This window comes from Mya arenaria, chromosome 4 (genome assembly GCF_026914265.1).
Source record: "Mya arenaria isolate MELC-2E11 chromosome 4, ASM2691426v1".
Taxonomy (NCBI): Eukaryota; Metazoa; Mollusca; class Bivalvia; order Myida; family Myidae; genus Mya; species Mya arenaria.
The window spans coordinates 45,486,836-45,558,924 of NC_069125.1; the positions used below are offsets into that span (position 1 = coordinate 45,486,836).

Consider the following 72,089-nt stretch of genomic DNA (forward strand, 5'->3'; position numbering starts at 1 on the left):
ACACCGGTTCGTACATTTATAGCTGGTGTCTTAGCAGAAACGCGCATAGTTTTCCACAAAGAACACATTTTGATGCGTGAAGTTATTTTTTTCTAAATGCCGTAAAATACTTCATTTGTTAAACTGTTTTACACTGGTATGTATAAAGCATTTTCAATGGCACTGCGCTTCTTAAAAAGACATGTGCGTAGTCAGGATTAAACCAGAAGTCACAAGGTAAATGCCTGGCTGTATGTTGTTAAATTGGAGATTTCGCTATTGATAAAAAGCGAAATATACATTTTAGAGCGATGGTATGAAATTGATAGAGCATGATCCCTATCAAATATGCATGTTACAATACTGTGCTCTATCTACAATCCTGTCGATATCAAAAATAGATTCTACATGACCAGTTTGAAACTTTGAAACTACTGCTATCTTCTTTGCTTGCGGTCTGAGAAATAATGCCATGCTTCATCACCCCTGAAGATCTCTCTCAAAACCGCAGAATGTTCTTGTCTTTGAATTAAGAGAGCAATGCAGACGTTTGTTCAAGACATGCCAGATTCTGTTCTGGGGTCCACAATTGCGGTAACAAACGTCCGCCAACCTTGCACACTCGTTTTCTTTTCCTAAAATACACCGCTAACAAATGCATCGTGATATGTCCCCCTTCTCTTCCACTGTAAGACGAGCTTCTAACTTGCTCCAATACGGATTAGACAATATCAATATTTTCAACAATGGCTGGGAAAATCGGCCTGTCAGGCCTGGGCTTCTTTTTAACGCTCATTCTTCTTAAACAAGGACACCCTTCTTACAACAGTATGGTTCGAACGTGCCATTTCCCCTTACACATCGTCTAGGTTTTATCAAATTGCTAATGCGCTTTTAACCAGTAGGCCGCTAATCTTGCATTTCTCTGATAATTGCTATTGATTCAGCCATATTTCAAACAGTATAAAATGTTATGTTGCCTTTTAAATTAAAGTATTTGTGCACTTAGAAACACGAATGCTCTTTATACTAGTAGAATTTTTTACTTGTTCGTTTACAAGAAATCCTGATATAGCAGCTTCGTCGACGTCGCCGCTTCCTATAGAACTTTCCTTGTATTATAATTTAAAAGTATATCAGAAAAACGCCAAAGTACATTGTTGATTGAACAGCCTTGAGCTTTTTGGCACAAACAAATATTCATATTGAAGAAATACCATGTTGCCAACCAAATTTCAAAGAATATCGGAAAAAAATAGTACTTAATATAAATTCGGCTGAACTCCGCAACACATTTAACGACGAGTATTTGAATCTAAATTTATTTAAACACATAGCTAAAAAAGAAATATGTTTGGCCTTCCGATCATATTTTATTGGTGAAAATCCTGAATATGCTTTTAAAAGAACACATCGAGGAATGTTTTTGCAAAGAAATACTGCATTCGGTTTCAGCCATCCTTATCACGAGCCCACGTGTCCTTTATTCGGTATATTTTAGCGTTTAAGCAATGATGTTAGGGTCAGTCAAAAACGATGCTGTAATATGATATACACTTTACCATAAGACTATCAAATGCAACAATATCACATAGCTCGTCACATAATTAAATTCCTGTTTTGCTTGATCCAAGAAGACTTAAGTCTGAGGTCTACCTTGTCTGAGGAAAAATCTGACACCCACCCATCGAAAGTTATAGTGTGAATGATCCGAATTTAAATAATGCTGTTTATATGTAAGCAAATATTTATGATTCTGTTTATTTTAAAACCGATATCCCATTATGTTTAATATCCCATATGGAGTTACATCCATATTCAAAAGAAAAATTATCGGCACGTACGTAACACACTTTATTTACAGTTCTCAATAACCGTAGGATAATGAACTGAGAAAAGAAATTTGGAATTTAGAATGATAATAATAAATGTCCTTTAGCATTCTGCAGTCATCATCTTAACCAGTGAATGTAGTTATGAACGCAATCTTTAACATCTGTTTTCAATAGTATTGTTTAGGTATTATAATCAGAAATTATTTATTATTTTTTATTTTTTTCCGGGATGGTACAATTATGTAAACATTTAAGTTAATGGTTTTATAGTTTTGTTTTTACTCTTCATATAACTCTTTTATATTGATATGTTCAATAATGGTTCTTAATTCTGGTGCTGTACTTGCAAACCACTAAAACATGTTTAATTCAATGTCACACACTGTTCCAATAAATGATGAATATTTGAATTCAATAAATGTTCTTGTAATTTGCATTTCCTATAAATAGTATCGAATCGCGTTACGTTTATACACTGACGCTGTTAAAACTGTTGCAGAATGAGTCCTGTGCTCAGATATGTATGAGGAAAGAGCTCCTGTTTAAATGTTCCAATGTATAACTGCTTTTTTATGTTGTTAATTAATTATACGTATATATACCATAATTGATGCTTGAAGGCATTTCCTGAAGTAATTCGTAATTCGTGCTCAATGTGGCTCACTATCTAGGTTATACAAACAGCACATGCTAAAATAATTTGAAATGTTTAGTTGACAAACATGAATATAAGGTGTCGTTCTCTTTTATAGCAAAATATAAAATCACTTATTCTGACTTGTTTGGCATACTCGGCTTAAAGTTATGCAAAAGCAGATGTAGTATTTCGCGGTTCATTTGTATTTATATATGAGTACCCGTTTGCAGTCTGAATAGTAAATTATCTCTATTGCTCATGATTGAACGGTTTATGTCTGCAAACAAGAACGGAGATAAGGCATGGTGGAGCGAATAGTCACTAACACTTCTGATAAAGATCCGCCGTATTACGCCTATAACGAGCTCCAAGTATCAACCAGGTGGCGCTCACCTGACTAGCCAACTGTAAAATGCCTTTCAACACTGTTTTTTCACGTTTCACTGTAAGAAAAGTGGGAAAAGTCGCTGAAGTTCTAAGCGGGTTTACATTGCTAGACGAACATAACATTCAGATATGTAACACCAAAAAAACACCATATCATATTTAAGACAGATACAATATTTAAATGAAAAACTACAGAAACAAGTACAGTATTCGAAAATTTAAACATAAACCCCGTTTAATGACACAGGGTCAACGCGAACGAAAACGAACACAACAACAAACAATCACACTCCAGACCAACAACACAAAACTCCACAAACAGCACACTACATATATACTAAATAAAAAAAACTAGGGCTTTTCATCAAGGATCGTTAGGTACGGCCTTGGAACAGTCAGTAAAATGTAAATTAACTGGGCAAACCAAAGTTTAATAAGCTAAACAACATTTCCAAATACAACAGAATCATAGTACAACAGTCTCCCAAAACAAATTCATGCTCCTGTTGCATTTTGAACGAGTATTCGTCAACTAGTTCTGCTATTCAGTTTCTTCTATCTTCTATCAATTCAGCAATGATAATCGGATCAGTCAACAAAAAACTAAATATTCGAAACGAATTCACATAGATGATGGCAACGCATTATTTCAGTATTTCACAACAAAGGCAAGATAAACAATGTACGAACAGAGAGTTTTTATGAAGACAATACCTCCATACGAAAGAAGCGACACTAAAAGCTGCTAAAATATCCATTTATTTGAATGTCTATTGAAATGGATGGGTCATTTTAGTTTGGAAACCTAAAACCGTCTAGGCTCTTGCGGATTGAATATATAACATTGTCACGCAACGTACCGGTATTCGCTTGGTTCCAAGCCTACACAAATATTCAGAATTCTGCAAAACTCCAGGCAATAAATGTCATTGGACAAACCCATCTCAAGAGTAATAAGCTTTTGATAGATACATTCTTTATACTCCATTACTTGCAAACAATAATCGCTTCCAATATTGCGTAGAACTAACTTGCTGAGAAATGTTAATATATTGAAATGTTGGAGGATGGTATGCCTCATGTTACTTAGCTTCATATGATAGAGATACTTCGATATTATTACTCATTTTGCATAACACGGAATATTTCATTGTCATTGATTAACAAAGATAATGGATTGGTTATGGTCTAATTGAAGTCCTTGGCGAACGTTAACTTTTATAGATCTACGAACAAATTATAACGTTTATAACGGTCGGCACTACGTTTTGATATTGACGGACAGAACGAGTCACACCTTGTGTTTTGCTACTCTGTAAAAGAACATGAATACGAAAGGTAAGACAAACGTTGCCCCAATAGACGTTACGGGCCCATGTCTTCTTGAGAACCTGCATGCTTAATAAAAACAATCTGCCTTACTCAGCAAATTTTAAAATCCGCTCAAGTCATTGACCAGTTACTAACGATTGAGTGCATAGAAACGTAGCTAACAAGAAACATGGAATAACGGCACAAAACTCCACAAACAACACAGTGCATATATACTATATACCAACTAGGTGTGTTTATCAAGGATTGTTAGGTACCGCCTTGGAACGGTCACAAGCAGACAATATGTTGCTGTATTAAGGCAAGTTAACAAGGACGATGTGATTACCATGACGATGGACATTTTCCAAGTAAACTGTAGAACTACCATATTCGTGAACTTTTTAGGTATGTTTCATTATTTTGCGTGTATACTTTTACATGAAATTATCAATTATGTGTTCAAACAAGGATGAATAAATGATCTTGAAATAGAGGCATTAACGATTGATTGCAAACAACAGTGCAAAGGTATTGCAACAAGTTGAAACTTTACTCAAAAAGTTTGCACTTTTTTATGAAAAATGGTATAACAAAGAAAGCAAATATTTCTATTACAAAACATATGTAAAAATGACATCAGAAAAACAACAACAAACAAACAAATTGGGACTCACAGTCAAACTTCAGTTGTTCACTGTCACCTATAAAAATGATGATCGTTCGCTTGTTTTCCATTTCCTGTTACAGATGTTGTATAATATTCTTATAAACTAACTGCTCTATAAACGTGCATATTTCAAACTTGCTTGTGAAATTAAGTTTATTTTCGAAGCGGCCACTTGTTAATCACTCATTTCCAGAGGAGAAAAATAGCGAATCCATATCTTGTTTCAGACATAAATCACAGAAAATCATTCACATATGTCCTGCTATGATGTAGATACTTCATCAAGAACCATATGGAATGAATGTTAAGTATTTCAATTGAACGTTTCGCGATATTTAAAAACGTACAGAATAGAACTAGCGATCAATTAATGTATCCTGTCTGATGATTATGAAACAAGTGCTACTCATATTGAATACGGTGCTTTTTGACTTCTTACTACTGACAGCAAACTTTTTCCCCCACCTCAGATAAGTAGATCCAATAATTTAACCATGCTAGATATTCTTATCTTGCCCACGGGCGAAGATAAAATGCCCGTATGGAACTCCTTTTTAATGGTTACCACATTGTAATTACCTCCCTTGTTGAAGACTGTAGCATCAAGGAAATCTTGTCTTATGGTAATATTTAGAACGCTAATTGATTATTTCTCACTTCAAATGTCACCATTAAACAGTTTTCACGCACCATTCAAGAAATAATGCTTCATTCTCTTTAAACTATTTAAAAAGACCGATTTGACTATTAACATATTCTGAATCACTGCGAGAATATCCATGACAACCACGTGCTATCGCATATCCATACGCAATTATTTTCACTAAGCACACAAGAGTTCCAGCAAAAAATACATTTTTACTTAATTTTGTTTAACTGAGGTGGGAGAAAAAGCATCTACCATAGCCGCTCGTGTAAAATAGGTTCATCCCGACCCTCGCGCAGGGTCTTACACTCTCGGCCATGGAAGATACTTATAATCTCCTACACCATATCGTAGTCTAAATTTTAGATACACACATATTCTACATGCAACACAATAGTAACCTTCTACAAGAGCTTAATTTATGAATGAATGTTTCATTCGAAAACACAATATCATATCGGGCTTTTTTATTGAAGGACTTTCAAATAATGAGATATTTTCATCTCATTTTAGACAGCCATTGCGTGCAGAAAAAAATAGGAAACGACATCCCTATTGACCAGACTGCACACCTTAACCTGTGTTACTGCTTGCATCACGCGATGGTGTCTAGGAGAGGACAATTCGTAGCGGAATTAGAATTTGTTGCTTATTGATTACAACGTTTAGGCATACTGGCCTAAATAACAACAAATCTTCGTTTATGAAATTGAGAAATTTAAGGCTGGTTTGACCTTTTGTGACGCCCGAAAGCGGATATAATCTCTTCATTTATGCACATGTACATACACAGATAAAACTATGTCTGCGTTTTCTTTCAAGGACACTTTTGAATGTTTGAAACAGTAGAGTGTTTCTCAAAAAAATATGCGTTCAGCTATTTTGTTTTAAGAAAACATTTGAAGAGCAAAGCTATTTTTTTCAAGGCTAACTCTCGCCTGGAACTTCATAATATATAAAAGATGAATGGTTTCTATTTCTCAAATGACTGCATTTTATAACAGACATTTGAAAATCATATTCTAAAAGAAATTAGCCCTTAATGGTGACACGTATTTTCTGTTTTATTCATCCTGTTTGTTAAATGTGAACGAGCTTGGGAAAACTGACAGCGGCATACATCGTGCTTCTAGCAGAATTATACATCAATGAGCCATAAAACAATAAATGCCGATATTCAAACTACACCATCAGGGGAAATAGCCATTGTAGCATTGTTAGTGATACAACCTTAATTTATCAAATTGTTTTATTTAGATAACTTCCAGAACGAAATCGGTCGATACTAGTGATGTTCCGATGATCGATTATAATCGACTCGATACCAATAAGATAAGCTCAAAGAAGTTAAATCTCTCCAATAGTTTTTAGTACGCAGTTTCCATTGTTTTCAGTGATGCTCTTTATACTTAATTAATACTATAAAGCGGCTCTACGGTTTGATAAATCAAGAAAACCTTCTTCCATTTATGTCTTCCTTTGAAGTAATATATCACTTAATAAAATTCCGATATATTCTATAGAGCATTGATCATCACACTTATTTCTAGTGTTTCACAACCACAGACACAATATATGGGATGAACATTTGACTTGTGCACTTAACATTCAACAACATTAGAAAAAAGATCAGTGTCTTATCAGATAAGGTTTATCATTTGAAAGATTATCTTATAGTGATTGATGAAAGCATACTATTTTATAAGACAGTGTTAACTTTTCTTTGTTCATTTTATCGATAGAACGCAGATTTGTAGATTTCAGATCTGTATCTTAAATGAACAAACTGAATTAAAATGATATTTTAGTCGAAAGTTGATTATAAGCATATTCATGCACATTATCTGGAATTAGGACAGAATGTTTCTAGCCTAACTGTCCGTTACTCTCTAATGCTAATGCCGCACAATTACGCGTTTTTTTTTCCAATACATATTTCCATTGCGTATACAGAGGAGAGTACCTGCTTTAAAAAGTAGAAGTTTTAGGTGTTTTAGCTGTTTCTGACCAGTGTAATGGCAGACTGGAGGGGGAAATTGTTGGTTTTGTACAGTATTTAAATATTTCAATATTCAATAGCTTCTGTAGCATCTACACTTCACAGTTGTCTCATTCTGAATTCGAAAGAAAAAAGTGCTCATTCAGAATTCCGGTGTTATTCTAATTTAACAAAATATTACATTGATGAAGATGAAATTACATGTTTTACTTGTTGTTAACAACTAAACACCATGTAAACATGAGGTCGTAGAGATGTTAATTTATACAGTACCGACATACACCATGTTTGATGGGATTGGAACAGACCAGACAGTTTACTAAGACAATAAAACATATTATTATTATATGCAAGAGTAATAGTTTCAAAATCTCATCATTACCCACAGAAGCAAGAAAGATAAATAATGGGATACATAAAATGTTCTACCAATTAATACAAACATAAAACGTTACTTTAAAAAACACACGATGTTTTCATTTGGTTGCAGAGTTCTAAACTAACTCAAGAAAAAAAACTCTTAAAAAGATTATTTAATTACCCCTTTTGTGTCTAAAACGCATTAGCCTCTGCCCATTATGGCACACGTGATTTGTAATGTCTCTTGGGACATCACCACCCAGGTGAACAATTATGGACAGAAGGCACACTAACTCCGTTTAAAAGCCTCTAAATAATTTGCCAAAAGTAATCTCCTTTAAATATGTAACATATTGCAAAGAAACACTTCCGCATTTCAGTCTACTTCATTGAGCCAGCAACATACGAACATTTTTATTACTTTGGTCTTAGTTTTTAAGAGGATGTCAGCAGGAAGGACGTCTCACTGAAAGAAAGAAATGAAGGAACCATTGACAAGCCTTTTGAACGCCAATCTCATTTGAAATTACCGTTAATCCTAACCATTTATTCATTGCAATATTAGCCTTAAAACGGTGTCGCTGCAGAAATAAAAGGGTGATGGGATGTATACCGTTCAGGGCAAACCAATGTCTGTGGTATTAATCCATGTCGTTACATTATTCAAACAGCTGCGTTCTTTCATTACTCCATCAATGGTTTAATAGAAACGTAATACAGGATTATGGTAACTGACACGAATGATCGGACACGAATGACAAAGCATTTGGACATAAATGTATGTACAATTATAAGATTTTATGGATCAATTAGTCGGGCGTATAAATGCAAAGTCAGGTAATAAAAAAGGTATTTAATGGCTCTCGAAAATTGAAAGTTAAGATGTGTGTTAGTTTGAGTTTCCTGAAGTACCTTGTTCTGTTTAAACATCTAACGTTATTTAAGATGAATATTATAATTTAAAGCACCTGAAAATGTATTATGATTTAATAGTTAATACATTTTAACACAGATATTTATTAGTCGAAACTCAGTGCCTTAAAGTTGAGACATTTGCGACTGTGTTGTTAACGGTTGAAAACGTTCTATCACTCTGCTGGTTTACAATAGGTAAAATACTTTAGTTTGTGCTTTTGAAACATATAAAAACATGCTGTGAAAACTCGGGACTATTACAAGCAATTGAAACTTATCGACATGAACACGGTGTTCGAATTATAAAAGCATTCTTACCCTTAATGAGGGGCGGTGACCTCCATGGTTTCAGGTTTACGAATTAAGCGATTCAAGTGCTAAATTTGAACTTAGATCATTTTTCAATATATGACAAAGATCATCTAAAGAACAAACTGAATATCGTCGGTTATCTATGACTCACAATAAAATTATCTCAACATAAATATAGGTTTATCCCGGCTCGTTTACATCTGACTATAGCTAATTTGCCGATTAATGAAATGATACGAACAGAACAAGAAATACGCATGTACGTATCTTTCGCATATCAAGGTTTTCCCAACCGGGTAAAACCTATCCGGGCTACTTATTTGATAAAAATCCGTATATAAGAACCATTTTGTTACAGGTGTTTATATTTTAAATTTAGTATTTTAATGTCTGACAACTTAGTTGTATTTGCATGGTGACCTAGATTCATTAGAATAAGAGTAAGAATTTCCCCTTTGATACTTTTGCATGTGTTTGTAAAAAAAACAATGCAAACCACAGGGACATAACAATTCTTGACAAACATATCTAGTTTTTTTTATATATAGTATGTATGCACTGTGCTGCTTGTGGAGTTTCTTGTTTTTGATTTTATTTTCTGTCTTTGACGTTTACCCAGTGCCATTAAACTTAAGACATAAACGTACAATTACCATATACATAGTTACAAACAACTCAAACTAAAGACAGTTTTCCATTGGGCCATAAACAAAAGGTTCATTCCGAATGTGCACATTCTATCGTTAAGGGAAGTATGTGACCAAAACGACTCATTCCCCATACCGAGAACTAAGGATTGCATAGACAAATTGGGGGAAGCGAAATACGTGGCAAAAAAGATCTTTTCAGTGGATTCTAGCAAACTTCCCTTACAAACCGAGCAAAGGACACATCGGCCTTTGTAAAAGCTGATGGCTTCAAACAGTACAAGATTATGCGATAAAGATTTCTCCAGCAACATTTCAGCGGCTTGCAAATATGGTGACTTCTGATATTGGCGATTGTAACACATACATGTGTACATCGATGACAACACAATATTGACTCCAACACATGGAATGACCATTTTCATAAAATAGGGCTTCTTCGATCGATTCACTGAAGCCAAGTTGAACATTAATCTTGCAAAAAGTGAATTTTGTCATGCTATTATTACGCTCTAGGCCATGCTGTGGAACAGAATCAAGTAAATCATTATGGTGCAATGGTCAAATGTCTCTGGTTTTCCCGTGCCTCCATGTTATGTCACAACTAAACTGTTATTCCAGAACTTTTGACAAATTTGCTTTATAAATTTAAAGTCTTTTTGAAATACAAATCTCAAAATGATGAAAGCCATACTCTGGAGTACACTAGTGTTCTTTACACCAGATTTTGCTTTTTAACATTTTGATTCTCGATTGACAAATTAATTTGACCCTTTTGCATTCACCAACTGTCTTCAGTAGCCCCTCTTTCTAACACAAATTGAAAAATAAAAATAAAAGGTTGCGGAGGTGCAGTTTGTTCTTGCAGATTTTTTTTTTCTTGTCGAGGGGTGAAGTGTTGTTATACGTATTTTAAATTCAGTACTATGGTTTAATAACTTCGTTTTATCTGCATGGTGATCTAGATTGATAAAAATCAACTATGTTTCCCCCTTTGATAACTTAGCATGTATTTGACGAAACTTCTTTTGAATGTTTAAAATTTGTCTACCTTTTTACGGGTTTAGAAGTTTTGGAATTAAAAATTCGTATAGAATTTGAGTTTTTTTATGTAGAATGTACTGGAACATTTTTGTTTTGATTTTACATCTCTGATCTTGGGTCTTTGTGAAGTTAAGTTTAAACTTTCGATTACTATACTTGTTTTTTTTAGTTGTTCGTATAAATTTTCTTTAAAAAGTAAGCAAGTCTTTATACGAAAATTATATTTGTAAAAACATTGGTTTGGTTAAATTAATATGTGGGGATTACATTTTTCACTTTTTGTAAGAAAGAATAGTTGGATTTAAATCGTGCACATGTATTGTATTCAATATAACAAGTGGATTCATTTCCGTGGGGGGTTCATAAACACCAAGATCAGTGAACATATTTTATGAATATTTTAACTATATTATATAAGTATTTAAATTGTCTCACCACGTATATAAACTAACAGTTATCTGAACGTCTTTATGATGCACAGATTCCGATGTTGATTCTAGTGATAATAATTCACCAAGAGACACACACTATTAATGATGAAATTCGACAAGCTATCTGCAAGCACTTAAAGAAGTAAGAGAATAAAAAATATGAGTTTAAATTGCATCATTTTTTGAGTTGCAGATATGAGTTGCAAAATTTTATTATAGTTGGCCCTTAATACAATTGATAAGTTTGCCTATAAGTACATTGGTATTCGTCTGACTTTTATAACACACGAGGTAAAACGAATAAACAAGAGCACAACAATTTCAACATTATGTTTACAATAGGTGTTTGGATAACCAATTTCAACATTTAATTATAATGTTACAAAGTGTATTGGTACTCTGAATCATACTTCAATAAGGAAAGTATTTATTAAAGGTGCTCGGCTTTTACCCATTAGGTCATTCCGCACCCGATGCACATTATAATCGCTACAAAAAGGAAACAATTCCACACAGAAAACAATTTCGAGGGTGTTTCATATCAATTAATTACAATTCTCAAAATCGAAGCCACAGACGAGGAGAGACGTTTGCTATGTAATCAGATTGCTTGTCTGTGTTTTCCCTTTTGTATACAAAAATGTGAAAAGAACACAATGGAAATCTATATTTCGATTGTCAATGGCATTAAGAACGAGCTCAGTAAATGATAAATAAATGAACATAGGAGGGCTGCCGTTCCAGTTTTGCAAGGTACATCCGTAAATTATGTTGTGCAATTTCTACGTATTTATACCATGGATGCCTTTTTTTCATTAGTAATTAAATTGCGGTATAGAGCATTTGCAAGGTATTGTAGTTTGTGCTTAACGTAGTTCACTTTAATGACATGAAAGACTATGCATTCTAGATAGTTTGTAATAAAACTCATTTTTCCGCCGACGCTACCATTGAATGGTCAGAGAACTTTGCCACGCATGCAAACCACGTGCCGTTCTCAAAGTGCGCACTGTATGATTTCTCTTCAACATTTTCGCTTGATATACCAGTTCAGCTGATGGTTTAAGCAAATATAGTATTAATGTTAAATCTCGTTTACCGTGGCACTTATGTTATATAGAAGTAGCCATATGAAGCTTGGAAAGTATATAAACTTATATAGATATGAGCATTATTTGTCCTTTATGAACGGTTTATGTCTGCAGACAATGACGGGAAATGAGGCGTGGTGGAGGCAATAATCACTGACGCTTCCCATGAAGGTCCGCCGCATTAATCCCATTCCACGAGTTCCCAGTATCAACATGGTGGCGCCCTCTTCCCTGGCACACTCTAAAATCGCCTCACCGGGCTTTCCACACTGTTGTTTCACGTGGCCATGTAACTGTGTAAAGAGTAGTACAAATACTCGTCGTTAAAAGTTTTAAGAGAAATGAATGCTCAAATTGTTTCCAATGTATTGTTCTACATTCATATATAGCAAAGCAGTAAAAAACCATAGCATGTTACAACGGGCTAGATTATGTTCCTATATCAGTATTATAGTAAACCATCTTTAAAAATACCTGCTTTTGTTGCATTTTAAACGAGTATTTGTCGACGAGTTCGCTTGTCCGTTCTTCGATATCTTTTATCATTTCAGCAACGATGTTTGGATCAGTCAATAGAGAAGCTGAAACAAAAAGAAGTAAAGATCTAAAGAATCGGTTTACAAGTTCCTGGATCCTGGCAATGTATTTAAGTTAGTACCATACGTCAAAAGCAAAATAGGCAAACATTCAAATCAATTAACGTAGGAAATGAGGTTGTGAAGTAGCTTCAAACGAGGAAGGCTTCTTGATTTCGATAAACATGCAATTCACAGAACACAAGCTGTTAAAACATCCATTTGTTTGAATGCCTGTCTATTGTAATGGATTGGTCTTTTTAGTCTGGAAACCTAAAACTGTCTGGCCTCTCGCGGATTGGATGTATACAATTGTCAGGCAATGTACCGTCATTTACGTAGTTTTAAGCCTTCACAAATATTCCGAATTTTACTAAATTAGGATGCTAATAGAGGCAAATATACGTTATTGGATAAACACATCTCCAGAGAGATACGCTCCCGCTACATACGTTCTCTATTATCAGTTAATTGCAAATGACAATCACTTCCGATTATGCATAGATCTAATGTTCTGAATTTGTTAATACAAGAAATTCTGGATGAAAGTATGCATAGTCTTGCTACTTAGCTTGAGATGATTGTGATTTACGTCGACAAGCTACTACTAATTTTGCATGCAACGAAATAATTTATCTTTATTGTTATTTAAATATAGTCTTATATGTGTAGGTTGATGCCCTTAAAGATATACAAATAAATGATTACGTATTAAACGTATACAACGTTCATAATCCCCACCCGACCTGAAATGCGCTTAAACGTTAAGACTGGCAGTTTAACAACAACATATTACACGTCATTATACATTATTTCTGCAGAAAACACCTTTTTTCTTAGTCAGAAAGGACATTATTGTTTAACATCTTAATTACCGAAAAGAACTTGCACGCTCCTCCTTTCTTTATCATGAATATTTTAGGCATTACTTTTTGTTACATAATGGTCGAATAAACGTTTAATTCTGACAAAAGGTACCACGCCTTATGTTTTGCTAATCTAAAAAAACATTAATGCGAAAGGAACGACAATATTTATGCGAAAAGCTACAGAAACAAGCTCAGTAGCAAAAAGTTTACACATAAGCCCGGCCCAACGGCACCGGGCAAACGCCAAAGGCATATAACACAAAATCACAAACAAGAAACATGGAAGAACAGCACAAAACTCAACAAGCAGCACAGTGCATACATACTATATATAAAAAACTAGGTATGTTTATCAAGGATTGTTAGGTACCGCCCCGGAACGGTCAGTAAAAATGATTAGTATTCACAACGGTGTAAAGAAGAAAATAGAAATCCGCTTTCAGGATAAAGAGATTTTTTTATGTTTTTTAAATTCGTAAACTCTAATTCATTCAATTATCCGCGTTCTTCCGCTACGATAACATTTCCAGAAGAAAAGTATATAACACAATTAGACGAACGATATTGTAACGACTTAAATTTGCATAACCTTTATGTTGGTGGTACAATCAATAATTATGATTAAAATTGCTTTTACTATTATGGAAATAAATCGACGAATATTTTGAATAATACTGCAACGCCATTGGTCCAAAAACTAATTTCAACCATTTATCTTTTGGTTGTCCTTCCAATGTTGTAATATAACTTGACTTAAACTATTATTTTTATAAATAATGTTAGTTGTCGGGTTTCTAATTAGTGTTTTTTTTTCTGTTTTTGCCTAGGCCCTGGTTAAGGTTACCTCTGCCCCGAGTCTAGTTAAGGCTTTTAGTATTTGCACCTCACGTTGCCCGCGTGCAGTGAATGCGCTGCGAAGAAACAGGGAAACAAAACGAAACAGTAAGCTCACGTGAGCTACCGTTAGCATTAAACGAACACATAAACATGACTATAAACATGAACCAGTGGTGTTGAGCAATGACATGGACATGTTTCACGGGATCGTCGTTAAATGTCCCTCTAGAACATGATTAATTGGTTAGTAGTAGGGTTTGGGGAGGGGGGGGGGGGTAACTGCTGGTTTGAATGCAACTACTTTTTGAAGTTTGTCTCTTTTCTTTTTTTATTCACTTATCAACAAAACAATATCAATACAGAACTAACTATAGTAATCATATACTAGATATACATGTTGTAGAGTTTATAATGTAACAATCAACAACAAAGTTATGTTCGATATTGTATTGTAATGTTTTTTTGTTAAAAGAAAGAGGGTGTGCGAAAAAAATTAATAAAAAAAATATAAAAAGAAAAATACTAAGACAAAGAGACAAACTGGTATTCCAAATTTGATGTTTTACGACGATAAAAATGCCCATTTATTTATATGGACATTAAGTTTGTTTTTCATGACAGCTATTTCACGTTCAATTTGAATGCGTATGTGCAAATAATTTTCAAAATGAGAAAAGTTTGGAATCACTTGTCGGTATTTTGAACAAAATATGTAATATTTCATGAGTAGAATAATGAAGTTAATACTGCTATATTTACTAATTACATTTATTCTAAATAGGACGTTAACCAGGTTGAGTTCAATAAATATACCTCGTGTTTGGAGATAGGTCTTTAAGTTATTCCATAGGTCTTGTATGATATGGCACTCCCAGAATAAGTGATTAATAGTTTCTATATTGCTAGAACACATGTCGCATAAGCTAGTGTTAGATAATTTGCATTTGAGTAAATATTCGTTTGTAGGTATGATTCTGTTTATTAGCTTAAATTGAAAAGCTTGTATACATGTATCAATTGTTGCAATGTATGGCATTGTGTAAATTTCTTTCCAGACTAAAACCTTATTTACAGAGCTTTCCCACTTCTGTTTGTGCTTAAGTTCTAATAAGTTATTTTTGGTATGTGTATTATACAGGAATTTAGATATTTTCTTTCTGGATTTTATTTTTTCAAGGATGGATGTATATGCAGCTGGAATCGTGATATCTGAACACTGAAGATTTGATTTCATATAGTGTGGTATACTGTGGATTAGTTGCTGATAAATTAAATAATCACCATTAGGAATTTGGTATAAGAATTGCATATTATCAAATGAGTAGTTTTCTTTTCCCTGAAGTCAAATATGTGTTCTAGGTACAATATTCCCTTCTTATGCCATTCTTTATAATATATAGTCTTATTATTGCATTTAATTTCTGAGTTGTTCCATATGATGAATTTTCTGATATCAACTTGTTCTTGTTTTAGTTTAAGAATGTTCCAAGATTTAAGGATGTCATGAATAAATTCGTTATGACCACATATACCCTTTATATCGTTTTCATCCAGACTACATTCAAATATAATGTTCCCTCCGTTTTTATCTAATATATAAGAAGAAAAAAAAGTTTTCCATTTACCATGATTATTTTCATCGATAAATCGTTTTATCCAGCTTGTTTTTATGGCATGTAGAAATATTTTTAAATTTGGAAGGTTCAATCCACCATTTTCTCGGGTATGATATAATTGTTCTCGCTTTATTTTATCCGGTTTGTTATCCCATAAGAAGGCAAAAATACATTTTATTATTTCTTCTATTAGTTGACCTGGAGGATTTGGTAGCACAGTAAATAGAAACACTAATTTTGGAAGTGCGAACGTTTTAATTACAGAGACCTTTCCTAGCAAGGTTAATTTTCTGTGTTGCCACTGTGTTGAAGTTTGTTTCTTTCGCAATCTTAATTATTTAAAACAAAATCACAACCAGATGTTGTTTGTATCTGTACTGTATGGTATTCCATCATAATGAAGTAATAGCAAATGAATAATTTATTCCACAACAATCCGCATGGTCATTCAAATTAAAAAGTGCTACCGGCTATCATAACATTTTTTTGAATAATAAAACGTGAGATTCCTTACCTGGCCCGACTGTCCATATGCACCAAAGAAAAGAAATATACTCAGATAAATAGTATGTAAAGGTATGGCGAACATACGTTTTTGTAATAAAATATGAAAACGACGGAAACAGCTTAATATTTAACCTAGCGTCGTCACATTCAATTTACTACGTCGACTACGAACAAGATATGTTTATAATATAATAGTACTCACAAGCAGACAGTATGTTGCTATATTCAGGCACGTGCACAAGAACGATGTGATCACCATGGCGATGGACATTGTCTACGTAAACTGTAAAAAAATCGTACATGCTTATATTTTGTGTATATAATTTTATGTTACATAACCCCATAATGTGTCTATAATTGGAGACATTCACATGTTTGAAATACAGGCATTAAAGCTGCACTATCAGAGATTGAACGTTTCGACAACTTTTTTATTTTTTGTCTTAGAAAAAGTCAATTTTTGCGACAATCCATGGAAACCAGTTATATATGACGGCTGACAAAAACTTAGATCGCAGATTTTTATATTTAAGTTCAAAAATGTATGTTTTATGCATATTTCCTAAACCGTTAGTTACAGTTTAAGCCATAAAACATTAATTTTCGAACGGAAATATGAAAATCTACGATCTGTTTTTGTCAGCAATCTTATATCATTCGTTTGCAGATATTCACGCAACAATTTGCACCTTCCATGACAAAAAAAAACTTGTAAAAATGGTATATATGTGAGAGTGCAGCTTTAAATGTGCACAAAACAGGTTGACGCAAAAATTTATTATTTGTTTTCATTTTAATGCATACTTATGTTTAACACATTTGTTTTTAATGATATAAATAACACAAAACATATGATTGGTTTACGGATGAAAACAGCTTTTAAAATTGGTTCATTTATTTAATAGCTACGTGGTCAAAAACCAACTCAGGTAAACAAGAGCAAAGATGTCGCTAATATTTATTCATTTTTACACAAATCAAATGCTTTTTTTTATTTTGTTTTGATTATTAAAGTCAAATGAGTAAAACATGAAAATGCATTATAATAAAAAAAAACATTTTACACTGTTTGTTAACGAGTTTATCGGTATGGCAATAGAAATGAAACATAAACTATATGCTTTGGAAATTATTAAAATTATTATTATTAAAAAATAAGAATTATTAAAACAAGAGAACAACTATTTCAATTTTCAATAAAACTAATAAAAAGTGTTAAAACTCACAGTCAAATGCAAACTCCGAATGTATACTGTCATCTATAGCAATGACAATCGTTCGCTTGCTTTCCATTTCTGAAATCAGCCCTGTTGCAGATAAATTTTCCTTTGATACACACGAAATATGGTGCAATAAGATTCTTGTGAAATACAACAATGCTTACAAGGTGTTAAATTGTTTCGAAGACAAGCTATTTTACGAAACCAAAAAAATGCATTAAACATTCACTGCATTTTGAAAGAAATCAAGTTGACTTTCCAAGCGGCTACTTGTTAATCCAACGCTTCCAGCGAAACTGACGTTTTCATATGTTGTTTCTGACAGATATCGCAGAAATTCATTCACCGATTCCATGTAAATACTTCACCGAGAACAATTTCCATGAAGCGTCTGGCATGTTAAAGATTGGCCACTGAACCTTTCACGACATTCAAAAACGTACAGAATGAGGCTAACGATCAATTAATATATCCTGTATGATGAATATAAACCACGTGCTATTCACATCGTTTATTTTGCTTTATTACTTTTCAATACTACCAACAAACTTTATCACCTACATCATTTTGTGCCATAAAATCAAGTTTCATGTTCACACATGTTCTTAATTATATCAGAAGCTGTTCAATAAGACATATTATTTCCAATGGTATGCTCACTCACGATCTTACTAAATTATTTTTCTTTTGAAAACATTGTCTATATCATATCAGGCTATGCTATTGACGAACGTCCAAGAAAATGAGTTTCTTGATTAGGAAAGAACATATCTATTGACCAGACTTCACACGTTATCCTGCTTGTATCACGCGATGGTATCTAAAAGTTGGGAATCCGGATCGAAATGCAAAGTTGCGTTATTCTGATTTATATAAGCTTGAATACAAACTTTCAGAAACACTGACTTAAAAAATGACTACCCTGTAGGCCATTTTGCTATATTTGTACATTGAATACTGTTTTATAGACCTTTTCCCTTCATTCACTCGTGGGTAATTTCACTGTGTATTTTCTTCCAGACAAATATAAATGATGTGAAAGAAATAAAATATTCATCATAAAAGTAATGCGTTATGATATTACAGAGATTGCAAAATTCCACTAGTGCATTCACAAATACAAATCCCCGTTAAGTTTGAAAATCGTTTGCGAATTGTAGTTAAAGTTTCACTGATACCAGCATAATCACTTTCCATCGTGCTAAAAGTTGTACGAGTCGTAAACACATCCCTGGATGATGTATTGCACTAAGAGTAGTATTCAAGCAAACACTACAACGTTGTGTGAAGGTTGTGTCGTATTCATGGTTATTGTATAACTTTATTACACAGTTGTGACAACGTAAAAGTGCCTTAATATATTTGTAATTATTTTCCACTAATTATTATTTAAATTACAAATAATGGAATCAATAATTCAAGAAAGGCTTCTTATTATGATTTGCAAGTATTAAAATGATGATGGATTTTTTAAGAAAGTACGCTCGAGTAAAGTATAGATTTAATAGACGTATGGATTTAGAGCATTAAATGGAAAACATATGTATTCGTTGAAAAAAAGAAAACTGTTAGTGACTTAAATCAATTTCAGAGCTGGCTGTCATATGACGATGAGATTAGGGAAACCGACCGGATATCCCCCGAAAGAGCTCAATATGTACTAAACCAGGGGTAATATAATAATAATAATAAGAAGAAGAAGAACTAAAATAATAGTCCACTTTGATACATGTATACATCAATTGTAAGAAATTAAAAGTTAAACTTGAAACGACATTACACACGTTACAATGTACCGCTTACTAGTACTATTGATTTCATGATTTAAAGGTTCCCGCTGAGCGTCAAAAAAGAAGTCCAAAAATGTTTTGGAGCCCTCTACTCTAAAGGGAATGCTACCACATATCAAAAGAAACCTTCTTGAGCAAGGTAACGAAAACAACGCCTTCAAAATTGTGGAGTTAAACAGTGGTCGTTCTGTGGGGAAGGGCAGTGGACCTCAACGAAAAAGGGCAAAGTAACAAGACTAACAGAGCTGGTCGAAAGACGAAATCAACATCCTCTATCAGAAGATGCTTTTAGGGGCAGGTAATTGTCTTCCTCCAGTTGCCTTTCAATTCAAACCAGATGTTAAATGTCAAACTTTGTTTTCTTCGCTATGGCATCAGTGAAAGCAAAACCTGTTTAAGTTATGTTAATGATAATCCCCGTGCGCCTGTGCGAACCATACAATTGTTGAAAATGTCAATTCGACGTGTTATCAATTACGTCAGTTGTTTATATTGATTCATTAATGTTCTTATCTTACCAATTTTAGCATCTGCAGTCATTTAGAAACATGTGATGGCTAAATACAACAATGCATCTTGGATTACTAGGGCACCAGGGGCACAACCACATGTTTTGGGGCGACTCGGACGTTGGGTAAACATCAGACGGAAGAACATTTCTGCTTACACAGAAAGGGCCACAAAAACAAGAATATGTTATTGCATATATATTGGCACCGACCAAAGCCCATTCAGGCCCAAACTATTTCAACAACCAGGTGTGGAAATTTGTATGTACTAAATAATAATAAAAGTTATCTAAAAATATATATTGAAGGAAGTATTATCAAAACCAGTGAACATACAAAAAAGATATTAAAACCCCCAATGACTTGGATGAATTAATAAAGAGTAAATAATTAACAAAAAAACCCATCCATTCTCAATAATATGTTACTTTTATGGTGTATGTCTTATTTTTAAAGATGATTCGAATTGCCAAGTGCATTTGTTCCAAGAATATTAGAAAAAGACCACTTAGCTGCCTAGAGCAGACTTCAGTGATCTACTTAGTCAAAAAAAAGTATGAACAAATCCGAAAGACATTGGTTTATCACAGCCATTATTGACAGACGCACGATTGGAACAAAGGTATAAAGAATAAGTCAGACAGGCAAGGCATGTAAAATATTCTGGAAGAATAGCTGTTGTTCTAAACCTCCTTAACTCTGGTTTTCACCCAGGTATAGTACTGTCAGTACTAAGCGACAAATGTGTATGTCAACTAAAGTACACAAAGAGCTTCATGTGGCACTGGTACTCAAAATGAAACGAGTGCTGCAGAAATGTTTTGCTTCCCAAGGACAAACAACCTTAGAACAACCTTATCATTTTGAGGACATACCGCAGTCAAAGGATGTTGACAATGAAGCCAATGTGATAGATCTGTCTGTCAGCCAGAGTCCTGGAGGAACAATGCGGCTTAACCAGATGATGTCTGTTTCAAAGCAATTTATTGCAACACTGTAAATTCAATGGCCTTTGTTTAATTCATACTGAAACCATAAATCAGCCCTTAACTGATGAAATATTGAGAAAGTGTTTTGGGAACTAGTTTGATGTTGGTGTACAAATTATTATTTATTTGCAAAAGATTTTAATGTAAATAGCCTTTCACCACTGAGCGCCATGTGTATTGTATTTGTTATTTTCGAACATGTACAACATATTATTATTACTCATGAAACATTGCATTGTATTGTTTCTCTAATACAAGTCACATGTATTTAATAAAGTGATTGTTTCAGATATAAAACAATTGAATTCCTGTCGAAAAAGTCCATTCAAGCTAAGAAAAAAAGGTGAAGACACAAAGCTAGGGGCCAAATCATAATTTGCTTTTAAACAAGTTATGCCAAATAATCATTTAGCATTTATATTACAATAATATTGAAATTATAACATCAATGATCCGATGACAGTGTCCGAAATAAACTATACTTCAACAACCAACCTGAAATATCATGTTCCTTTAGACAAATTAAAAAAGAAAAAAATTGGTGAAACATTTTTGAACTATCCAAATTAAGTGTATATATTTCAAAAAGTTTCAATAAAGCGAATATCGGGTAGTAGTCAACATATTTCATTTTCATAGGTTAAACACATTTGTATTAAGATAGCACACCCCTAATGAAACCCTCCACTCGAAACTCCTTAATTTTAATACTTTAGTACAAGAGTTAAAATGAGACGGTAAAACATTTAATTTTTTTAGCATAAAGTTCCCAAAAGATTAAGGATAATAATTAATAAAGAATAGGTAATGAGTATTTCTAGATCATGTTATTTTTGCTTAAATCGATATACAACATTGCTATTTCAGGACAGTATGATTTTATTTGTTGGTGATGTGATCAATAATGTGTTAGTTCTGAAAGCAATTTTTTTTTGTTACTCTGATACCAAATTATTTCCAAAATGTTGAAAAATAAATGAAATAAAGAATTGTTCTTGTCTCTCAGGTGATGTCGTTTTAATCGACAATTCTGAAATAGCGGTAGGGTAATTCAAATCTAAATAAAATTGTTATTCGACGGTAAATTTCTTTTAAATTTTATTTTTGAATCCAGGAAATGATACACATTAAGTTCATGTCAAGCTGATCATAGTGAAATGGTGCCAATTAGGGGTGTGCTACCTTAAATGGACTAATTTGCCCTCGTGCTCATTATGCCCTTGACTACGTCTCGGGGTGTTATGAGTCATTATGGCCAATTATCACGCAACGGCTCAGCTACGCCGTGTATTAAAATCTATTTAACACTTGAAAGTAAGCAAGGCAATGTTATTCAATTTCAGATAAGGCCTAAAAAAATGTGTGGTTCGGGTCATTCGACCCTACCTGGAAAATATCGCCGACCCTACTTTTTTTTTTGTGGCGACTTGCGAAAAAAAAATCCAGAACGTCGGGAGTTTAAGCTCATAACACCCAAGATGAGTTTCGCAGATGTAGAATTAATGTTTTTGTTGGAGCCGGGATCTGTATCCGAGATTGACATGTCAACATCCGACAAGGGGCCATGTACCCGTTTATAGTAAGAATAGCTGTACGATATCCCTGTCGTACAATTTATCAAGAAATTCTCCGACTTTTCGCTCTTCAGAGTAAGGTATATACAATGGAACAAAATGTCTCTGGATAAAAGTATAAGTTTTCCCACACATAAGATTGAATGCCGGTCTAATTTTAATATAACCTACCCGACACTGCAGGACAAGGCATGGCCCTTTTCACTTGTCATGTTGTCAGATGCAATCATAAAAAATAGTTTAAATAAAATAGCAGCAGGGCAAACATACTACTAGTATTGAAAGGAAATATAAAATACTGGTAGTTCTGGCATAGGCTGGTGCCTGACAAAATGTGACTTTCTTTTAAACTGGAAACTGGGTCTGTTGCCATTTGTACAGTTTATAAATTATTCCTAACTAAAAACAAAGCAAACAAACCTGTACCAAACTAAAAAAAATCCAGACCTACCCTACCTAGTCTTGGGGACCATGTTACCCGAACCACACAATTTATTCTTTTAGGCCTAATTGAGTACTTTACAGTTTTAAACGTTTTGAAGCTGACTGGTCATTGATTTAGAAACGACAGGCTGAACATACTAGATCTACCTGTTTTGTTTACATTTTCACCGCATGTTTTGTTCTCCTGCATCAGATATTGTCACTATTTCGGATACAAAGTTGTTACTTTCATTTTGTTTTTCATAAGAAACATAAGTTTTTTTCTAACGTTGTTTAATGTTAAGTACACCAACGGAAAGTTCTTCACATATACTATGTTTTTGAAGAACTAGATCTCAGTTTTATACCGCATGCAATTTGGCTAATTGACTATATAATGTATAAGAAATTTACTCAGTGGTCTTTATAGCCTATACCAGCTGCTGCATCAATGATAGATAATTAGCACACCATGTATAACGCCAGATATATCAGCAATGTCTAAACTGCATGTACTTCATAAAGACTAATTATTTGAATATAGTAATAGTTTATGTTAAAGTGACACTCATATTCAAAATCAATACATAAACATTTATAAGAAACATCAATTTTGACTACTTACTAAAAAATGCATTAATAGAAAATATTAATTACTTATAACAATTTTGTAACCGAGTATTTAAAAGCAGAAAAAGCAAAAATATTAAATGATTGGTGAATGCTAAAAGATAAACTGTGCTCTACTATACTCATATTAGGTAGATATACCGTGCTTATGCTCATTTCGTTCAAATTAAACTCGATATCCTTCATAAGAACCATTGTTTTTGACATTTATTCATCCCTTTGGGAATATTAAAACAAAATTATTAATTGTGAAATTTTTTATATGTGAATAAGAGTGCATCTTTAAACATGTAGCAATGCAAGTTTGATAACTCTTTTGTGAAATTATGTTGAATAATTTTATATCCGTCTATTTTACATTTTTTTGATTTCATTTAAAAAAATGATAATGGAGGTGAGTTTCTCAGTGTCAGGCTCACATGATACAAGAAGTGTTTATCGTCATAAACTCCTGACTGTTCATAAGCGTAACGAAACATTATGGACATAGAGGATATTTGTTTATTTCAGTGTAAGATCGTATTTTATTTCACGAGTGTCATAGAAAAACATATTTTCACGAGTGGCGAAGCCACGAGTGAAAATGTAGTTTTTTTATGATCACGAGTGAAATTAAATACGATCTTACACTGAAATAAACAAATTTTCTGTTTCTTTTATGCTTATTTTCGGAGTTTTATTTGTTTTTTTATTTATTTCTGAATTACCCCCTTTTTTGAAAAGGGTGGGCTTTACGCCGCTACCCGTAGGGCGCCCCTCATGCATAATTATAGCTGTCAACTTTTTTACTTTCGGTTTGCTGAGAAATAGTTCTCTGCTATTCATTCTTATAGCTTAATATTCGCTCGTTTTTTATTGCAAAGCTTTATGAACAGTAAAAAATGAAGTATTATTAGTGCACAAATGTTCCAAAAAATAATGAAAACACTTTTTATTTTAACCAAATTACTGCCGCTATTTATAGGATGAAAATTTGGAAGGTCAAATGTGTTAGCAAAACAAATGTGGATACTCATTGGATTTTAACCATTCTTCTTAGTTTTAAGACTGCATATACGCGTGTTTTTATAGTAAGTTAATATACAGTCATCTTACTGTCAGAGACCAGTCTATATCGCTTTTAAATGTTTGTTTTCCAGAAGAGTAAATGCCACGCTAGTTTGTTGACACATTTTGAGATGTGGGTGGGGTAAAAAATATCGGATCTATCCGATAAATTGTTGTGTGAATTCTCCAGGAAGCCCATTTTACGTACTACAACGGTTAACAGTTCAAAATACATTTGATCGATGCTATAAAATTTATTTATGTTCGAACAGTTGTTTTTGTCTGTAATTTGTTTGGAATGAAAGCAAATGTTCGAACATTCAGCTTCAAAGATCAGTAAAATGTTTGATAAACGGGATAACCGGTAATAAACGGTAAGTTGTTAATTTCCAATTATATATTTATTTAAATTTATAAAATATTTCTTTATTTTTTTGACCTTTTTTGACATAATTTACTGAAGTCCAGTGTTCTGTTTTGACCAAGGCAAGTACATGTAACAACAAAAGATTTTAAAAGTAGTTCTGAAAATTGATATTTTCACTCCTTATTTTACAGTGAAAATATCAAATTGATATTTTCACTGTTGTTATTTCACTGTTAAAACCCCATATTTCATCGTAAAGCATGAAAGAAAATTCTTATATTTACATTAATACATCAATTACTGAAGTTTTTTTACAAACTACCCAGTGATATCACATGATTATTGGCTGCTGAGCATAAGATGTAGAAATGAAATAATCTCTTAACAATGATTACAGATGTTATTTCTCTTTAGTGAAACAAAGTTTTTCCAACGAAATGTTAGGGCGCTAAATAAGACAGGTTTCCGGATACATTTAAATCAGGAGTAAGATTCGTTATTGTAGAATGTTCTCACTCTTAGTAACCGAGTATGTCAAAATTGAGCGCTCTTAAAATCGGGCATTTGCATGAAGGCCACAATTTATGACTGCTATGGGACGTCTTACGTGTCATCAATTTATTTCAAAGGAAATGCAGTTTGAAGACAAAATAATTTGCTGTGTTCATTCAAATTTATCATCTAGGTGTATTTCGTAACAAGGTTGGCATGAAAACAACAAATTAGTTTGTAAGATGCACCAATCATACTAATCAAGAATCATAAACCACGATGTCGAGACAGACTACGCAAATGTAATTGGAAAAAAATCCTTGACTAAAAAGAAGTCGTCAGATATCTTATATTTATATATTTATATTATAAACAGGAATTCCATTCACCATAAAAGTGAACTGGCCGTAATCTAAATAGTCCCGGTAGAGAGGAAACAAAAAAAGCATACAATTTATTATTGGCAAATCGGCATTCACTGTAAACTTCGAGCCGGTGTCGAAAGGATTTAAGGTCATAGGTCGTGTAGTGCTAAATTCATTTTTTTATTGCAACTTTTGATATAACAACACCACACAAACAAACAAACAAACAAACAAAAACAACTCAGTAATGCAAACTACAAGAGCACGACTCCATGCAAATTACGTACAGTTTTACTGTTAAATGGACAGGACAAATCCAAACAGTCAACAAAATACGCACATAAAAACAATTACAATTATGTTGGTGCTTACTGTCCTGATAGCGTTATTTTATGCATTCCCTTCCACTGAAGGTAGATATTTTGTTTTAAGAATGGGTTATGTCAACCCGTCTGTAGGTCTGTCTCTCCGTCATATATTTTAATCAAATTGTGGTTTAGCGCTGATATTGATTCTTTTTTGTTCTTACTCTCGATATATTTGGTATCCATAGCAACTGACCCACCCTTACCCGAAACAAGCGTTTATATTGGTAAAATATTTTATACCACCTTCAGGTGTGTAAATATTCCTCCAAATGGCGTCACGTTAATAGCGTGTCTGGACGTGATTTCCTGAAAACTTCAATGTCATTCCTGTTTCTGTTTCAATTTCCTTGTAACTTAAGGTGGAACGCGACTATGAATTTTTTTCGAGATACTGTCTGAAAATTGGTATACGAATAGAAGAGCCCAGTTAGGAACTGTTTTTACTTTTTCAATATTCGAAATTGTTTTGAAACTACGAGTCTTCAAAACATGCCACTGACGTCAATTTTGAGACGTATGTCATATATTTGCGTTCCAGCTACAATAACCGATATTTTCATCAATTTTTCGTTTACCGCTATGAAATTTCAACATCAAGTGCGTATTGTGAAAACGTTTTCGCTCATATATTTTTCGTTCTCTTATTTTACGTTTTTTGTATTAAATGTGTCTAAAACGTCAAATTTCGCGAGAAATACGGCGTGGCGTTTCGCTAAAAAAATGCGCCTTTCTTTATTTTTTGTAAAAACTGCTCGTTTAATTTTTGATTTTTTTAAATATGTTTATTTAAAATTCTATTACAAAACGCCTGGTATCAAAAAAAGTATACCTCACCGACTTCGTTTTTGAATAATATTACTTTATATAACCCCTATACCTGTTTCCCAATCAAAAAAACCCAACGTATTATAGTGAAACGTTTAGAATGACAGTTGACGTTTAGAAATTTTCTCAATACACATAAAAAATGTTTCAATTTATTTGGTCTATGCTGATTAGTTCCTTGTTGATAACTATTCAGCTTCAAAAAATACCACAAAAAACAGTTCTACTACTTTATTAGTTATATTTGTTTTAGAACTGTATCAGAGAGTTGTATGGATAAAACTTTAGATTAAGCAACAACACTGTAAATCTACCTTGTGGCATACATCACTTACACAATTAAACTGAAAACCAGAAAATTGACAGAAATCTGTATTGATTGTAATATGTACAAGCGGATCCAGGCGGGGGTGCACCCCGCCCCTCCCTGCACACAACGAACACATATGCATGTATATACATTACAGATATTTATAAACATTTTATATTTCAGTTGAAATACAATGTTTAAATTGCTAAAACTATCACAATTTATATGATTAATGCAGTAAAATGCTGTTTGATTTTATTAATCACTGCTTTGTTTTTGTCACTCTCGCCTTGTTATTTTGATTTTCTGATAATAGCAAACTAATCCCACACTCGGGATTTCTGTTGTGCGCTAACTGCAAGTGTTCGTACGACAGACCACTATTGGCAATTTTATTTGCCATGTATGGAGTTATGCTGGATGTTCCCGTACGCAATTTACCTTCAAGGATAGAGCGGTTGCCACTATTTATAATCATAGAAACCATTTCGTTGATCGAAACGAAATTCGAAATTATCGACCTTTTTCGGTGATATGAAAATGTGCAAGTATGGCCGCAAGCGCAACAATGTCCGCTTCTGCATCATGGGCGTTGAAAGTATCGGCGGAAAACGTTTCATACAAATTAAAGTATGACTTTAAACTCGGTCTTTCTTTTCTTAGAATTGTAAGAGTGTCAGTAAACCCATATATAAGTTCTCTAAATTTTGGCAATATTTTGAATTTGATAAGATAATTTAAGAGTATTCTATTGTCAAATGACTTTCCACTGTGTGCAGCGAGAACAATATTTTCTTTATCTAAACTAGAAAGTCAGCCTAAAAAATCACGCAAACCATCGCCAATAGTTCCGGCATGCATATCCCGACCATTTTTGCGCAAATAACGGTTTCCATTTATGTCCCGTTTGACCGTCAACGAATTGACGTTCGATGCTTTAGGATCAATATCGCCATCTGGCAGAAAGTAGCAACTGAATGATGTGTCATCACTCTTTGCGGCCAGCTGTAGTATCTCCGCATTTTTCCCTAAACAGGTGGTTTCTAAATCGAACAATACAATATTTATATTTTTCTTCTCCAGGTCATCAGTTGCTTTTGTTATCATATCTGGAATATCCAGTATGTCTAAATCACTACTGTCAAAACCACAGAATGATTCGTATGATGTACCTTCTTTAATTTCGTCAATTTTCGCTTTAGTTGATCTTTCAAATTTAAGTTCAAGCCTTCTTCTTTTAGCATTTATGGAACTTTTGTACATTTTTTGCCGTTTGCGTTCTTCGTTCATTTTCTTTGAATACATCTCTGTGTGTTTTTGTGGCGTTAAGATTTTTTCATTTACAATCTCGTTAATGTACGAGTATCTATCATTAAACTGTAACACCGCTGCGGAAAGGCGATAATCAAAGCTTTTACTTCGATTATAATTTCTTGATTTTGGCGTCTTACTCCACGCAGCGTTATTGAGTGACTCGTTTGCTTGAGAGCTGCCTGTCGTACGTAATTTGTCCGCATTAATTATGTATGGCGCTAGTAAATTTTCAAGCGAAATCTTCAAGTGAGTGTCCTGGAGAGGTGCACCGAACGGAAGGTTTCTGTGCCCGGCATCAGCTCCACCCCTCGAACGGCACCATTCTCCACAGTTTCCATGCTCGCCATACGTATGTGGCACGATCGTCTGCAAGGCACACATCATCTCCCGTTCACTTTTGTCTGCATTCTGTTTTATGGCATACGTGAAGTTTTTTAGAAAGCTGTCGCGGACTTTAGCTGTAAGCGCCTTATGACATTTCTGCACATTTTCTAGCTTAGATCTAACGTTTCTTTTTACATGGCCGATGTCCGAATATTTTATTCCGAAAGTTCCGGGTTTACTTTTAGTTTGATATGCGCAATGGAGCTGGAGTCATCATCACCTATTACGGCTGCATATTTGAGGCCTTTAGCTCTCGCCCTCGTGTGCAGCTCAACCGCTATATCTGGTTCCATTGCTTTTGCACTCTTCGACCAGTTTTTACGACAGTCATGTGTTTTTTTTCATGTTTTCGATTACATTGGCTACACGTTGCGCATCGTTTTATTCGTGAAGAGAAATCTAAGCATTTCTGTGTCTGCACACCTATGACATGACCCCATCCTGAAAACGAATGACAAAATTTGTATAACAATAGATAATTAACATTACATCGACAAACATTCAGCACGGCCCTCATAATCATTATTCTATAATTAGGCCCAAATGTTGCTGTTTAGAAGATTTTACAAGAACAATATTGTCAAGTACTAATCAAAACAAAGATTTGGTAGAAAAAAGGTTTCATTGGAAAGTCCAAGCGTCTATTGCTACTGCTGTTGCGGCTGATTCTACTTCTGCCACCACTACTACGAATTTTAATATTATAACTACTGGTGCTATTGCTACTGCTTTTATTAAAAATGATTATACTAATTATAACAACAATAATTTTTATTACAAAAATAATTAGCACAATCATAAAAATAATTGTTTATACCGGAAAGGTTGTTCATTGCACGGCCGCGTTTAGACCAAGCTGCATCCTGGCTTACAGTAACGGCTGTTGGTGCGTCCCCTGCCGGACCTGGTACCGTCTGTGGCGGAGTTTTAACTTAAAAATTAGAAACAACAATCATACATTTGTTCAACTGTTAGATTTGATTATACGTATAGCATTCTGGTAATTTTTATTTCCACTATAAAGAAAATTTCCAATGTAAACGCGTTGAGAGTCGAAAAATATGGAGCACAATTTTTATTATTATTATTATCATTATTATTATTATTGTTGTTATTATTACTGTTATTACTATTATTATTATTATCATTATTTTTATTATCATTATTATTTTCTAATAATATTTATAGTATTTTCTCGCAGTCATTTTATTACTGAATTATTACTGAGTATTTCAAAAACATCATGGTGAAATTGACCTTTGGACTTCGACATAAAAAGCAATAAATGTTAAGATATGAACCAATACATACACATGTTAAACATGGCTTCTTATGTTGGGCTTCTAGGGTGACAAACATTCATTCTCATTATAAGAAATCGTACCTGTAACTTGGTCATGATGTACCAATCGGTTTAGGGAAGATTCTCCGCTAACACGGACGTGTCCACAAATAGGAAAGGGCCCGATGTTTCGTTTGGATTGTCTGAAAACATTGAATTTATTAAACTTAAAACAACATTCCCGTTTGGTATCATATCTCAAAGGGCCCAAATGCGTTCTCTTTTTCAAGACGGTGTCTTTAATATGACAGTCACCTAGCCCCCCCCCCCCACCCGACCCTTTCACCAACCCCCTACGACGCGATTGTGGTGGTCTAATATCTCGGAGTTACTGAATCCCACCACTTATCGTAACTTGTTATTATCATCGTAATGTATTTCAAATATAACACTACATTTATCTGATACGTTTGGGTTCATGCGTTTTATGTCGTTTTATATGTATTTTTCTTATCGAAATCCAATTACTACACGCGTTGGTTCAGTAGAAAATATTAATACCTGTTCAGCGAAGTATATTTATTTATTTAGTTTCAAAGTTGACATACGATAATTTACCTGTTTCAAGTATAATCATGGCTTCGTCAAAGGAAATTTGGTCGTCTTCAGGTGGAGTACCCAATTTAGTCACTTCTTTTTCTTCAGGTGGAGTACCCAATTCAGTCTCTCATTTTTCTTCAGGTGGAGTACATTTACCCGTTTCTGTCAATAATTTTTCTTGCGCACATGCCCTGTTACAAGAGTCACGTGCGTGCCTCTCTACTAAGAGTCCAAGAACTCGTTCCATTTTTTTTTTAAAGATTTCTGGTGTATCCCTGGAATTCCAAGAGAGGCCAGGAAGCCATTTACATGTGTTGGCCCTATGCCTGCATGCAGCATTCCTGAAATTTGTTTTGGAAAAAGGATTACAAATGAGGTATGTTGATTAAAGAGCGAGTACTAATAAGTTAAAATTATGTTAAAGATGAAATACTCAGTAGTATGCATGTATATCAAATATTTTTTTTTTACATATTTCTCGTACAATTAGCGGAGTTTGTTTCACATTAAAGCTGCACCCTCACCTTTTAACCGTTTTTACAACTTTTTTTTTTTTTGCAAACAAATGATTAAAGATCGTTGACGAAAATACATATCGCAGATTTTCATATTTCCAATCGAAAATTAGTTTCTTAAGGCTTATTTAACTCAAATACAAAATGAACACAATCCTATACTTAATATCTTAAATAAAAATAACAAAACAACATAAAGACATAGGGGACTCATACCTAAAGACGCCTTGATATTTACTGTATACGATCCATCCTTTCCTTTTGATCGTTTAGATGTTTGTATCTTGTTTACATCTTGGCAATGCCGACAACGGAAATGTTACTTGAAAGCAAGTCCAAACTTATGTTCTTCCACAAAATCCTTGAACCTCAGTTCCCTTTCACAAACTTTACACCCTTTCGCAAACTGCTTGAAAAAATGCTGAAAGTCTACAATACGCCTTCTTGGTAAATGCTCAAAATCTGAATTTGTTTTATTACACTTTGTAAAGTGTTTAGATTTCTTTACGGTACATTTTGAGGCAAATTTGCCCTTCTTGCGCTTTCCGTGATCCATTATTATAGGAAATGACGTACTTAAACGTTACAAACGTCTTCATGACGTCATTATCATACATTAATAGTTTGGCGTACTTTTTAATGTCTTTCAAACTATGCATAATTATGCGATATCATCTGGTTTGTTGATTTTTCTCTTTTGGGGTAGGGGTTATATAAAGTAATATTACTCAAAAACGAAGTCGGTGAGGTATACTTTTTTTGATACCAGGCGTTTTGTAATAAAATTTTAGATAAATTTATTTTAAAAAATCAAAAATTAAACGAGCAGTTTTTACAAAAAATAAAGAAAGGCGCATTTTTTTAGCGAAACGCCACGCCGTATTTCCCGCAAAATTTGACGTTTTAGACACATTTAATACAAAAAACGTAAAATAAGAGAACGAAAAATATATGAGCGTAAACGTTTTCACAATACGCACTTGATGTTGAAATTTTATAGCGTTAAACGAAAAATTGATGAAAATATCGATTATTGTAGCTGGAACGCAAAAATATGTTATACGTCTCAAAATTGACGTCAGTGGCATGTTTTGAAGACTCGTACTTTCAAAACTATTTCGAATATTGAAAAAGTAAAAACAGTTCCTAACTGGGCATATGCTCTTCTATTCGTATACCAATTTTCAGACAGTAACTCGAAAAAAAAAAAGTAACATCATTGTTTCAAAAGCAAAATCGGCGTAACGTCAACAGACGACGTCGAGTTATGGAGTGTTGTGAAAATGTGCGTAGGCCTTCAGATGTCGCCAGCAGAAACCCTAAAGCTGATGAAATGGTCGACAACGCTCTCACCTTTCGGCAAAACGTTCGTATATAAGTGGTATGAGCGATTCTGCAATGGTAGAATCTCTATAAAATACGACACCAGGGCCGGCCAGCCAGAGCAAGAGAATTCGAATATTGATCGGATGAAAGATCATATCTACAAACACAGGCGGGCAACAGTGCGAAGTATTGGAGATGACCTGCAGTGCGTTCAGTAGGGTGAGCGTTTTCCGCGAACAAGTGCTCGCCATGCAAGCGCTTTGTTGAACGCTGCGTTTTTGACGACCGTTTGCAAAACGGCGGATTTACTTACAAGTATATTGATAGACGAGCTGTAAGACGCTGATGACATGCAGATGACAGATGCTATTTTGTCAATGAGCAGAGATAGATCAACAATGACACTTTCCACAGGTTGGGAAATGAAATAATGTTGTAGCATCATTTAATGATTTAAATATAGGACTTCTATAGAGTTTAATTTTAGATTACAAAACAAATTCTGTTGGATTCGCAGCATATACGTAAATTTCATCTATGGGAAATTGTGGAACTTTTTGCATAAATATTGTCGGGGATTTATATTTCCACACGTTATATAATCATTTTTCTGTATTGATCCTTATCTAAAACCCTTTGGCATGGGTATATAAGCTTCTCCCACCCCCATCCTTATCAAATTCATTATCAACACTTGTTATGAAACAACATTATCATGTAAGCATTTTATCTACAGGTGCTGCCTTGATGTCTGATGACAGTGGTGATCCTGTCTGGGTAGAACGATATGCGGAGGAGGTTGTCCCGTTGTGTTCGGATGGAACGTATAGGTCACATTTCAGGATGCATAGGTCCACAACATGTTTTATTTGAAGTAAGATAGATGTTTAGATACTTTGTTTTTCTTTTTGGAAAGAGTATACAGTTTTTGCAATACATCTTTCTTTGCTCAATACTGTAAAATTAAAATGTTTTGTCTATGTTGATGGCATTGGCATAAATTATTATTCGAATGCTCACTAAGCGAAATATATTGGTGTTTTTAAACAGATAAGGGGAAGAAGTTATATATGAGCTCTTTAATAAATGATCTCCTACGTGTTATGTAATAATATTTCAGGACCTGTGTAAAACTGTAGGGCCACTGATGGTTAAAGAAAGATCTCTTAACTGTGGAAAAGAGGCTCCTGGCAACTTTGTGGCTCTTCATTAATCAGGAATCCTACAGGGGTGTTGCAGACAGATTTGGTCTGAGTAAAGGTATTTGAAATTCAGAAATAACTGTATAATAATGATTCTTCTTTAATAGAATGAAGAAAATGCCCATTGTTCTGTCAATGTTCATGGCATAAACATTTTCATGTTTTTCTGACAAACGTTAATGAAATGAATTTTTTTTTTTTAGTCATATAAAAAAAAATGTTGTCAGTATGAGATCTTTCTATTTTTCACCTCAAGGGTATTAAATGACATTATGTATGTAACTTGTATCTACGCTGTTCATGAAATGTTCCTTTTAGTGATCATTTGAAGAACGAAATTACACTCTTTCAATTAAACAAACAAATACGCCATAATTTTTTAATACATAAAGGAAGTGGCAGAGGGATTTATGGCTAGGTGTGTTTTTCCTGGTGTTGTTGGTGCCATTGATGGGACCCATATCCCAATACCTGCACCTATCACAGAACACAGGGCATCCTTCATTAATCGAAAGGGGCTTGCTAGCATGATTCTTCAGGTGGTGTTCGACATCAGCCTGAAGTTTCTGGATGTGTTCACTGGATGGCCAGGGTCTGTTCATGATGCACGAGTTTTCAGGAACAGTCCCATCAGAGAAAAGATACACAATCTTCCTGAGGAGTTTCATGTTTTAGGGGACTCAGCTTATCCTCTCTCAAAACATGTTCTTGTTCCTTACAGAGACAATGGTCACATCAACAACACTGAGAAGAAGTTCCAACAAGTGCCACTCCTCAACTCGGGTTGATGTTGAAAGATCTATTGGTCTATTGGTCTGTTGAAATGAAAATTCCGCCGGATGAAAGACCTGGACATGCAAAAGGCAGAAGAAATCCCAGTTGTAGTTTCTTCCTGTTGTGTTCTTCACAATTTCATTCTGGACCATGAAAATGATTCCGACATTGTCGCAGATCCTACAGATGATGGTGTGGAGGAGCAGGCTTACAATGGACTGGTGTCATTGGATAGTGTAGGAAAAAAGGGAGATTGCTGATAGGACTGTGATGTTGATGTTCTAATGTAACTATTAGCTTTTAACCATTCTCTGATGATGCCTTCAACAGGATGGACGGAGAATGTGCTGTCGACCGTTTAAGCTATTAACAAGGCAACCTTAGTACACACGGACCTTGAGGCTCCGGCAGTTGATAATCAACAGTGCTTGGTTTTGGATGGCGAAGATCAGCATCTACATACCTATTACCTTTCAACCATCCTCTGATGCATGCTAACCCGCTTGTAACATAGCGTCAAGATGGACGGTGAATTTGCTGTATACCGTTTAAGCTATTAGCAAGGCAACCTTAGTAAAAAAGGACCTTGGGGTTCAGGTTAGGATAGCTTTATTGGACATGCAATTTTCAAAAAGTATGTGACTGAAAAACAGATACCTTCACATTCCACCATGAAGTATGTATTAACTGAATTTAGACTAAGGCAACGCTTTGACAGATAAACAAAGATTAAACTGTTATACATATGCAAACATTTTTTTGCACACATATATTTTATTTTACAGTAATTTAAAAGAACACAACATTTTGAAACTGGTACAATGGCGAAATGTCTGGAACACAAGGTGGTATAACAATGAACATTTGATCTTCCTGTGATAAATTAATACATATAAGTTTTTTTGGGGGAAAATAGGCACAACATATATACATAATGTTTGGTAATAAGCTGAACAGTCTAACGATTTCTATTTTTCATGCTTTACCATGATTAACAAAAAATTATCTGCATAATAGAAATGTGATGTCACTGTTGCATTGTGTGAATTTTTTTTTTTGATATGTTACATTCTATTAAACTTTTAGCCCTCTCTCACGTATGAATCGTAATAGTTATACTAAGAATGTTCACTAAAACCAACATTTATCAACTACATAAATGTAGTGTGAATGTTAAATTTATACAAACACATTATATACAGTTCAATCTCACAGAGCTGATTAAATACATTACACTGATACAGTTTAATCATAATGCTGCCATAAATAGGTCCAAGTAAAATATGTAATTTTCTATCATATAGTTATGTTACATTGACCAGGACTTAGAACTACAGCATCAGTTCAAATATTAAATAATTAAAAATTGAAATTGATTTCAAGAGATTCCTAATCAATTTTCGTTCAGAAAACAGTAAACTCGCATAAATAAGTATTATAAGATTCAATAAAGACTTATTAACATCATCAAGACATGTTTGTCGGTAAGGATAATTCATTCTGTTTTAAAAAGTCACTTAAATATATTTATATCCCCAACATCCTTGGCAATCCAATCATAACTAGAGCCATATGTAAACAATATTTCTTTGATATAAGTTGCCCATGTATGCCTACATTTACTATCCAGGTTTCTTATCATAGCATGTTTAATGTTTATTACTTGGGAATAATAATTGCAATACATGGCATCAATAATTGTCACATTTTCAGACATAAGTAGTGAACATTGATCTACCACATTCACCTGAAACCACACAATCATCTGCAGATGTGTTAAATCCGAGAAAATATTTACATAAGAAACTTGGTAACACAATTCCAATACATGAAAACATTGATTGAATGTTTTGACAACATTTTTATTTTTTATCTAAGAGCGACTCAATTATGCGAAAATGCATGTAAACCAGTCATATAAGACTGCTGACAAAACATTAGATTGCAGATTTTTATATTTAAGTTAAAAAATTGATGTTTAATGCAAGTTTTTTTAAACCGTTAGTAACGGTTTTAGCCATAAAACATTAAACTTTGGAACGGAAATATGCAAATCTGCGATATGATCTTTTATCAGCATTCTTTTATTACTGTTTTGCAGATATTTGCGCAAAAAATTGCTCATTCTAATACAAAAAAAGAGGAAAAATCAGTAAATATATGAAAGTGAAGCTTTAAACATTTATGAAAAAATATCAAAATGAGAATTTCTGACGAACTTACTGACAGACAAACAGTGTGATTACTCACTGCAATGGTCCAAAACTTGCTGAGAAGTGTCACACATGGTTGAGCCAATAAAGAAAGTTTGATTGTTAAAATAAGTTGACAGTTTTGTATAAAGGAATGCAGTGTTTGTTATGAATGAAATGTATTATTGTTGCGGGGTCCAGTAAATTATCAGTTAAAATTATTTTTTTAGCAATGCATCAGTTAGGCGACTTAAAATGTCATTCCTCTCCCCTGCTGCCTCAACCATGCGTATGAAGAGAGCATTAATTCTCTCCCACTGACACTTTTGTTCCTCAGCAAAGCTTTGGAACCATGCAGGTGGTTGACTTTTTTTTTCTTCTTCTTGCACGGCTCTTCACCCTCACAGTTAATTGTTCTTTTAGGCGGCACCTGACTTGAGGTTGCTGTCTTAGTTGAATTTTCACTATTGACTGTCTCTGTATAGTTTCTATATAAGAAAAACAACAACATGTAAATTACATCACAAGTTACAAATTTATATAAAGATACAATAATCCAATATTTTGTCAGTTTCAATTACGTCAATGGATATACCTAGCTGTAACCTTTCTCAGTGTCAATGAAAAGACAGCACAAAGATAATAACTAACAAGACTTGTAGTCGGTCAATGTAATTCGACAAATAACTCATTACATTAAATGTTAATTTAGAACTTATCATGTTCAGTAATAAATGCAGTACTGCAAGAAATTCAACGACAGTGTATGCAATTATAATTATCTTGGTTTGATTGAGGCATTTTTACTAACCATTTATTAATCATTATTATCATTTGAAATTTCCAGTAATTACCCATTATGATCACACATTTGATGCTATAAAGTAAAAAGTTTTCTCGAACAGAAAACAGATATTGACACTTACACTATACCTCTATGTACGTTATGCCACCTTTTGTGGAGCTTATCACTCGCACTGGATAGATGGACAGCCGGATCCTTGTTCAGGAGACTATCCATCCGCTCCAAATACTCCCATCGGCTTCTACCTCTACCCGTCTTTCAACATGCACCCATTATTGTTCGGTATCTTTCAACGGAAAATCATGTTACAATAGTAATATTTCGATACTGCTGGACATACCAATACTACTAATGAAATGGGAACAGTACTTAATATTTTAAAACAGCATGACAAGAAGCGAAGGTTACAGCACATATATAAGTCTTTGTTGTCTTGTTGCGTATGTGACCCAGTATTGTTGGAATGGCCTAGATCCTTAATTGTGCCTATGGCCTAGATCCTTAATTGTGCCTATGGCCTAGATCCTTGATAGTGCATTGGACCTTTCTTTAGTCACATTAAATACCTGTATTTCATGGACCTGAACTTCTTGTCGCAGGCTTCCGAAGTACATACCACCCCTCAACGCCATGTTTTAAGATTATTTTTTTCTAAGCAGACGTTGATTTAAAGGCACTGTTGCTTAACAGATCCTTGGGGTCTTCATAAGAGGATAGCAACATCAGGGTATATTCATGTTTCCAGGCAATGCCTACAAAAAGAGGAATTAAATACAGGATTATTGCTTTTATCATTGTAGGAAAGTAAAACACTTAACCGAGGGAGATCCCAAAAAGTTAAATTTAACAAGTGGAGCCCTAGGGAACATATAAAACATTAAGTAGTCATATATAATTTTTTATCAACTACAACGCAGAATGCTAAATGCATATAGGCACCAACAATTGCATAATTTCCCGTAGCATTCCTGTAGCATTCAAAACAATAGTTTCATAGTAAAAAGTTTGACAAGTGTGTATGCTGCATTCGCATTATTTTTTTTCTCAAATAAAAATACTGAAATGGAAACAAGTAGTTACTGTCTTTATCCTCAGCTGAAGGATCCGATTGGTCAGTGCATGGCTGTTGTGTTCTGGTCTGGTATAGCTGAAATGTAATAAAATAAGTACATGAAAACGAAAGCAATTCATATATTTTCAAAACATCCATATGTAATAAGAGGGTCCTTTTAGACATTTGCAGCTTGTTTTGACTATTAGAAGTCCATTGATCATGTATCTTGTATAGAGTACAAATTTTCTTCATAATTATATGAATATATCCGTGAAAACACTTACAGCATGGCACTTCCTGAATTCTAGTACTTCCTGCTTCAGATTCTAGTACTTCCTGCTTCAGATTCTGCAATACATATTTGCAAAATTTACATAGCAAGAAATAAAAAAAAATGCATTAACAGAAGTGCCGCTTTATACACATCGTATGCGTTTAATCACAATTAGACATATGCATATACATCTATTGGTTCTTTAAATGAGCAAGGTGTAATTCAAAAGTTAATTATGACCAACAGCACAAAATAAATGTTTTATTTATGAGTTGTCAGTGAAAATGTGATGAGACAAATACCTACGTCAATTCATAACAGAAAACGATCCCATGCACTTTTACAGTCATCGAAATTAGACTTTTTGATGAACAAGCCTGAATTCTTATACTTAATGCTTGGCACCAAATTTGTTAATAAGCCCTGCTATATAAAAGACATTTTACCAGTGAAGGGCTTGTGTTAATTTAGACAACCTTTTTATACTATTTTTAAACAATAGCACACAATATGAATGATAGTAAGAAATTGTACCTCCTTCCTTGCCAACACTAGCTTCCGCGTAATTTTCACTAGTTTCTCAATCATTGACTGATCTGAATTAGAATGATTGTTTATACACTTGATTGACAATTAATCATAATTATCAAAAATCACCAGTTAACAAAACCAATGAAATATTATCTAATGAAAAGAGAATCCACACTAAAGTATTTCATTGATAACAAGGAAAGTGTAATGGTTTTACATCTATTGAACTATCACCAACCTTTATCCTCGAATATCGCTTTCCATGTTGGCAGGTCAACCTCAAAACTGGCCTCCGTTCCATCGTCAAATCTGAGCGTGATAGGCCTCCAATATCTATTTTTACTGAAAATAGTATTTTGTTGTTATCCTGTTTAATACCATCGCATTGAAATGAGGTGTATGCGTTATTGAGTCCAATTAATGGGACAACATACAACTTTAATGTTAAACTAACATGAGTGTAAGAGATACACACATGCTTTGCATCATTTCTAGCTATGTTTTTGCATCAAAGACAGGTCAGGAGGCGGGACGTGTAAATGAGGTGTTTCAGTCAAACAGAGTAATTGATAGTTTAAAGACCTCGTCCTTTTTCATGAAAGTCAAAAATGTAAGCAACATACTAAAAATAATATGACATCATCGAACTTACATGTGTGAAAACACTCACACATGACAAATTCACATTGTCGTCTTATGCACAAGTCAATTGTAACCAAGGCCCCCCAGGTCAGGGGGTATATCGGGGATAGCCGGGGAATTGGGCCATGTATTTTCCTTCCAGATGACCCCCGAGGGCCAGGTAAATGCGGAGGTATTGTGTTCGCTAAGATATAGCGGGGAATGGGCCTAGTCCAAATAATTGTACGTTGACGGATTTTTTTTTACGATTTTTGATATGGCAAATCCTTCACGTCTATTATTTTAGACTAGGAATAGGCCTAACCTAGAGACCCTGGGGTGCAGAGGCATTCGGCGGGGATGTAACCATCTGTTTTATAATTGCAATCAGAACAAATATTCAAAAAAATATTCAGAATGAAAAAATACATTAAAATTAAATTAATGTTACTCGATACGGAAATAAGATACTTTTTAACATACAAAAAAAAAACATTCAGCGATAATAAATATTTGCCCAAAGATAATCATAGCTCAGCGACTCTCGGAAGATTGAAGACGTCATAAAACATAGAATTATTTAATGATTAAGTCAATTTCAATGCACATAACGCTTTTAAATAACAATTCTATTTTAACAGTGCTTAAAATGCCTTAAAACTATAAATATTTTAACTAGCAGCAAAAGTTTGTTTACCATTCCGCCGTCTTGCTTTGCAAAGCGAACGCAATCCATGAGCGTTCGCGAGTTTGGCAGACGTTCTCGGCGAACGCTTAGTTCAATAGGGAAAACGCCCGAACGATCGCGATCGTTTTGCGAACGCTTGCCTTACTGAATGCACTGCAGGATACCTCGAGTTCGACTGATTACCGCATTCTGACAGACGAACTGGGAATGTCGAAAGTAAGTGCGGGCTGGGTACCTAGGTTACTGCCGAAAGACGGAACGACGTGTGGCAATCGCTTTCTGCAACGTTACGCAGAAGAGGGGACGCATTTCTCGATCGTATTGTAACAACTGACGAGATTTGGTTGTTTTACTATGACCTCGAAACAAAAGTGCAATCATTGGTTTTGAAAACACCGCCCACACTACCGCAAAGAAAGCGCGCGTACATAAGAGCCATATCAAGGAGAGGTTTATCTTTATTATGGATCGGCAATGAATGATCCTGCAACATCGGTTCCCTGACGGCTGAACAGTCAATGCAGATTATTATTCAAGTAGGTATTTGTTATTGGTTATACTAGTATGCATACTAGAAATATTGATTTCGCGTAGTATGGAAAACTAAGTGTTTAATTATTGTCAATAATTTAGATATTAATAATGAAAACAAAGAATGAAACATCTGATCGTTTAACCATTTGATATTATTTTTAGGGTTCTACGGAGAGATCTTATTCAAGCTTTCCGAAAGAAGCGGCCGAATGCAGATCTTGACCGAATAATTCTTCATTAGGACAATGCACCGGCCCATTGGGCGGCAACAACGCAACATGAGATTGGTGTCCTCGGATTTGAGCTGTTGGAGCATCTGCATTACAATCCTGACCTGGCCCCATGGACTTCCGTACTTTCCGGACATCAAAGGCCAGTTACGTGGTCAGCTATCGAGTCGACATCTAACCTTATGCAAACGACACAGAGTGTAAGTCGAAACATTCTAGAAATGCAGAACACACGAAATGTGTGAACATGGACGGAGATTACGTTGAAAAAGTGGACAAGGAACTTGTATTGTGACGTCATGCTGATTTTGTTAATTCAAAATAACTAGTATTGCAAAAGTAATTATACAATTCCGCGAACTTCTGGGACACTCCTCGTATATGAGAACAATAAAGTAATTAATTAACATATATTTAAGATTAATTCTAAATTCGAGATTACAACATGATTCTATACCGGACGTGTGTAAACGGCAAACATATTCTAAAAACTTTACGTACATAACTATGTAGATACATATTCCCAAACATCGCGAATGCTGTTCGTTGACTCTTTCGTAAAATATGCTACATTTATAAAGTTAAATATCTATTGATGTGTAAATAAATATGGAAACAAGCGATTACCTCAAACTTGGCTAACATGTCGACGGAAAAGTTGTTCAGTGCCTGATTGACAGATGCCTTGTCTCGTTCGCTCTGGAGGATTATTGCTGCCAGTTGCACTTCGCCACCAGCTTCTACCAAATTCATGTCAGCCTAGCATACAACAGTTACACCTCTTTTGTTAAACGCCTATCAAACTAGTAATAGCGAGAAAAAGATACTTTAATGTTATCAATCAGATGGACACGTTCTTCATAAATACGTTTTAAAATTCAACAATAATGATATTTTATTAAACTGAAAAATAAACAGGTGAAGGAATGTACAGAACAATTAAACTAAGTCATTTCCTGACTAACTAACGTCTCCAATTATGACAAACAAGAAAATCATATATTTTAGAATCCTTACTCAAATAACTGTTTGCTTGCTGATAAATGTTTTTTCGCCTGCTTAACCTTTTGCCCGAGAAATTTGTTTCCATCCATTTTCTCTTACATATTGACGTCTTTTTAAATGAATAAGATTTTACTGTTTTCACTTCTTAGCAATAAAGATAAAGCGTTTACTGCGTTAAGTTACGTTATACTAAATTTAAATGATTTTTTTTCTTCTACGGTAAACTAATTATGCGATGTATTTTAACGTGAATAAAATAAATTTTTTGAGTTGTTAAATGTGTTTGACAAACACATATTCCTGAATTTGAAATGAGCCATATTGATTGTTATTATTAGATGCAATAATTAAAAAAAGATGATGAATACCTGTAACAAAATATAGGGTTGAATATAACATCCTTTCATAACTAAGGCCATCATTTTTTAATAATCTGATTTACAAACCCGCCGACCCAAGTTTTTGCTAAAATGAAATAAAAATAAAAGAGATCATCAACTGTTTTATTTTTACTTGGCCCGCCGACCCGAAAAATTGGGAGCAAATAAAATAAAATAACTTCTTGGAAAAATTAAATTAGTTTTACATGATCATTAAAAAACAACTCGCAGACTTCATTTCCGAGTATTAAACCTATATCACGGGTTTCCCTGGTGATTGGAAGCTGACATTCGGCTATCCATCGGCATTCTCTACAGCTTTGTGATTGCCGAGCTGCTACGGCGACGTCATTGTCGACAACCCACGGAAATTTCCGTACGACTCCGTTACACACATTGCAGCTTGTTGGCCGAGGAGATTCGATTGCGGCGAGGATGTGCTAAAGCCCGGAGCCTGAACTCGTCTATTCCACGACGCTCTGTGCTAAACATAGGCCCTTTACATAATGTTGCAAAAATTCTAACCTGATTGTCTGCCAATTACACGTTAAGTTTTTCGTCTATCAACTGTGCTTCAAAAGAAAGAAGAAATGCATTCTTCGACTAGTTTTAACGAATTCGCAAAACATATCCGCATTTCGAGCATCGATGCCGTGTTTTAGTATAACCATCAAGGGAGGTGACTCTGAATATCGTCTGCAATGGCGGCATCGTCAGCTGCTTGTTATTTTAAAGTGAAAACATTCCTCAACAAAACAGAAACATCGACAATCCAGGCCATCAACCTTAACCAATCGTTGTCGGAGTTCGCATCTGCTTATTTAGCGGACAAAGACGTCCATATCGAGCGTGCGGCCGGGGATGAAGCGGACACTGATTTAAACACGCCGTTCTGGGTTCTGAATTAGCTACGATAATGAGCGATCAGGGATACTTTTTTTATTATTTTGACATTTCTTATGTATCCCTGTGTCACGAGTCTGCCATATTAAGAAAATCGTCAAAAGACTCGTTGACGGCCATTTAGGTGGACTAGGTTCTGAATGATTTCGGGTAAGTGAATTTAAAAAAAAATACACGCCTTTTCATTTAGAGAAATATTCCAGTTGAAACTTTTTACAAAACGCAATTTATTGTCGGGATTAACAATGATGCAACGACTACGAGTTAATATTTCCCCAAATTAATGCGAGTTAGGCTGAGAGTGAGATGAATATGATACGATACTGATGACCCTGAATACCGATGGGCTATGAATAACATTATTTAAAGTGACGAGTTTACGGACATTTGAATGGATTCATTTTTAATTTAAAAAAAAAACATATAAAAGAAGATGATGGAGCCATTTGATGTAAAACTGTTTCTAACCCTATATAGCATGTGCAGACATATCAAAATCTGTAATAAAACAACAACAAGCATTTAAACAACAACAAGCATTTTTTTCAAAATACAATGAAATTGTGTGATGCACCTTGCAAATCAATACTTGTAATATTAAAGTAACATGTTGTTAAACTGTGTTCATTGTGTGACAATTTCTCACCAACAATTTTTTTAAATGGCGATGAGTAGAGTGATAATTTTACTGACATGTTATTGGCAATTTTCAGGGAAGACTGTCCAGTTTGAAGATGTCTGCTTCCACTGTGGAGATACGGAGGTAGCCGACAATGAAGGAATAAAACAATTAAAGGAAGAATTTGGCATTGTGCGGCCCATATGTGAAAGTTGTCAGACTCAAGGAAAACCTGTTAAAACCAGGAATGCCTTAAAAATCAAGAAACGAAAATGACAGATTATTGTGAAATTTTTGTTATTCCAAATTCAATGACCTTGCTGTTTTCCCTAATCAGAGTACTAAAATGTCATTGTTAGTCAGGCCCTGTGTTCACAAAGGATCAAATTTCAGGATCAAGATCAAATATAACTTGTATTTCAAACTTTGCAAAATGTTATGCAATGCTTAATCGTTCTATTTAATGTTACAAATATAAACATCCTGCAAAACTTTTGAGACACTATATTTAAAGGTATACTTTGCTCATTTTTTGTTCATTTGTTTAATTAAACAAACATGAGAAATATATTGCCTATGGTTAAAACACTACTAATCATGCATTTATAAAGAATGAACTTATAATGTTTTAGTCCATATTTGTTGAAGAAACATGTATGTACATCATAAAACTTAAAAAAACTTCCAGTTTTTTAGAGCAATCGGGCTATATTACTGGTTATAACTGTAAGTAATTTAATAAAAAATATGTTTTCAATTGGTTTTACATTGCAATGGCTCATATTAGAGATGTTTTAGCCAATGTAACAACAATACTGGATAAAGCCAATTCAAACATTTTATGTTCAGATGTACATCTTGCCATGTTTATTTAGAAAAAAAGGAAATTAATACGTTTATACGTTGATCCAGATCTGTTTTTGTCATAAGTGTAAAAAATTAATTGTCCAACATCAATGACAAGTTAAGCATGTTTTCATGATGTAACTTGGAAGATTTTTAGATTTGTGTGTGTATGTTTATAAAATGCATTGGAAAAAGTGTTCAATTGCTTCATAAAAATGGCAATTATTTTTTTGGATCAACTTGATCCAGATCAGGTGATCTTTTGTGAACACGGTACCAGTAGAGCACATCATATACTTTATACTTTTAAAAGCTGACTACATGAAGACCTTGACACTGTCATTTAGCACTTGTAAACACCCAGTAGAAATATACATATTTATATACATCAAATAGAATTGAAGCCAGATTCCTCAACATATTTTATTTGTTCACATAACCTAAATTAGCTATTCTTTACCGTTTTAACAGAATTAACTCCATTATATTGAGTGAATAGCTAAATCCTCTCATAGTGTCAATATTTGGACAAGACATCAAATAATTAAATTTTTGTATGTTGGATGTGTGATATAGTAATCTGACAAATACTTAGAACGAAGGTTTGAATATGACAATGCAACAGTAATGTAAACTTATGGTACATGTACGGTAATTGCCATATTAGAATTTGATAATGTTTAGTCATGTGTCATATGAATATGGTTTTTACAAACTTCTTTTGTGAAAAGCTTTTGTTGTACAATGTATGTATATTAGTATAAACACTGACCATGATTCTTTGTATATGTACATATGTTTGTGTATAGGCCGGTGGCCATTAGCACAATAAATAAATATATATATATATATGCATGCATGTATATATAAAATGAGAATATATTATTTTTGCTGATAGCATTTAATGTTATATCCTCAGTATACCAGGGGAATATTGTTTAAATGTTGAAAACATGACAAAATGTATATATTACAATGTTTATTCTAGTCAAAATACCAAAAGTAAGGCTTTGGTACATCTCTTGTTATGACTACATAATTTTCTAACATCATTTCAGCTTGTTTGAGTTAAAATATTGACAAACACTAGTTTGTTTGTGAAGCATTTTTTATTTTATTTTGCAAGCACATGTAGTAAGTTCTATAACATGTAATAAGAGATTAGACTGTGGAAGGTGGACTTGTATATGAATTGTGCCAACAGTGCTGAAATCTGGACGTCAATATTTGTTTCAATAGGTTTAAAAACCGTTTACCATCTAGACAGTTTATTAAAATGTTCTTATGGCTCAGTATGACAAGTACTTAACAATGCACTTCAGATAATGCAGACCTTTTTGTCTCTTATTCAGCAGCTTTTTACCTAAATGCTGTCAAACTTTCTCAGTGTACAGTTTTCTGTTTCATTCTTTGTACACTAACATATCTGAAGTGAAGTAAAATACTTTACTGTGTATGTATCGAATGTGTGGTCAACATTTATGACCAATCTGTTGGTTGATATTGTAGACCACTTTGTGAGAACTTGATGTCATTATGTTCAGTTATTTCACAAAGTCTGTAGTTATACTGCTACAATACTTACAATATACAGTAAAACTTCACTTTGCGACCACCCTGGGGACCCTTTACAACTGGTCTTATTATTGAAGTGGTCTAAATAACGACCCTAAATGAAAGAGCAAAATTTGGAAAATGGACTTGAACATTGTGTTCTTAATTTTGAGGTGGTCTTATTATTGAAGTGGTCTTTTAAGGGAGGTTTTACTGTATCTGAAATAGCTGATGTTTGATGTCACCTTGAACTGCTACATAGAACATTAATTTTGAGTTGTTATGAATAAGAGAAAGTTTACCATTCACCATTAGTAAAAGTGCATTACAACCTAAGTAAAATCAAATAGTTTGCAATATTTGTTTGACTGCTGTTTAACTTGATGTTAGTGAGTATTTCATCTGAAATTTCATTCTTGTTTTACAAGTTCATGTTACAATAAGCCAAAACATGTTTCTTCATTCAATTTATTTTGTACAATTCAATTGTTAATCCATTCCAAATCTTAATCTGGCTTCAATCTACGAGACTTGAAAATAAGCATATATTGAGCAAATTTGTGTTGTGAAGTAAAATAGTGTTTTATTATACATTTCTGTGGTTATTATGGACACAAAACATGCATATACATGATATATAGCTCTATAAACAGGCATTTTGGGCTTAAAATGATATAAATGAAAATAAAATTTATGCTCCCTCTCGGTACTTTTATTTTTATTTTTTTGTACGACTGCTCACTTTTTCAGCTTTTATTTTTATTTTTATTTCGCCCCCTCGACTCAACATTTTTGAAAAAAATCTTGTAAATCAGATAATAAAAAAATGATGGCCTAAGCTTTCAGTATTTTGAATTTTTATGAAGATTTTGCTTATTCATGTTATCTTTAAAACCGTATTTGGCAAACACGTTTTTGGCTGACTCGGCGAGTTGTGACATGTGACTTCATTTTCTTCAAATAGTTTACATTTTCAATTCATTTGGAAGGAAAGATTAGCTAACACATGTTGCGTTTATTTTTAATAATGTTTTCCCTGTTTGTTTCCAGTTTTAGTACAATGATGCTTTTTATTATGAAACTCTATGATCACACAGTTTTAAACCTGTTATTGTATAAGGCAGACAGACTGTGTGGGATGTTTATAGTTTCAAACAATGACTGCATCGTATCTTTGAAAAGTTTTTGCATTAGGTGCTCTAAATTGTATCCCTCCGTCTGCAGATAGAGTTGGGATCTCTTATCATAGAGGTACTGGGGTTTACATATACGTTTATTATTATTTGTTTATTGAAAAGTTTCCTCAAGTTGATGCGTACCTTGATAAGAATTACCTTTTGCGTTTTATCGTTATTAACGATTGTTGGGATAAGAGTGAGGTTTGTGCTCTTAAACTGGTTTAAACCCCCAGTAAATTTACATTTTACTAACCGTTCCAAGGCGGTACCTAACAATTCTTGATAAACATACCTATATATATATATATATATATATATATATATATATATATAGTATGTATGCACTGTGCTGTTTGTGGAGTTTTGTGCAGTTCTTTTATGTTTCTTGTTTGTGATTTTATGTTCTATGTCTTTGGCGTTTACCCAGTGCCACTAAACCGGATTTATGTTTAAACTTTTTGCTACTGAGCTTGTTTCTGTAGCTTTGCATAAATATTGATACGATAGATTATTGTTGCCGTCCTTTTTTGCTATTTGTCGCTGATCTAATATGGCTGGTTCCAAATCAATCATTTTAGTTTAGTGTTGTCTCCTAGAATTAGAAACACAGATTGACAGTTTTCTGCAATACTAAATATTTTGGTAATAAATAAATATCAGTATGGCATCATAACATGTGGAACCTATATCAAGAAATAAAGTTGCTCGGTGGAGTTATTTTTACATATACGACCTGCTTCATGTAATGCGCAACCGATATCAAGGAATCTCACGTGCACTCTGGAATATGTATCGTCTATAAAAAAAAATAATGTAGACCAAAAGTGCTCTCCTTATATTTGCGACCTCTATCGAGAAAAGAGTAGATAGCATATGTTCTTCTGCGTCATCAACCTCTATTAAGCAATAATGTGGATCGCATGTGCTCTGTTTACATCGCAACCTATATCTAGGAATAATGAAAATAGCAGATCATCAACCTCTATCAAAGTACACATAAGAGTCTGATACTTCCCTACGAAAGCAAAGTACATCAATGAATACTTTAGATCACTTAACACGTGCTTTCTCTATCAAGTAAAATAGTGGATCCTATTGTCATAGAATATATGTTGTCATGTCATCTACTTGAGGGTCGAGCAAATTGTGGTATAATACTAAGACATGAAATTACCTGAGGGTCGATAAAAATTGAGGTATCATATTGAAACACGAAATGGCACATCATGTTATGAAATGCGTTTCATACATTATTATTAGTTCTGTATTTATACCATTTTGATGAGATATGTTCTTTCTGCAGTCGTTATGTTTTTTTGACATAACGCAATATTTGAAACGACCATGCTTTATGAACATAAATCTGCATGTCGAGACCTGTCGAATATATTGAACCATCTTAAAAAGCAATAATAAATATTTTGTAATTTCAGTGAAAGTTCAATCTGTTGTTCTATACATGTATGTATTTCCATAAACTAAGTACTGAGAAGCATGTCTAAAGAATGTATTTGTGTTACAGTTTATAATTGTCACATTGAAAGTGTTACCCTGGTCCTGTTGAGGATACACAGGTTAAATTGTAATGTCATACATGGTATTTACTCTTAAATATGTTCAGCCTAAAGATAGATGGATGATGTAGATTAAAAGTATCTTCCATAGCCAAGAGTGTAAGATACACTCGGGGTTCCCTCACAACTCAAGGTCACAATCTCTCCTTATACCGTTGACGTCAACAAAAGCGAATAACACAATGCTGTTATTACTTATTTCACCGTCATTATAAAATAAATATGTCTCCTTGAATACCAAGTCAACCAAGTACCCCAAAGGATTTACAAAAGCACACAGCGATTTCTGTATCCTGTTATTGTATGATATATATGGGAGCGTACTCTAAAATATCTGTCTTACTCCATTTGCGTCTTAAACAGTAGTGCGTAGTAACGTCGACAATTGTCTAAATTTTCAACTGAAAACTATATTTATCCTCGTTACGACCACATAACGCATCAAATAAAGAGAAACCATAAACAAATACAACAACAAAACGTATTTAATTACAGCTTTACAAAAGTACTTTTGAATCGTGCGAAACAACAGAACTTATAACTTATATTCTGTTAGGTTATTTTTTTCATTTTTAAATGCCAAGGGAAAATACTGTTGACCTTGTCATTTAACATGGTTTCGGTCAACCTTTTTAAGCATTATGCGGTTGCACCCTGTATTCTTTATTCGGAACTTTCGGTTGTTGTCGTAGAGTTTGATGTATTCCATACAGAGCTGTCACGTTTCGACAGCGTCTCGAACTTTCATCGAAAATATGGTCCCCTATGCTATGTAAGTTTATATATTGTGTTTTTATGATAGAAGAAATGTTGATTTATCGTTCAGCTGAAGCCTCTATGCTTGTCAATTACGTTTATGGAATTTTATGGCATTATTACTTCTCGCGGGGTTTTGTGCCTTTTGTTTCTAAATTTAGAATCTTCGGGATTCCCGTGAGGTCATTAGCAACTAGGTGTGCGTCATGGGTGTTTCTCCGCTTCATGTTAGCACGTTGATGTTTGGCCCAGATATTATAAAGTACAATTTGACCTGCTTAATACCGCATCTTTCTTTTTGGCGGCTGTAGGGGGAGTCTTCTATTTTTATTGATCAGTCTAGATATATTGTTATATATGCATTAGTTAATCAGTGTACTAGTTATTGATTAATACTAGCCATCATATTTTGCATTATGGTTTAATAACTCTTGTGACACCATGCCTTTTAGCAAACCGTGTAGATCTAGTCTATATTTCAGATCAGACTTTTTGATATATTTAAGAATGTTATTTTGGCAGTAAATGCTTTATTATGATAAAATAAAACGTTTCTTATAGTTATTACCCAGATCTGTGTTGGTGATCATGGACTGAGACTGATCGGGGTTTACAATAAGAAACTGGCAGTCGTTTTCTGAGGTCATTGCTATTGTTGTCCAAGTATATTGATTGTTAGGTATTTTTAATATACTTTCTAAATGAGGATTTGAACAACATAGGGCGCTGTGTAGATCCAGATTTTCTAGAAATTTATATGCGTATGAATGCTTAATCTATATTTATGTAGATTTCAATAGCATTTCTTACTCGATTTATTCTAGCCAAACTGTGTAGTGTTTCGTGTTTCTAACTGGATTATGCAGTGTCATTAGTTTTAGTAATGGAAATGTACAACTAGTGTTTTGTAATTTTCAGTTTTCACCATTAAAAGATCAGAAGCAGAAAATGGTCTTTGTTGGTTGACACTTGCTGCAAGGTCCTACGACTTCGTGTGGCAGCACAGTTCATTTTCTGATGGTTTCAGAGGTATTTCTGTACCGTTTTCTTTTATTTCCAGATTACAACATGAGCGAATCAACACTGGCTGGATGATACTATAATGACTCTGTTCTGAAGTTTAGGTATTAAATGTTCATTGTTAAATGCTGATGTGTTTGTTTTTACTTTATTGCATTCCAAAAAGACAGAATTGCAAATTTTGATATGAAGGATAGAAGTTTACATCCTTGTGTTTTTTTGCAGCTATACACATATAACATTTAATTATAGAAATCCGTCCCCGAAAAAACGAGTATCATTTGGATACATGAGATTATCACGGCATGTGAGGGTGATTATCGCATAATTGCCCGACAAAGTCGAGCACGTGCACGATGACGTCCATTTCACAATAATAAAAATGGCAGATAAATTCCTAGAAGACAAACATTTACAAAAAAGAGCTTTGAAGTGGTTTGAATGAAACTAATGGTTCAAGGAAAATTTAATTAGTTTCGCCGTAAATGAAACCTTCCGTCTATTAGTAACGAATGTTACTTATTAATCATTTTAGAATAAACATAATTATTCAAAGCTAATATTTTACTCAATTTGCACAGAAAGAATATTAATAACAAAGCTTAGGTCTAGGTCATATATGCCCCAGACACATCGATAATATAAAATTTTATAAGCACGAAAAACGATCTGTTTAACTTTTAAAAATAATGTCAACAAATAACTGAATATGTTATCAATGGCGCGGAATGCCTATGCCTCCTGCATGGTTATACTATGCCTCCTGCATGGTTATAATAAAAATGTTTGATTCTGGTTCTTGTATTTCCTATTGTTTTACCGGTAGTTTATGTAATATATTCGTACATAAATACAGCCCAATTGCTAAGTGCTTGCAAACACAAACAATGTGTTGGCACACTTTGGTCACGTTAATATCTGCTTGCTCAAGAGTTCGGACTCACGCGAACACGAAAGGAAACACTTCATTTAAATAAAAAACGACTCACAAAAATGTGAATTTTGGATGCATGGTGAACCACTTTTATCATTTGAACGTTAACTAACAATAATATACAATATCTGCTGTATTATTGACCTTGAAAGATTGCCACATATGTCATTATCGTCCGATTTCAGTAAAGATGAAAAGAAAATATGTAAACTGTAGTTACTTTGTGTGTGTTCTTTCTGTCATTTATTTCACCTACTAGTATAAAGCGAGCAAAACTCTTTCAAATGATACAAAAATTGTATGGGGTAATCAGACATCTTATTGTATATTCAAGTTAATCTGTCAGATACTGGGCTTTTTGTGGTCGGATTTCTTATTACATGACATAAATTATGATGCATGGCTTTTCCAGGCTGTAGGTAATGCAATAAAAGTCTTTCCCATGCTCAACCTAGATTATATGACATGGGATTGGCGAAACAAAACCCTCAACCTGTTATCTTACAAGGAAGATATGTTAAGAACATGCACGTATGCTGCTTAATACGATCTTTGTGTTTATTTTTTGCATTTGTGAGCGATCTTAAGAAAGACCTAATTATGCCACGTGTGTAATAATATCAACAATATAATATATTCGTAAAACTCACTTTCTTTTAACTGAATAACTGTTGCTATTAATTTTGTAACCCTAATACTTGGATATTTATTTATTAATTGATGGTTTAATTAAAAAAAACGCTATAAACTAATAATTCAAAGATGGTTTCATAAAATTAGTTAACGATCAGTGTTACTCCTTCCTAAAACAAAGATGCTCGTTAAAAAGTAGGCATGCAGGTTAAAGCTGCACTTACACAGATTTACAGTTTTTACAACTTTTTTTTTTGTCTTGGAACGAGAAAAATTTTGCGTTAATATCTGCAATCCAATGATAAAAGATTGCTGACAAAAGATCAGATCGCAGATTTTCATGTGTTTGCTCGAAAAATAATGTTTTACGGCTTAAACCGTTACTAACGGTTTAAGAAAAACAAGCATGAAACACTTTTTTTATTAAGTTTAAAAACAGAAATCTGTGATCTATTTTTGTCAGCAGTCTTAAGGTATTAGCCATGTAATACAACTCGGGAAACATCGGGTAACATCGACATATATCGCCACTCACCGTAACAGATCGCGACGAACATCGGGCGTATTCGGCCTGTACCGGATGTTGCTATTTTTAGAAACAGAAGGTATTTCCCGGCTATTCATAGGTCAATAATGGAATTTCTGCATCGTAGGATTTGGAAACATTGTGATGTTTTTCTCATGAATATACGTTTAAAATAAATAAACACTAAAAGTACACGCTGACAGTTGATTACGATACATCTAACAATTTGAGTCATTACAGTTAAACATGGATTATAAGATACGCGTAAGAGAAGATTTTCTCTCGATAAAACAACAATTGGCATAGAACTGGGATATTCGTATCAAAGGGCTCTGAATGTAAGTATCCTTGAGCAGTTTTGTACGTTGATGTGTTCAAAAACGTTTTTTTTTTAATTTATCTTTGGAATTCTTAAATCATTTTTATTAGCTAAATGTTTAGACAGCATGTTCATATTTTACATGTACTTATGTACATGTTACATATTTTTATATGTACTTACGTACATAACTTATGTTTAAGATATAATATGAGTATGTAATCTTTAAATTGATTGTTTTATCTTAGAAAAATATTAGACTTAAAATTTTGTTTAAAAATGATGTGTTTTGGTACGTGACCTATTTCTAACATACCACAATACATGTACATACCCGTTATTTGTTTACAAAATGCATATTTTCAAAATTAACCTGTGAAAAAAAGTTGTATGTGGTTTGGGGCTTGAAGCCGCATCTGCTAGGACACTATTGACATTCATTGGCTTGGTGTAGGTCTCGTTAAAACCCTATACTGTTGTGAATCATTATTACACATAAATGCCTACCAACCCTTACTCTTGGTTAAAACAGTTTTAGTGCAGAATGTATAATACTTGTGCATTTGTATTTTACGGTGGTAGTTTCTGCTGGTTGATAATCAGAAGTCTAATTTCTTCCAGGCAGGAAAATGACTGAATATTACTTAGTCAACAACACTGGGTTATAAAGAATTCCAGCCTGCATTAAATACTATGTTGGATCCTTGAGAGCGGATTTGACAGCCATGTCCATCCACAAGGCAGTCGCATCTGATCGAGATGATGTGAGTATTTCATATAAAACATATTTGACTTGGTTTTTGTTTTTATAAACCTACGGTATTCAATAATCAAGTGATGGTGGTGGTGGTGGTGATGGTGGTCAAGTGGTGGTGTTGGTGGTGGTGGTGGTGATGATGATGATGATGATGATGATGATGATGATGATGATGATGATGATGATGATGAATTTTATTGATAAATTTAATAATTTTCTTTATATATATACATGTATGTATCAGCTTGTTGTTGTTTTTTCAAAATAATGTTGAGAAATATTAAACTGTTTATGTTTTATTTTGTATATATATGTATGGCAGTATAATTATCTATACTAATTAGTTAGAAAGGCTTGAAAGTACAACTTTTTTCCTTTACAGCACTAAACATTCTTGATGGGTAAAGTACCTGAAGGTGCATGAAAACCAAATCAGCATTGACTCAGCATTGAGTAGTTATCATCTGTGCACACACTACAAGTACAAAGCATGGGAACAGACCAAACTTCAAATGTTGAAGAGTGAAGAATTATTGTGAAAAAAAACTAATTGTTAGAATACCAATGACAAAATAAGACAGATATACATCAAATTACCCACAGAGATTGTTTACATGTTATAATATTAAAAAAAAACATTAGTTGAGAACTTTCACTCTGATATTTTTGGAGGGGCGAGCCCACTTAGTGTTCTTGTTTCTTCACATATTTTAGTTTAAAAGTACACTCATTTGTTTTAAACTCTGTATTCTGAGTTAGTATCATAAGTAAAATTCATTTATTTGAAAGAGTACATTTTATGAATAAGTCCAATTAAGCTTTATAATTTTTTACAAGAAAAAGGTTGATTTTTAAGCATTTTATTAGCTATAAAAATGTATGGTAACATGACATTATGTATGTTTTCTTCAAAACTGGACGGTAAACTATCATAAATTGTCTTTTAAATTGTTCAAAAGACATCATAGACAATATCTGAAATGATTTCAGCAGCTTGCCTTATAGTTAACTATTTTTTATGAATTTTATAAAACTGCTATATATTTTCAAACATCGAAAAACTGCTCTTTTCCGAAGAATCATATGATCAATCAAAATGATTTTTTTCCATGTTTATCAATAATGTGTTCGTTTGAACTTTAGTTTTCTGTTAACTGAAGTTTATTTTTCCAGAAACTGTTGTGTTTATTTCATAATCTCTGATAATGCGAAAAAAATTCAAATATAGACAAAATATTTACTTGTCGCTCTTTGTGGCCCTTGGAGTTTGGGGGTGGGTGTAATGAAACATAAATAACTTTTTTAATTCACGGTAAAAAATCTTCAAAATTCGGATAAAAGTCCCATAGTGTACCGTGATTATAACTAGGGCTCGACATTAACCACTGCCCGATTGCCCGGGGCAAGTACTTTTTGCAGGCGGGCAGTAGTTTTTAGAATCTACGTGCCCGATCGGGCAGTAACAAAAAAAACTCGTCAGAGTGGCGACTTTTCTGGTAAAAAATAGTAGTCTGTAATCTCCTTCTTGGAGAGTATTTATCAAACCGAAACTAATGCACTCATTGGTTGTTGACTCGAAAAATCGGGTCAAACGGAGCTCCTCTGACATTTTCATTCGAAACTACGATGGCGAAGACTGCCGAATATTTTCCGATAGAGCTCGAGTAATTTCGTCTAGATCCGTTGGCCAATCGCGTGAGCTGCATCAAATCCATATAGCTAGCATTCCAGTTAATGCCCTCACAATGTACACAAATCGTCAAATGATGTTTTGACAGTCGACGCTGTCAAGTTTTTTTAATGTTTCAAACGAAAAAAGGCTAAGTCATCCGAGAAAAAGACCAGCTATGAAAAGAAACGAAAACGACGCTGGGTCGAGTCTTGGGGAAACAATTTTCCTGGACTCAGACACAGCGAGAATGGTCATTTTGTCTATTTTTCGGACTGCTCCAATTTTCGGATGCTCGGTTTTTGGAACTTTACGATTTCACTTTACATTGCGATAAATTGTAATTTACTTCAAAATAAATGTAAGATTACAAGGCTAAGATAATAAGAGGTTGACTGTTGGTTCTTATAATTCAATTTTATTTCATCCTTAATAATTTGAATGTATGTGCTATTAGTTACAAATTTCATGACAACTGATTTATTTCAAATACAGCAAGCACTGATGTGCAGGTTGAATCTGGATATGGGTTTTGATGTGAAGTATAACAACAAAATGAGCCCCAAAAAATTGGGCAAGTAAAAAATCCATTCGGGCAAGTGAAAATGGCTAGGTGGTTGCCCGAAGGGCAACCAAGTATTAGAATAAGAGTCAAGCCCTGATTATGTTGTCGTTTAAAGCTTTTAAAAAAAGTGTGTATTACGCGGCTAATACCTTAAAATAGTTTTAATGATTATATTATATTTCACCATGGCTCTATGAATTTATTTTCGTATAGCTGGGCACATAAAAGTACTCAATATTTGTAAATCAATTATTTATCATAAATAAAATTATTTAGCGATGTTAACATTATCAGTATTATGTGTGGAAAATCTTACCTGAATCAGAATAACTACGTTTTAAGAGGTAATTACCCCCGTGTTTAAATAAGTTAATAAATGAAAAAAAAAAAAAAAAAATCAATATACTTAAATCACAAGTTTTCGTGGCGTCATTTTTATTAGTTTGTCATATAAGAATATAACTTAATTCTTGTAATAATTTTATTGAAAATATTTTTCATTATTATTTAATAGTATTAAATAATAATGAATATAAATAAAATCAACAACTAGTATCGCGTGTATATATATAGTCTATTTAGCACACATGTAAAACTTACTTAAGTGTTATGCTTTATTGTTTGGTGTGTATTCTATGAACTGACAGTTAATTTTGTTTTTGTTTTGCTGTCACCTGTTAGTATTAAATATGATATTTGTCAACATAGCATGGTCTTCTGGATGTTATGAAAATAAAACTTTTAAACTCTGAATTAGAACTGAGTCTGAAATTGATATTGATATTAAACCAAACATTTTGCTGCCACATGTTATGCGATTGGAACAATTCCTTTATGATCATGATACATCTTGTATTTTCCGTAGATGTCATTATTTGTCTGTAAGGCTAATGCGCTCTATTAGCAAAACGTTTGTCAATAGCAAGAAGTCATTACGGTGCAGTCGTTAGCCAGTAAACCGATACTCCGACAATAAGGTCGAAAGAAAACGGATAGAGTAACCACCATCAAGACAATGCTTACATCGTGTTATTTCACTTATTAAAGGAAAAAGGCAAAGTTTAAAGGAAGTATGGCAGCGACGCGAACAGTTGTTATTGGAATTAACGATAGTAATCACTCGGAATACGCATTTGACTGTAAGTTCTACTTTGAATAATAACACATTTACTGTTTGATAGAATATTTCATTTTCATTCGTCTATTAGATAAACGAATCATACTTAAAAGACGTTTATATTGAAAAAACAACAACTAAATATTGTTAATACTATTTTATTGACTCGTATGTCGGACAACGCTTTATTAATGAGTGACGTTCATCTTTTGTGTCCTAGTAGTTTATGTAGACAATATACATCGCCATGGGGACCACACAGTACTTGTCCACGTGCCAGAATATACCAACATTATATCCACGTGTAAGTCATGGCTACTCGTTCTGCGAAAAATATGCAATGAAAACTAAAAAGAGGAACATATAATTCCAAACCATTGAAACATTTGAATAAGATAAGTTTCAACTTTTTCCAAGGAAGCTAGAAGTATTGTTTCAAAGAAACAATCTGAAAAAAAAATCAATTATTAGTCAAAATATAAACAATACAACATTATAAGTATATCATTTTTGTAGTGGAGAAAGGTAATGATGGACTTTACGTTAAAGTGCTGGTTTATTACTGGTAATGCTTTTATCGTCGATAACAGCGGCTTAAATATACTATTTACCTTTATATTAGAACTTTATAATTGGTCTGATAATAATATGTCTTTCATTCATTTTACTAATAGCATCAACAAAACAAGGCACTGAAAGTGGAACATTTTGTTTCATCACGAAGTCGAGAAGTGTGGTCGTTTATGAATTGTTCACACACATTTACTTATCAAATGTCATTCAGAGCAATCTTTGCGTAAATTGTAAATATCTTATAACCGATTTATATCTACATTGATTTATTAATAATAAATAAATGTTCCGAGTACAACAATTCCATATCTAAAGCAATCAGATTATATTGTCCGCTTCTATAAATTAAAGCTCTTATCAATCACCTCTTGAAACAAATCAAAAACACCTAGTAAGATCCTGTTGAGTCATGCTCGGTATTCCGATAATACAAACAACCCAATCTCAAAAATCTGCAAAATGAGGACCTAACGCCATTTACGATAAAAGTGCTCTTTTCATGTTCTGATGATCCTAAATTTGTTTCTTGGTAACAAACAATACATTTTGTATTATTTTTTTTTAAAACATGCTGCTCTTGAACAGTTGGACCAGGTGAGTTTATAAAGTTAATTATTCATTCCCTTGTACGATATCATTTTAAAATTAAGTTAAATACATTACACAAATTAACGCATACTTGTTTGCTTCTTATTATGTTAAAGTGACACCTACATAAAATCTCAAGACTACCAACATACTTATTCAAGTTTTGAGATGTAATTAATTCACGACTTGTTCGAATATTATCACCATCGCCGTTGACTGGCTTTCTCTCATGGGCCAACCTGTCTCTCAACTTATTTTGCGTGATGTGTCTCAACAGGGAGGTTTATGTGTCTCGATTCATATAATTGGCAATTTATTTCACAATAAAGAGCATTTCGTGACTAAGTTAGCACAAAACTTGACAATTTATTCAGATTTTGCATGTTGTTTGAATAGATAAATAAAACGCTTTTTAGAATTGGTATTTTTATTTAAAGACGTGCCTTAATCGCAAGTGGCGCAATTGTATATAATTTGTAAGACGCCTAATATGCTGTGCAAAGTCTGCAAGCGAACACAAAGCTACATTTTTTTTATAGAAAGACAATTCGGTCCTTTGAGATATTTCATAAACAAATATCGGAAAATTAAAGTCAAACATGTATTTCAGCATCACTGTTGACGGACCCCAACATCATATCGGAAATGCTGCGTGACACAGAGGAACAAATATGTGAACTGGTGGAAAAATATTCGCTCAAAATGAAGGACAAACATGTAAGTAAAGTATGCATATATTGGTTGCAGTAAAGGTAGACAAGAGACTAGCTTTACTGTTAACGAAAATGTTTTCTTGCGGGATTAGCTTTGAAGACTAATAACAGATGCATAAATATTTTTGATGCAATTAAGAAACATATGTGAAATAAACGGATGTCTATAACAGTTGCAGTTGTTAACATAATGTCGTAGTACACATTACTTAAAGGCATGAACTACTCTAACAAAAAAAAACTTGGAAAAAACGAATTATGGATTATTCACCCCATAATATTTTAACCGGGTGGGACTTGATATTCAGGCTATTTTTATCTAATCGCAGCTGAACGGCCATATCAAGCAGCAAAGTGGAAAACCAGGTGAAGCGATCATAGAGGGAGCCATTGAAGAAAACGCAACATTGTTGATAATTGGCACGCGGGGGCGGGGTAAGGTCCGCCGAACGTTCCTTGGAAGCGTGAGCGACTACTGCCATCACCACGCCCCGTGTTCCGTCCTCATCTGCAGGCATAGAAATGCAAATATAAAAAAGACAAATGATAATACAAGTTGTGTTCGATAAGATGTTTTTTTCTTTCATTTGATTTCACAAAAGACAAAACTATCACATATAATAAAAACTTTTACCCAGAATGAACTTTGAAGATTTTATTAGAACTAATCATTCGTTCATGGGTACCATTAGCGGTGTTTAAATTTCTTTTTATATCGTTCATTCTGTTTTACGGTGAAAATAAATGATTTGATAAAGTAATTCAAAGTTTTGATTGGAACATTGCTAGATAAATCACAGGATCAAAGCTTTTAAAATTGTATGTATTCGCATAAATATTGATGCTGAAATAATAAGCATACTGGTATAACAAATTAACGAATTTGAATTGATGGTCATAACGTGCACTCAACTACACTCAAAGTCTCTGCATTTTTGGAGAATATCTTAATATGTTGCGATATTTTAATTCAAGGCCCGTATAAGTTAGATACTTGGGTGGAGCTAAGCGCTTTGTTACCTTAACTGGGAAGTTGCCGATACCTGTCTCTTTTTGATGGGGCCTTAAGTGGTAACAGAACAGTATGGTGATTGAATCCAGTTTAAACAGATATTTTGTAAAATATTATATTTGACGGTTCTCTTAATTTCTTATATACATTTATATTTTAGGCTATTAAGAATCAGAGACCCGTCGCATCAAGAATCCTAGCGATAATGTGTATTGGGAGATGTTTTTCAGTCATGTAGTATAACTGTTACAGACATCAGTTCGTTTCGAATTTTTAATGAAATGTTTCATTCTGGACTCAAACCTTGTTTCGCGAGTGTCTTCGTATAGTTCAATCCATCGTGCAAAGCAGCCTTCCTAATTAGCTTTAATCAGATAACTAGGAACAATGGGAAGGAACCTGAGAAAATCCATACTCCATTTAATTAATACAAATTTAATTTGGATGGCTAATTCAATTTGGATGCATAGATAAACGACTTATCCTAGATTGCCCTGAAATGTATCACTATCGTTCAATATAGTAAGAGTAAATAATGGTTGTTGGTTTTTATTTTTGAAAATCTTTAAACCAGGGAGACTAACAACACCGCAGAACGAACGCCACCTCTCGTATGTTTTTTTTTTCTAATTCAGTCAAAGGACGGGTATAACTCGACAATTATTTAAACCAGAGTCATGAGCTCGCAACACGTATATATGCGTAATGGCTCACATGAGAACCAAGAGTATCTTAACACAACGAGTTGCCAAATACATCATCGCCATTGTTTATTTGAGGTACCTTAAGAATACAAATATGTTATGTTCTCCTTCATTATTTAAACAATCAATCAGTCATTTTCCTCTAAGACACCGTCGCGTGTCTAAAGCTGCTATTCAAGTCAACGTCTGAATACCGTTCAATCAAGATGTTATTTCCTAATTTACTGCAAGCAAAATGAGAAAAAAAAACTCAATTACAAAGAGTTGTTACTACATGTCCGCCGTCAAATTTGCTGATGACAAAGGCTACACATTCTTAACAGTTTGAACAGAACATTGTCCAATTAAAAAGGATTCTGGAAGGTATGGAAGTTACTAAAATGGGATTAGAACCAAGTATAGTTTCAAGGCTGGTGGTTGATCGATAATATTAGGCGCTTCTAAATAAGGTATTTGCTTTGAACCAATGACTAATTTCCTGTAATAACATTTTATATCGTTTATAGTAATTTTAAGCCACCAACCCAGAATTCATGCAAATTACGTTGTTACAAATGGGAGAAAACAAACATGTATATGACGGTAAATAAATTAAAAGTCATACTTATGTAAAGCGAAAATGAATCACTAGTAAAATTGAACACTTATTGAGCTCCCATACAGTACAGTGCATGTATACTATATAAAATAGGTATGTTTATCATGAATTGTTAGGTACCGCCTTTAAACAGTCAGTAAAATATAAATTTACTGGGGGGTTAAACAAGTTTGTGCGCACAACCTCACTCTTGAAATCATCATAAACGGGTTATCTTATGGTCAAGGATAAATCATTTAAAATTATGATCTTACATCATAGCAACAACAAATGGCTGATAACTTAAGACCTATTGATCCCTATATAATGAGGATGATGATCCCTTCCACATCCTAACGTTTGTAAGTGCCTTTGCTCTACCAATTGAGCTATTCCGACTATGGAGTAATGTGAATGATAAGTGTTACAAATCTCCGAAACAATTTTCCTTGATAAAAGAGTTATGCATTATTCTAAATACCCTAAAGAAATTTAGTGGAAATAACCCAAAGCAATTTATCAGCTATAACATTACTTTACAAGGCTATCGATAATAGACATGTAGAATTTGTTTCAGCGGAATGATAGTATTAAAAATACACTCCCAAATAAAATGTACCACTTTTAACTGTTTTAATTTACCGACAAGGATGAATTAAAAGTAAATAGTGTTTCTCATGAATGACACCGTGATTAATTTGAAAGACAAGTACAGAAAACATGATTTCCGCCTTATGAGGCAATAGTTGATCAATGTAAATATATTTTAGGACCCAGCGGTAGTAATAGTTTTATCGCTCAAAAGTTATGTTTGTTATACATGCGCATGTATCGAAATGAGTATCTCTTTTATGTTAAATTAGAAAATACCGAACTGATTGTATCGCAAGATAATATCTACTTTCAAGGTTTTGTTTTATGAAAATGAATACAGCAGAGCAATTTCAGAGGCGCTTCATCTAGCTATAATTTCATTCCATAACAATGAATTAACTTCTAAATTGCCCAAATTACAAATGGTCAATATGAAAGTGCTGAGGGGGCGTTTCTAGTAAACAAAAGATTCAAAAGCCTTTGGAGTGGCAGAGCATCTTCCTGGACGAAGCAGGCTACAAAGATGATATTGTCTGTCTTGGCAAGATATTTACCTGATTCGTTGTGCTTTCTTGTAAGATCTTTGTGTCTTATGTTTTTGGTGCAATCAATCGGCAAAAATCTGAAGTCCCTCTTCGGTCCCCCGAAATTTCACCAGGTAATCCAGTTGAGATGACTTGGTATGCGCTGTGTTAACTGTTGTTTGAGATATTCCAAATGTATTGAGAAAAAAGCTTATAAACACGCACTGAGCCTGCTGGCATTGTGTATTTCATTGAATATTATCGTTTCAGAATAAAGTATTTTTATAGATAACTTTGCAAGAAAATGCCTTTGCTTTGACTTATTATCAATATTCTGAAAGATGTTGAACATTTTTTGCCTTTCATTTTTTTGGACATGAGTAGAACATCAAACCACAAGCTGGTTCAATTTGCATCTCATCTCCATGTCTGTTAATGTAGCTCTTTCCATTATTTTTCGTTTTGCCTTATTTCTTTTCCACTCCTCATCACTCCTCGTCTGCTTCCTTCCTCGTCCATATATCGTTTAAATTTGTCTTCCTTTTTTTCCATTTTGTCTGCACTTGGATTCTCTCAAAATTAAGCTTGATGGAATTTTATCGTCAGTACTTGTCTCATTTTTAACTTGATGATTATCTTCAGAAACATCTTACTAGTTTGTAACATCACTTACGACTAATAGTTCTAATGCATCCAGATCAATTGATTGCATAAATGAGGATGAGTCATTTAATTCAGATATCCAACCCCTAATTCGCTATTTTCAATAGTCACAGTCCTTTACCTCCATTTCTTTCAATATCCTAAACCTCATTTACATATTCACCTCCTCTATGATCAAAAGCCCTTCTCTCATTCAGAGATTCGCCGTCTCTATTTTCTACAGTCCCAGTCTCATTTACACATCCTCTTTTTTCATTAGCCCAAGCCTAATTCAGAGGTTCATCTTCTATATTTTCACTTGCCAAAATCATTAAAAAATAGCCTGTTTTTTTACTTACCCCAGTCTTATTAAGAAATTTACCTTTTATATTTTCAATAGCCCCAGCGTCATTCAGGGATTCCCCTCAATTTTAAACCCAGTCTCATTTAAAGATTCAACATCTCTTTTTTTTTAATTTGCCCCAGTCTCATTAAGAGATGATTCACCTACTCTATTTTCAATTGCCCAAGTCTCATTTAACCACTGAACTTCTTTATTTTCAATAGAATCAGTCTCATTAAGAGATTCACATTCTCTTTGTTCAAACGCCCCAGTCTCCTAAAGATATTCACCTCTTTTTTCAATAGCTCCAGCCTCGTATAGAATTTGATTATTTTTATTTGTCCTATCAATCACATTTTTCCCATTCCCTCGTCAAATCAAATTCATGCATAAAATTATATTTTTACCGACGTCAGATAAATCACATGCATAACAGTTACTGGACAGTTATTTCTGCATTTGCTTTTCTTCCTCATTCTCTCTCTCTCTCTCTCTCTCTCTCTCTCTCTCTCTCTCTCTCTCTCTCTCTCTCTCTTTAAACTAAACAAAAATGTACAAACATAGTCCAGGACACTCTACCTCGCACTCTAGCTATATGTCGTTGTTTATGGCTTCGCCCGCTTCGCGATCCCGTAGGGAAACATACGACATAGAGCTAGAGTCCGAGGTAGAGTGTCCTCTCATGTTATTTTCTTAATCACCGTTATATACAGCGGACCGGTTTTTCCCGCCAAAAAAAAAATGATGTTAAAAAAAAAAGTACCAAGTATTTAACCCCGAAGGATTAAATACTCAGTACTTCTTCTTTCTTTTTTTTTCTTAAACAATTTGATTTAACTGTTTAAACACATTTATTCCTCGCAACTTCATACAACAATCCATCGGTTTAACAAACGTAAACGTTCAAACACATGTTCAATATTTTCAAACATATAATATTGTAAATATCTTTCTAAATCTGGGTCTTCTAAAATGTACATATCTATAATAACACGAACAATTGACAATCTATTTTCAATATTATCAAAATCAACAGTAGGTATATCTATCACAGTTTCGTTTGGATTAACAATTTCATAACTAGGAACATCATATAAATTTGAAAACTGTAACAATAAAATATAAAAAACAATAGCATCACCATCACTTTTTACTATTTCATCGTCACTTTCAAAATCCATATACTCCGCATCACCAGGGTTTAAATATATGATTTCCGGCATTGTTTATGATGAGAGAGAATGTTTGATGTCCTGCCAAACAAAGCCTAATGCTCCAGTTAGGAAGTAGTCGATTGCGGGGATTTCGGAGTCATGTCCACTGTCTCGCATGAGGGTGAGCGCGGCCTCGTCTTCACTGTTTTCTGCCTTTTTGATGAGTAGATACGATTGTACTTGATCGTGGACGGTGTTTCGTTTGGATAGTGGGAGGTTCCTAAGCGCTTGGTCAAGAATTTGAGAAGCTTTCTTAGGAGATACGACGGCAATTTCAGGATCTGGCATATCAACAGCTGAACTAGGTCCTGCTTCTTCATCTTCGGATACTGGAATTGGTTTCGGAAAAAAAGTTACACCACCAAGTTTTGCAGGTACATTACAGTTTTTATAGTTGGTTTTAATGAATGTAGTGTACTTTACAGTTTGTTTGTACATAGTTACAATAAATTGTGGAGCATCACCTGTTTCATTCATCCTACGTCTCTTTGCAATTGGTGACAATGGTGGTGTCGGCAATGGTTCAGCCATGCTGATGGCAAGTTCAAGTGAAAGATCCCCTTGTTTTGGCCAGTCTGACATCACCTCGTTCTCGATCCAAGCCATTTGTTCGATTGGTTGAATTGGAGTACTCGCTATTTTGGGCGCGAACCTTTTGCTTTTTTTCTCATAGGCTTCTTCAATTCTGGATATCGTTTGCACCATTTCCTGTATGGACTTTTTTATTGGGAAGCTACCCACCATAGTGTTGCAGTTGAGGACTTTCTCATACAACTTGTGAACCTTCACCAGTCTGATCTTTTGATATCTCAGCTTCTGCATTATGAAGGCCGGTATGTCTTTCACTATGTACCTCTCCTCGTGGCATTCCAGAAGAACACACTTATCCAAGTCCCATTTCCAACTGTAGTCACCCGCCCACTGCATCCAGTTTACGATCAAGCCTTTCATCTCTTTGTTGATACAGCGAATGGGATAGCGCTCCAATCTGTCGGGCTCCAAGAAGAGGTATCTGTCAACCCCTGTCCCATGGTCAATGTGCGCAAAGTGAGATCGATTCTTTTCCTCATTTTTAGCTTGTTCCCAGTATTCTTGCAAGGAGACATAGTCCTGTGTTTGTGTCATTATAAACGCTTGAATAGCATCCTCCACCTCCGACCGGAAGTCGTCATCATCAAGATTTGCAGCGAAGTGAATGTCTTTGTCAAGTTCAGTCTTAATGAACGCAAACACATTGGCAAAATACTTCGGGTTAGGATTTCCGGCCGACTTCAACACTTGGCTTTCGATGAGATCTGTGTACACGATCATGCGATTTCTAAGGCCCTCCTCTTCTTGTGAGTAGTTACCCCAGGGAGTTGTGTTGCAAGTCAGGGGCTGATTTCTCGAAAAAGATTAACTAATCGGATTAAAAACGGGATTAAATTCGTTAAACAATTTAGCTGATCCACTTGTTTTAATCCGATTTCACGAAGCTGTGATTAGTTGATCGAGATTATCTTTCCGTTGATTCGCTTAAAAGGCATGAATACTCTTCAAAAGGAGAATGACCAGTAGTATATGTCATAACATTGGACCGTCTGCATAGACCGATTATGGCTGCCAAAAAACGCTCGACCAATTGGTCTGAGGAAGAAAAGAGCACAGCTCTTGTGCTGATTTCATCCAAAGGGCAGAAGCTATTTGGATCTTTTAGAGGTGCTTCGCTGGGGGGGAAGGAGAAGAAGGAGTTGTGGGAGTCCATCACACAACAATTGAATGCGTAAGTTTTCAACAGCGCATTTAATGCAGACACTTGTTTTCCTTCGATTTTCTTCTTAAGATCCAGTGTTGTTGTTTTTGGAGAAATTTACTGCCTTCTAAGCTTCCCTTTCGATAAACAGTTCATTTCTCCAAAAATATTGTTGTAAATGTTTTTTGAATTTGAAAGTCGTTCTTTCTGGGTCACTTTCATTATACTAGATATTTAATTATCAAAGCTTGCGGAACTTGTTCATCTTATACCATATTTACACTGTACCTTATCAAGCTGAGCTCACCCATGGTTTTGGTAAAAACATAAATATTGATTGATTTTGGGCTGATTTTGATGATTGAACATAAAATTATGTAACTGGGGTGAAGTAATCATGTTGTAATATCCAGGCTTTTCCTCCTTGTGATTGAGTATGTACATTTGGCTCCAACCACAGGTGGTGCTCTTCTTTTTTTGTTTACATCCTAAAATCTATAAGTAAAGAAATTAAACATCTCTGTTATTTCAGATCGGGTGTCTGTTGTCCATATAGGACATTGGAAGAGGTTAAGATAATGTACAAAAACTCGAAGGCAGCTGGTAAGCTTAATTATGTATTTTTTAAAAGTGAAATCTAGTACATGTATGTTAAATTTGATTTAAAACTTCACATTATGATTTCTTTACATTGTTCAGAAGATTTCAGTATGTTCAGAAGATCTAAGTAAACTGTTCAGCCATGCCAATGTTTTGTAGCTTAAATGTCTATATTTAAAAGAAAAATAGCAACTAATGACATATTGAGTTATAAACATCAGAATAGTTCAACTATTAAATAAGTACATAGAGATAATATTCAAATATTAATTATTGACAATGATTTCAGTGAAAGGGAAGATCGACTTAACTCGAAAGACTGGTGGTGGGGGAATGATTTGCCTAAGCCAGTCAGAGGAAGTAATGGCCAACCATTTAGAAATATTCAATGCTCGGCAGCTAAATGGGGTCACAGGAGGGTTTGAATGTAAGCTTATTAGCCCAAGATGTTCAATGAATTAAATGTATAAAAAATACATTTTTTGTCTTGCTTAACTGTTAGCACAAAGATAATGTGTTATATTTAAAAAAAAAATCTAGCTACTTTAGGTTCTATTCAATTTCCTGATATATATTTTTTTTAATTTTATTTTGCCATGAGCAGGTGGAGCAGCTGCTAAAGATGAGCATGGAGTGGTCGAGGAAAGTGGATGGAGTTCGCTCCTCGAAAATATGGATACAGATATGTGAGTGATGAAAGCTTCGTAGATGGATTAGTTGACATTTGTACAAACTAAATCCAAATAGTGATTTTGAAATGTTGCTGTTGCAAATGCTTAAAGCACTAGGTATCATATATATATTTATATATAAACCATGTTACAATGTTTGAAATAAAGTTTGGAAATTAATATTTTTCAGCATTCGAAATGTCATTGACTATCATCCAAGTGAAGCTGATATCTGCAAAGCAAATGCCCCATTAGAGGATGCAGTGGGTGATTGCGATGTGCCGAACACATCTGGTTTCGTGCCCTCCAAAGGTATGGGGGTTTTTTTTATATTGCAGTACAAAAATTTTAATAAGGAAAGTTGTGTTATCTACTTTTTCATACAAAGTAATTTGTGCGAGTACTTGTATAACTTAGAAACTAAACCCTTTATGCCTAATGAGTTATCAAGTGAGTACTGTAACTTAGTTGTAACTTTTATGTTTATGATCCTTTATAATTATGTTCTTTAAATATGCACTGACTACTACTTCCACTACTACCTTCTATGCATCCATTTCTTCTCTCCGAGTACAGATGTTGTTTCTTGTGAATCCTTGATGAAAAAATCTTTAGAACCGGTGTTAAATAGGACAAGTCTGCATTTTACAATAATCTTTAATGTTAAATAATGATAATTTGACATCTTCAATATTACAATCTTGTACAACATTTGTATAAACAAAAATAATTCTAATTTCCAAAAAACCCTGTTTATTAAACTCATACTTTAGCAATGACTTCATTTAAATAATAGATATCCTCCAGTATACTTGTAAAATGTTTGTTGTTCGGGATCAGGTAAAATGTCGAGACGAAAGAGAAAAAGTGATGCTGGGGACCAGCTGTTTCAGCTTGAAGAAAAGAGGTTAACAGCAGAGACAGCAGCATTTTCTGCCCAAGAGCACTATTGGAGAGAGAAGAACAGAAGGGAGGAGGAGTTGCATCTTGTTACACTAAATCTTCGCAAACATCAACTTAAGGAATTTCAATAATTTAAAATAAATCAGATGTATAAATTCATCCAAATTCTAAAAATACTAAAGCACTCTTTCTCCAAAATAAGATTTACCACATATAATAATATTGTTTTAAAGATATACCACAGTTAATGATATTGTTTAGATATTACAAAAAGGATGAAAAAAATGTCAAACATTGGTTCTAAAGAAGGATACCAAATTTATTTTCCATAAATGCATGATTAAGTAAGTAGTTAATGGTTTCTCAGTCAAAGATTTTGTTTGTTAAATATAAGTATGTACTGATTTTGAATAAGTGTCACTTTAATATTACAAAAATGATAATTAAATGTCAAAACCAATGGTTATTATGAAGGAAACAGAGTTGTATTTGAAAGAATGAGAATAAAAAAGTGGTATTTGTACCTTATGATACAATAGCAGTCCTAAGTAAATCTTTTAGCACTCACCAATCATTTAAAACAGTGCTTTCTTCTATTTATAAGATACATGGTTACAATCATGTTATTTGGAAAGATATGTTAGTCTGTTGGTGCTGTTGTAATACTTTACCTATACTTATAACAGTCATTGAAGTTAGACTTTCGGATGAACAAGCACGAATTCTTATACTTTTGTTTGGCATCAAATTTTTAAACAAGCCCTGCTATATAAATTTATGAATTTGAGCAAGCCAAAAAAAAACACTATTTTACAACTGATGGGCTTATGGGTTTGTGTTAATTTCGACCACTATTATAACTGCAATGTATTTAAATAATTTACAAAATATGTAACTTGTTTTGAATACTTATTGCTATATAAATTTCTGAATTTGAGCAAGCCAAAAAAACTATTTTACAAATGCAGGGCTTATGGGCTTGTGTTAATTTCGACCACTATTAAAACTGCATGTATTTAAATAATTTACAAAATATGTAACTTGTTTTGAATACTTATTAAATAACTATGCTTTCTTTTTAAAAAATGGAAAGAAAATTTCATTCTCTAATTGCATCCTCTTTTTTCCTGAGCTCTGTTAAATTTGAATGTTAAATGGGATTTTATATTCATGATCAATTTTCATTAAGGTTCATTTAAGTTTCTTGCAGTGTCATACAATGATATTCCTAAAATCAACTACTTACGTTAATAATATACTATAATCTAGTCATCTACTAAGTATAATTGTGTTTTACTTCTTGCTAAAAACAAGTCAGTCGTCCTAACATATATTTTGAAATAAGAACTAGATAAGCACAAAGAATTTCCATTGCTACTCGCTCTGAAGTACGTAAAGATACCTTTCGTGAATTTCAAGTATGTGAGTCACTCCTATAAGATAATTGGATCAAAATTTTACAGAGAATATTTATGGGTATGTAATACATCATGAAGCCTACTCATTTTGATGTAAATTTGATGAAGTATATACATTTTGCCTATGATCTTGTTCTATTGTTGTTACTAGTTTTAAATGTACATTTGCACACTTCATAATAGTTGTTGAGTTTGCAATTATTTGCTGCTTTAGGCCATACCAAGTTGTTACACTTGTTCATACTTAACATTTACTTCAAAAATTACCTGACTTCATTTACCAAAGTCTGACAGATGACAGTTCTTTAAAATAACTCATCTAGAAATTCATGTTGTGTTCAAATCGCTTTTGTGAAATTGTTTATTGTTTATAACAGTTTAAAAAATTATATCAATTGTTGGCCATGATAAACTGATCTATGTATATGTTTCTACATTTTGTTGATATTACTTCAAGCTTTCTTTACAATTTCGTTCATATCAGAGGGAGGAATTGCATATATAACAACTTTCATGCAAATTTGTGATATCTTATTCTGTGATACTAAATACTGTCATATATGATATGTATATAAATAAGTCTTTTTACAGATGTTGTTTTGTTTTTATTTCTACTCATATACCATTAAGCAATGCATTCTGTATTCCTTGAATAAGTAATAAATAAAAATCCATCTCAAATAGAAGTTAAAAAAGTATGAAGAGTTACCATGTTTTTTTTGTCCCATTTCAGAATGGCTATTTAAATTTTTCCTAAACTATAAAAGAATTAACATATTAAAACTTATTGAAAGACTACAGAATGTGTCATCCATCCACCTATACCTTCTGTTCATAGGTCAAATTTTACACAGACTAAAATAGTTTTTTTAAGGCTATTACAACTACATTTATGACTTGCACCATGTTACATGAGTTCAATACTCAGGAGGTAAAATATTCATGACATCATTTTATTTTTGCACATGTTTAATAATGAATACAGTTTTCACTCCATATGTGGCAGAGACAAGAATTAAGTAA

General features: G+C 33.7%; 3 protein-coding genes and 1 pseudogene across 3 annotated transcripts; 2 read left to right on the forward strand and 2 right to left on the reverse strand.

Moving 5' to 3' along the window:
- Positions 1–11,481: 11,481 nt before the first annotated feature.
- Positions 11,482–18,155, reverse strand: LOC128229646 (universal stress protein in QAH/OAS sulfhydrylase 3'region-like). Its single transcript, XM_052941417.1, has 4 exons — positions 17,895–18,155; positions 16,871–16,951; positions 12,739–12,845; positions 11,482–12,557 (listed from the first exon to the last, which is right to left on the reverse strand). The coding sequence occupies exons 1-4, from the start codon at positions 17,959–17,961 to the stop codon at positions 12,345–12,347; spliced, it is 468 nt and encodes a 155-aa protein (XP_052797377.1). The 5' UTR covers positions 17,962–18,155; the 3' UTR covers positions 11,482–12,344.
- Positions 18,156–28,390: 10,235 nt separating this feature from the next.
- LOC128230849 (uncharacterized) lies at positions 28,391–31,496 on the reverse strand. Its single transcript, XM_052943290.1, has 5 exons — positions 31,396–31,496; positions 30,660–30,760; positions 30,093–30,206; positions 29,455–29,597; positions 28,391–29,299 (listed from the first exon to the last, which is right to left on the reverse strand). The coding sequence occupies exons 1-5, from the start codon at positions 31,494–31,496 to the stop codon at positions 28,391–28,393; spliced, it is 1,368 nt and encodes a 455-aa protein (XP_052799250.1).
- A 1,459-nt stretch (positions 31,497–32,955) lies between these two features.
- On the forward strand, positions 32,956–35,234 carry LOC128230850 (putative nuclease HARBI1; annotated as a pseudogene).
- A 22,979-nt stretch (positions 35,235–58,213) lies between these two features.
- LOC128230851 (universal stress protein in QAH/OAS sulfhydrylase 3'region-like) lies at positions 58,214–60,701 on the forward strand. Its single transcript, XM_052943291.1, has 4 exons — positions 58,214–58,280; positions 58,482–58,562; positions 60,030–60,136; positions 60,462–60,701. The coding sequence occupies exons 1-4, from the start codon at positions 58,214–58,216 to the stop codon at positions 60,699–60,701; spliced, it is 495 nt and encodes a 164-aa protein (XP_052799251.1).
- Positions 60,702–72,089: the final 11,388 nt, after the last annotated feature.

What these genes read in the sequence shown, in the direction of transcription:
- LOC128230849 (XM_052943290.1), bottom strand. Translation starts at nt 31,496, where the DNA reads ATGCTGCATGCAGGCATAGGGCCAACACATGTAAATGGCTTCCTGGCC. An exon ending in TTAAAAAAAAAATGGAACGA is followed by an intron (nt 30,761 to 31,395) that starts GTTCTTGGACTC and finishes CAATGTTTTCAG; the next exon opens with ACAATCCAAACGAAACATCG. An exon ending in ACATCATGACCAAGTTACAG is followed by an intron (nt 30,207 to 30,659) that starts GTACGATTTCTT and finishes CTAATTTTTAAG; the next exon opens with TTAAAACTCCGCCACAGACG.
- LOC128230851 (XM_052943291.1), top strand. Translation starts at nt 58,214, where the DNA reads ATGGCAGCGACGCGAACAGTTGTTATTGGAATTAACGATAGTAATCAC. An exon ending in TACCAACATTATATCCACGT is followed by an intron (nt 58,563 to 60,029) that starts GTAAGTCATGGC and finishes CATGTATTTCAG; the next exon opens with CATCACTGTTGACGGACCCC. An exon ending in TCAAAATGAAGGACAAACAT is followed by an intron (nt 60,137 to 60,461) that starts GTAAGTAAAGTA and finishes ATCTAATCGCAG; the next exon opens with CTGAACGGCCATATCAAGCA.
- LOC128229646 (XM_052941417.1), bottom strand. Translation starts at nt 17,961, where the DNA reads ATGGAAAGCAAGCGAACGATTGTCATTGCTATAGATGACAGTATACAT. An exon ending in TTCGGAGTTTGCATTTGACT is followed by an intron (nt 16,952 to 17,894) that starts GTGAGTTTTAAC and finishes ATTTTTTTACAG; the next exon opens with TTTACGTAGACAATGTCCAT. An exon ending in TTAAAATGCAACAAAAGCAG is followed by an intron (nt 12,558 to 12,738) that starts GTATTTTTAAAG and finishes CTCTTTACACAG; the next exon opens with TTACATGGCCACGTGAAACA.